This window comes from Vipera berus, assembly GCF_964194415.1.
Source record: "Vipera berus genome assembly, chromosome: Z".
Lineage (NCBI taxonomy): Eukaryota > Metazoa > Chordata > Lepidosauria > Squamata > Viperidae > Vipera > Vipera berus.
Window position 1 is genome coordinate 34159038 of NC_138205.1, and position 72089 is coordinate 34231126.

At 36.9% G+C, this 72089-nt stretch overlaps 2 protein-coding genes across 2 annotated transcripts; one reads left to right on the forward strand and one right to left on the reverse strand.

Annotated features, from left to right (window-relative positions):
* Positions 1-5560: 5560 nt before the first annotated feature.
* LOC308676912 (uncharacterized protein) lies at positions 5561-6335 on the reverse strand (the record flags this gene model as incomplete). The annotated part of the gene is made up of 1 exon (XM_081342975.1): positions 5561-6335. One exon carries the CDS (start codon positions 6333-6335, stop codon positions 5772-5774), a length of 564 nt encoding a protein of 187 aa, XP_081199101.1. The 3' UTR covers positions 5561-5771.
* Positions 6336-14807: 8472 nt separating this feature from the next.
* Positions 14808-54656, forward strand: TTLL6 (tubulin tyrosine ligase like 6; the record flags this gene model as incomplete). The annotated part of the gene is made up of 12 exons (XM_081344616.1): positions 14808-14909; positions 15025-15155; positions 15516-15672; positions 17468-17611; positions 19846-19931; positions 38922-39147; positions 40582-40763; positions 43383-43571; positions 45277-45430; positions 51533-51823; positions 52540-52900; positions 54454-54656. 12 exons carry the CDS (start codon positions 14808-14810, stop codon positions 54654-54656), a joined length of 2226 nt encoding a protein of 741 aa, XP_081200742.1.
* Positions 54657-72089: the final 17433 nt, after the last annotated feature.

Here is a 72089-nt window from a genome sequence, read left to right on the forward strand (position 1 = left end):
CTTAATGCAATTTGGGAAACCAGTGAGCTAGAATATGGAGCTGAAGAAGTAATTAAAATCATAAAAATATAGAATTATATTAACATTTTTGTCCCTATCCAGTCACACAAAATGGTGATGTAGGTGCTGGACTAGAAACAGACACCCATGTTCTGGTCCATCCTTCACAACAGGCACTCCCTTGGGGTCTGGGATTCTCAGTCTAATTTTCTATAGGGATTTTGGAGAAGGAGCATTACGCATGTCACTTTGAACTCCTGAATGAAAGGTGAATATAAATCTAAAATGCGTTTCTGTGATAGAAAAATGCATTTAGCAATGTTTCTATAGTCAAGGTGATAAAGCACAAATTGTGATCTTCCAAATTTACTGAACTACATCCAGCATACCTGAAGTCGTGCTACCTAGTGTATTGGCAAATGTCCTTCAAAATATTTGGAGACCTACCCAATGAACTCACACAGCTTGCTAAGCCATCGTTTGCAATCCCTGCAGTAACTCAATCAGTGAGGCACTCAAATGCACCATATATCCCATAATATTGCCATAGGATCTCTATACAGCTCCCGATTTAAAATGCAGTTTTAAAAATACATGAAAACTCATAAATTGTCAAATTTTGCACTACATACACACAGCACAGAGATGCACATATTCCATCTTTACTACTTTATAAATATCTCAAGGTGGTGAACTTACATAAATCTTATCTCTAGTCTATTTTCTCCATAACAAGAATTAGGTGAGGTAGATTGGGCTAAGAGAGAATGACTGGCCCAAAGTTACCCAGGTGGCTTTCATGGCGGGACTAGAACTCACAGGTTTCTTGGGTTTTTAGGCCAGCACTTTCACCATACACCAAACTAGTGTTTATATATTTATTTTCACCTGAAATCTCAGGAGTATAAAAGAGCATTTATCACTTGATAGTTTGTTTGAGATTACTGAGATATGGAATAATTTCAAAATGATTTATTACTTTTATAATCTGCCACCACCTGAAAATCACATAGCACCAGAAGTTGTGGATCTTAGCATATCAGGAGACTGGATGATACTACTTTGCAGGGTTGTCATACACCACCCTTCCCACAAAAAGAATACAGGTAGTCCTTGAGTTACGATCAAAATGGAGCTGCCCATTACCATCATAAGCCAGGAGGACATTAAATGAAACACATTAAGTAAATGAGCCCTCATTGCTGCTTCTCACAAATGTGTGCAGATTGTTAAGTGCGCATGGGGTACCTCAGGGGTGGGGAAAACCAAGGGAGCCTAGTGCAGGAACAAGACCATCTGCTTCTGGCCATCCAAGGCCTCTCCCTACCCACTGAGATATCCCATGCTCTGCTTCACACTCCTTAGGATCCCCACAGCTGCTTGGGCCTTCTCCACACCAACTCTGTAACCGATCGCTCACTTACCTTTTGAAGATCTCCAATGCTCAAGATGTCAGTGTAGGAAAGGAGAACAGGGCACCCTCTTCTCTTTGCAAAAACGCTTGTGCAAAGAGGAGAGGGGCCTACAGGAATGTGAAATTTATCATTGGCTGAATGCTTTTGCAAAGAGGAGAGAAGCCTATAGGAAGGAGAAGTGTGCTGTTGGCTGCATGCCTTCCTTCTCCCACTATTAACTCTTAGTGTCTATACCATTACCTAGATTTTGTAATAGATATATAACAGTGATGGGTTGTATCCTTATCCATTGGCAGAATAACTTCCAAAGGTTAGAAGCTAAGAAAATACCTTAAGTAAAATCTAACTTAGAAATATGAAACTCCAGTCGGTGCTCCCATTTAGTATAAAAGGTAAAGGTAAAGGTTCCCCCGCACATGCGTGCTAGTCGTTTCCGACTCTAGGGGCCGGTGCTCATGTCCGTTTCAAAGCTGAAGAGCCAGCGCTTGTCAGAGGACGTCTCCGTGGTCATGTGGCCGGCATGACTAGACGCCAGAGGCGCACGGAATGCTGTTACCTTCCCACCGTAGTGGTCCCTATTTTTCTACTTGCATTTTTTACGTGCTTTCGAACTGCTAGGTTGGCAGAAGCTGGGACACAGGCGCTCACTCTGTTACGCGGCACTCGGGATTCGACCCGCCAAACTGCCGACCATCATAATAGATTTTTAAATTATTTTAATGAGGCAAAAATTACTTTTAACTATGGAACAGCTTAAGATAATCTTTTTTTTCAAAGAGAATGAATGGCTAAATTCACACCACATCTTTACTTTGGTTGCCAAAACCCTAATAATACATTGAACTATAAATTAACTAAACAGGCTGGGTCACACAATATACTAAATCAAGTGTAAGAATATGCTAAGTGTGTGTGTAAATACAACCAGTATGTGTATCCAGGGCTTTTTTTTGTCATTGAATGCATGGAACAACGTTCTGGCACCTTTTTTTGAATGGAATTAACAGTTCCTTCTAAGCTGCTAGCTCGAGTACAGATATGGCTGCAGAGCAATTTTGCAGACCCCCAGCAGCCCGATCCGAGCTCCGATGGCCTCGAAAAGGCCTCTGCGGCCCAGATCTATGGCTGCAGAGCAATTTCGCGTCACCCCCGCCACCGCCGATCCGGCCTCCGCACGCCTTTTCTAAGCCTCTGGAGCTTGGATCAATGGCTGCGGAGCAATTTTGTGGCCCCCGTGCAGCCCAATCAGGCTCCGGAGGCCTGGAAAATGCCTTCAGAGCCCAGATCTATAGTCACGGAGCGATTTTGCAGCCACCTGCGACCTGATCCGGAGGTCTGGAAAATGCCTCCAGAGCCCAGATCTATGGTTGCGGAGCGATTTTGCACCCTCCCCCCGCAGCCCAATCTGGGCTTTGGAGGCCTTGTCCAAGCCTCCAGAGCCCGGTTCCATGGCCACGGAGGGCTGTGGACGTGTCCCCTGGCCTCAGATCGGAGCGGCAGCAGGAACCGTGGCAGAGAGGAGACAGACCTTTTCCAGGTGAGTGATCTGAGCCTTGGAAGCTCCCTAAAGCAGTTTCTTCTCTCCCCCCCACCCCTCCGTAAAGGGCTTTCGACTGGAACCGGACTGTGCATGAGTTCCGGCACTTTTTTTCCCCTCCAAAAAAACTACTTTGTGTATATCATTCATTACAAGCACAATTCATTCACTAGCTGCAAAAACAAAACAGAAATAACCCTTTGTTCTAAGTCTGCAGAGAAATGATACTTTTTCGCCCCCTTCTGGTTATCAAGTTGTGTAAAATAAGAAAAATAAGAAAAAAACAGAGACGTTCTGTTGATCTGTTATGTCAAAAATCATTATATGTTCTTGGGATAACTTTGATGACATAAGCCAACATTCTGGAATTATTAAATAAAAAGTGGTGGCTCAAAAAGGAACAACTTCCATCTTTGTGTTTAATAGATCTTTTAGCTAAAAGACTGAAGAATCAATCTAATCGGATTGATGGAAATATGAAGAAAACATGAAATTTGATCTGGTAAAAAGGGTTGGCTTGGAAAACTAAATTGATCACTGTTCCCTGTTATGTAGAAAGCAGGCAAGTAGAAGATTAAATGTAAAAGAAACTACATTACAGAACATCTTGTCTTGTTGGAACTACAGTATTCTATAAGAATGTTTGCCTGTTTTGGAAGAAACAAGGAAACTACATTCCCATATGCAAGTACTCTTTCAAAAATGGTATGTTACTTGCTCATACTGAACTCAGAAAAAATCATTCAAGTTGTATTGATAAGTTATTGATCTTATAAAATCTTGCACATTAATTTAAAAAACTTGAAGAATAGTTGACATTAAATGCTCCCAATATCTACCCATGCTTCAAACAAGCCAGTAAATTGTATAGGTTTTACAAGAGAGACAAGTGATGAAATATGCAGCATGGTGCCCTTAAATACTTTTGCTAAATGTCAGGATAGTGCTTGCATCAAACTACCACTGCATGTCTATCATCATTTTGAGGAAGTCCTTAATTTACTGCAGTTCCCTATAAAGTAGATAGTTCAGCATCTATGTAATGTAAACTGCAAAAACCTGATCCAGTTGCCATTCTGTGAAGGTGTTATCAGTCATACTTACCTGCCTACCTGCATTTTGCCTCAGTCTTTCAGGCTTACTTTGGAACTCTAAAGCCATATGCCCAAGCAGACTTTCAAATGTAACCCTCCCCCTTCCCCACAATTCATACAGGAATGTATCCCAGGTGCCTCTCTACATGAGATAATGCTTCTCCCAAATTCCATCTGCAGAAGAAATTCATCAGACATAAATCCAACTGTTTTAACAATACACAGCAACTTCCCTACACATCTAGTACATTTCTGTCTGATACTCTATGACTTTTAGAACTGGAATGGTAGGGATTCAATGCAAGTATAAAAAAAGTAAATAACTTTATAATCACTATCTATCATTAATGCCTTACACCAGAAACTTTTCTCTGTAATTTACTAGAATTTAACAACTACTGAATTGTCAGGTGTGAAAGATCAGGTTCACGTGAAGGTCCAATTAAACTAAGTTATTGTTAATGATAGGTATGAATCATCTCAACTAACCTGACTGACTGAATGATTAAAGGTGTTTGTACTCAGTTTCCTATCGGCTACTTAGAATTCTAGGCTGATCCCTCTTCTAATTTTGCCCCCAGGTTCTACCTCTTCTCTTACCTGAATATGCTATTTCAGCCTTCTGGTGCTTTCTTTTAACACTATTGTTTTGAGGAAGAGTCAGGGATCAGGGTACTGAACTTCAGTTTAAGAAAAGGTTGAAAAGTGCTTGCAACCTAGCAAAAGATGACATAAAGTGACCAAGGATTCTATACTGATATGGTTCTACAATAGCCAGTGTTCATCAGTCACCACTGTCTTTTTTTGATGAATATTTATTAGGGCTATGTACACTTCAAATATATTTCAGGGAAAGCCTTTGAACCTTGCACAAATGCAGCATCTCACTCCTAATTAATCATTTTTTCAGCTTTCCATATGATCCTGAAAAAAATGCTGATCCTTTAAGGAACCCATGAGCTAAAGTTAATGCACTTATTAAAGCAATGATACTTTTTCAAGCTCACATAGAAGCCTGAAAGAGGGACTGCTTGGAAGAATAGCTGGGAAGCCTTCAAAGCTAAAAGATTTGTGAAGTTTTATTTATCAGGGGAACAATGCCCCCTTCCCCTTCAAAATAACCAGCATCTTCCAAAAACATCTGAATTAAGAGAAGTAAAATGCTTAAGGCCAAAATAACATAAAATGAAAGACAAGCACACTGTGCTTGGTATACTTGTGTTTAAGAAAAGTAGAGAATAAATGGTACATTTTACTCAAATGCCAAAGAAGAAACACCAGTTTTGACATGCAATCTATTTATTGTTACATAAGTTTTTATATGATATGAAGCAAGGTATAGACTTTCTTAATACAACTAGAATTATTACCAATGCAGCAGAAGAATTAACATTTTACTGATTCAAAATACGATTGGCCTCTGATAACTAAAGATTCATTGTTGATACTAGAGTCTCATTTATTCAAGCCTTGGAATTCTCAACTTGATTCACTGTGAAGATGAAGATGTAAACTGCATTTTTAAAAAGTCCAATTGGTATTTAGTCCAACAGAGTTTTATAGCCTACTCTATATTCAAAGATCAGTCCCAACATTAAAGAATGTTTTTTCATATGACTCATGAGGAGAATTAGGAGTAAATGGGATCCAAGAGGCTTTTTGCAAGACTCTGCTGCATACAGAAAAGAATTAAGCAGAAAACCTTGTGTTCTTCATATGTTGGACTCAGATGGTCCTCTTAGTTTTGCGATATGCCTTGACCATCTCCGATAGTTTTTCCATAGCCTCAGGGATCCCCACACCACTTACAGCAGAGCAACCCTGAATACGCCATTTGCGTCCTGATATTTTCCTCACTCCCATCCTTTCTGCCACTTCCATGGGAGGCCATGCTTCAGGCAAATCTTGTTTGTTGGCTAGCAGCATTAAAGGCACCCCTCGCAAATCGTCAGCATCCAGTAACGACTCCAACTCCAGCCTAGCTTCTTCAAAACGATAATAGTCCATACTGTCCACCATGAAAATCAGCCCATCTGTGTTGGTATGGTAGTGCTTCCATAGGGCCCTGATGCGCTCTTGTCCACCAACATCCCACATGGTGAAAGTGACATTGTTGAAGGATTGAACTGTCTCCACATTGAAGCCCACAGTGGGAATGGTTGAAGTTGTTTCATTCAGCTTCAGCTTGTAGAGAAGAGTTGTTTTGCCAGCAGCATCCAGACCCAGAAGGAGAATACGTGCCTCCATCCCATAGAAAGCATCATAAATCCGACTGAGTAAAAGCCCCATGGCTCATTTAAGCATATGCAAGGTGTGAAACAGAGAGGAAATGATTGCAATCTTATATTCAGCCAGTCTTTATTTCATTGGCTGCACGCTAGGGGGAGTGGTGTGGAAATTCCTATTACAATACTATCTTGTTGGCAGCTGAGATGCTGGAACTTTTGAAGACTACTTATTTGACACAAGTTTGTTTGCTGGTAGCCATGTTATAATGACATTATGTATTGCTGCTTAGACTTTATTAAACAAAACTACTTCATTGTGGTTATAAACACATATTCAGGAAATACTTGGCAATTTAATACTTTTCATAATTTTCCATTAGAGTATATGTATCCATATGTATAGAGAGACACTTTATGGCATATTATTGCTATATGAGGGGAGGGAGCTCCATTTGGTGACGGTTTTTTTCTTCCCAAAGATTTTTATACTCTTGCAAAGTTGGTTCTCTAAAGATCAGTATCAGTTATCTACTGCATGTGAATGAACCAATTTTGATTAAATAAGGAAAAGCATTAGGAAGTTGATAAAATACCATATCTAATACAAAAATGATATAGAAATGTAAATAAATGTTTTAGAACAAATTTGAATTGTGCTATATATCTTAAATTATGGGTTATATCAACACTACAATCAGTGGTGGGATTGAGCCAGTTCGCACTTCAGCAGAACCAGTAGCTAATTTTTTGTTGCCCAGGCCTAGAATGGACTTCCAGAAGCAGCATCCACAGAGAACCAGTTGTTCATATATTTGAATCCTACCACTGAGTACAATATTCCTGTTTAGAATTAATTTGAATTTCAATGAGATTTACTGCTAAGTACGTTTATATAGTAAAATCTTTTTAAAAACTTTTTAAACTCTTTAAAGAAACACTACTAGAGATTTTTAAAACATGGCAACACTTGCCTGCCTTCATTTTGAAAGATCAATTTTTAAAAAGACATAGAAATTCTGTGCAGGTGACTCAATGCATTATAATTTGATTTTAAGTATCACAGTATCAAGCTTTATTTTTTAAAATAATTGGCAAAATAAGCAGAGAACAAGTATTTAAATCACAGTTAATTCTTGACATCTCCCAATTATGTGTGTCTTTTGGCAATAATTGGTCTGATGGTAAAAACTATTCGGTTGCTCATATTCCATGAAAAATAACGAGTATTTAGCATTCCTGTTGTATCATGGGCAATTGAGAGAAAAGAAAAATATTACTAACACGTGCATTTCCATTCCTAGCCCTCAAAGTCTTTAAATATCAGCATTTGGTTTGTTAAGACTATTTAGCAAAAGTAACACTCCTTAAAAAAGGAAGGAGCAGAAATGCCGTCGTCAACTATCAAAAGAATCATGAGGTCATGATAGCTCTTATAAAATTACGGTACTATCAATCTATGGCAACAGCAGATCATAATTAATTCTTCAGGAGGAAGGTTGAGAATTTACAAATATTCAAATTAGCCAGTTCTCTGGTAGCCATGATTGGTTACGTTTCCAACTGTGATTAGATAAAGGGAGGAGAGGAAGCACCTAGTCGTCTCGCGCTATTTTTTTGCACCGGGAGGATGAGTAGGAGAAAGCACGTGACCACATTCGGTTGGAACCAAAAGTACGCATGTGCGGAATTGGGAACCGGCATTTGATATTAGGGGAACAATGGGGGGGAAAAACGAGAATAGAATGCGCGCGCAGCCGCCGCGTTTGCTCTCGGGATTTGTATTCCCAGCCCCTGCTCGAATCTTCTCCATGACAACCATCTCTGCTTCAGCCTTTCTCTCCACGTCCGCATTTCCTCTTTGATGTCACCTAATTAAAAGAAAGAAAGACATCCCGGGATTTAATTTGGACCAATGAGAAAGCGGGATGTTTTGTTCCTTTCAAATGAATTTAAGCAGAAGTTTTTCGGATCTCGGATTCAGTTAATCTTCCGATTGAGTCGCAGCAGACGCCAAGTAATAAATTCGGCTGCTTCCGGCTAGGATCGGTATAAAGTGGGTTGAGATGTGGGAAAGGTGAAAGGGGGACGCATAGAAATAGCACGATACAAAATTAGATCTGGAGGCCACACCCCTTTACAGAGCAAGACCCTTTGCATTCCGTCTACCGCCCAAACCCACCGAAGGACCCGATTTCTGCGTCTTTGGCGGGAGGGCGTGCAGTTATGGAGGTAGACTGCTTTGTTTGCTCTCTCAGGCTGTGGTGTAGGTTGCAATGAATATTAAATATGCATTCACGAAGTGCTAAACAAGAAATCTGTAGTATGCATACGTACTCAGCAGGGAGTTCATTCGGTTCTCACGGTCTCCAACCTGTAGTAATAATTCCCGCCCCCTCTTTTCAGACAATGCAATTTTTGGCCAGGCTGGCTGGAAGTGATAAAAGATGGGGTTTTTCCCATCCAGAACACACGGCAACGGAGTAAACGACTGTTTCCAATTGCAGGTCTAAGCCTTCGTCCCTTTTTCTTCTCCATTTCCACTTTAATCCCCCAAGCAAAGGATTCTGTATTGTTATTACTTGGTGCCTACCAAGAAAGTTTGGTTTTTGCTTATATTTATTTGGTATCTTTTTAAAACAAAGCACATTCCCTTCATACAGCTTTGTACATAGAGCAAACATGCTACCTTTCCTGTCCCTAATTCACATACTTCTTTTTACTTGGGATGAAATTGTATTCTTTCCCAACATTCTTTTCAGCAGGCTCACACTGAGTTCTAATTTTGGTAAACACATTTTAGCCTAGTTTACACAGCCCCTTTACATGGCTGGTTTATGGTTTGATATATTATGCAAATTCTGGGAATTAGATTAAATCAAGTCATATTTCAATTAAGGCTTATTGTGTAAACACTGCTCTTCAAACCACTTTAGCAACCTGGATTAAAATGTCCCCTTATTTATTCTGTTTATATTACCAACATGTTCAGTCTTCTTTTCAAAGACACTTTCATAACCCTTTAAAATACTCTTTAATTTTCTAAATCTATTCACATTCAGCATCAATTTTCTTGAACACAGTTAATTACAGTGACTCTTTTTTGGAAAAGCAGGACATAAGAAAAACTTATTAGACACAGTAAAAAAAAAGAGGTGCCTGGTGTGATTACTGCTTTATTCAGAAGCAACATGATTACGGTTGTTGCTGTCATGAAATCATTTAATTCTATAGGTAACTATAGTTAACTATATTTTAAATAATTACTTTAAGTTCTGGTAATGAATGGGGAAATCTATAAATATAAAGTAGCTGGGGGAAACCATTCTAGCTTGTTTTGTCTTTTTGGCAATTGCGCACGGATGATACCTCATGAAAGATACTAAACCCTTTTATTATTCCCCAAATCAATGTGGCAGATTTCTTTTTTCCCCATGAAAATAGTAAAATTAAATGCCAGGTTTTGTACAATAGGCATACCTCACTTTAAAACTTGTGCATGCACAACTTTGGCTTATTCTGCTAAAGGAATAGAAGGTGTTTGTTTATGTATTTACTAGGTTTATATACTATTTGTCCAGCTGCATGCCTTTCTGGTATAATTATATTTTAAAATATTACACAAAAATTAATGTACACACACACACACACAACACAAGTACAGAAGGAGAGAGAGAGATATAGTGCACACATGCATGCACATAGATACATATATACATATACAGAGCAACAGTTTCATTGTACAAATATTCAGAAGTTCAAGGAAACAATTTTAAAACTTTCCAACAATCTGACTTTTGGAACACCTAAAAAAATAGGAAGAAACCATTCAAATGTCTGGGAGAATGTTGTTATACAGAAGAGGATAGGAAAGTGTTGATGACATTCTGTTATGGAACATGCACCTGCAGCTGCAGAGGGGGAAGACTGGTGTAAGACCCAAGCCCAGAGACTAGACAGTGATATCTAATTGAGACCAATTCTTTATTTGCTTACACCTAGTAGAATCTTGCTCCACTGAAGCTATAACTTTCTAAGCTATTAGATATTTCCTGAGAGATTCAAGAGTGTGGTTACACTAAACCATTTATTTCCCTCTTCCCCCATCCAGCTTAGCACAGTGGTCTCTTTCTGGGAAAACTGAAGGGAGCAAATCCTCCCCCTCTCTTGATCAGGAGCACATTCAGTCACACATACTGAGAAAAGAGATACCAAAAGAATCTACACTACCAGATCTAATGGTATCAACGGTTGGAAAGAGGGCAAGCAATATGAGGAAAGTCACGTTTCCTCTATCCTGATCGTGTCAGAAATCATATCTAAGTAAAATTTAACTGGCATTAGACCAGGTAGTCCATCTATTTTAGGGCTCTCTAACTGCAATCCCACATCCTTCTCAAAAACCAAAATTTGTCTTGTAGGTGAGATCTTATATACACCCCATCAACCTGAGCTCTGCTAGTGAAATTTTCAATGTGCCATGTTAAGCCTTTAATTTGTCAATGTAAATTTGGTTACAGCCATTATTGAATATCATTTTCATTTGCCAATGTGTAATCAGCTTAATGGAAATTACTGGGAAATGGCACAATAAATGAGAGAGAAAAATTGAACAAATATAATCTAAAATCCCATTGTGGTTTTTTTTTTGTAAATTGCTATTGCCATATATATGATATGAAAACAGGAACCAAAATCACTCTTGTTAAAAAGAAAATTTGTTGAATGCCATGTTTTGAGAGAGTTATATCGCAGAGCAGAATTAATGAATGTGAAATCTGTAGAATTTTTTCATTGTTATTTTAACTGTTTTGTGCATTTATTTTTATAGCAGCATTTGTAGAAACCCTACTACAAAAAATGATGAATACACCTAATTTTTAATTTAAAAATATATTTCCACTAAACTATAATATACTTCTGGAGTCAGGGTTTAAAAAAACTCCACATTTATCATTTGCAATTGTGTACGTTTACATAGAAAGACATGTTCAGACAACTGTGAATGAAACAAACAAACCATTCCCTAGTGACGAAAGAACTGATTCATTGCCATAACAGACCATACTCATGATTACTCCAAAGCAACCTCTGATTTATTCAAGACTGTTGTGATTATAATCTATGGTTAAACACATCAAGTATTTAAAGTATAGTTTGCCATCTCATCAGATTTTACTGCACTGCACTGTGTTTGATTTTTATTCTGCTTAGAGATATCAAGATGACAACTACAACATACTCCTTCCGTTATGAACAGATCTGGGAAGAGTCTAAAAATCATTCTAAGGATTGCAGCCAGAGAATCAGGTTAGTTTTAATAAATATAACAAATATATATAAGAGAAGGCCCCAGAACTAAATACATAGTATTTTTATCTTCTTAAAAATAGAATTATACATTCTTAGGTGTTAAAAATGTCAGGAGCTTTTTAAAAATGGATTTTAAGGTTTTGGAAATCCAAATTAGTGTCCCACTTCGGTTATTCTTTAACAATATACTTCCTACATACAATAAGATATACATTCTAGTTTCAAGTAAGGTTCTCTTATTCTGTTTATTGGGTATCAGTAGTGAGATGGTATTCAATACAGTCTAGGAGGATGTTCTTTTTGGGTGTAGCATTGTATTCCATTGTATAGTATCATATAAATTTAAAGAGGGATAAGCTGCTGAAGAAGTTGTATTGAAATAGATACTTAAAGCTTGGGTGTACATGGGTTAAATTTGTAATAAACAGAGGTTAATTAAGAGATCAAAAATCAAAACGTGTTTTTCCTTTAGCAGAGGTGGCAGTCCTTCTAACAAAAGTATACTTGGAGAAATTGACCCAATTAATAATTGTAGCAAGGAGGGAATGCATGTTATTTCCTTTTGTAAGTTATTTAGTAAATAAATGCTCAGATTCACAAATTGATGTATATTAATATACACAAATGATAGATGAAATTTGCTTTCTTTTTCTGACAGAATGAGGGTAGCAGATGAGACACAAAAATATGTATTTCACAAAGAGAGACAAGAGTTTGAAGAGTTGGGTGAGAAGGATGTGTCTGAGCTTGACTTCTTTCCAGGTGGATTGGAAATGGAGGAAAGTGTATTGGATGCCACTGACCAGGAAATGGTGATGTGTGAAGAGAACAGCAAAAAAGATTCCTGTTCCAATGCTATTGCCAAGAAAAAAAGGAGGAAAAAGAGGTTAGAAATAACCACTGGAAGCTTACAAAGTCTGGTTTTATTCACTAAAAGGGGGGAAACATTATGAGTAAGCATTGAGAGAAAATTGTTCAACTAATTAATTTATATTTCATTCTGAAAGTAAGGTGAGCAGTTACTAAATTTGATATATAAATAAAATATTTATAGCCTTTCTTTCAGTCTCCATTATTCTCTCAATGTTTCCAAATAATATAAATCTCCATATATCTTAAATGTCCCCCTTTTCATTTTCATTCTAAAATAAATAGGATGAAAGATAGCTGTTTGTTCGTACATTAATAAAATGTGTGACCTATTTGGTTTTGGCTTAGCATACTGTAATTCTCCTTCACTGAACAAACCTCAGTTGAACATGCATGACTAATACAATATGTGTATTGAATCACTAACTTTACAGGACTTCCCTGTGAGATTCTTAGAAATTGAACTTAAGAATTTAACCTAAATGAGGCTGGGCATGTTCTCATAAAATGCCTCTCTAGACAAACACCTTCTAGGTCGCAAGCAGAATATGACTACTACAGCTTTTTTCTGTCACTATGTTCTAGCACCTGGTATTCTATATGCTAGTTTTGATTGTGGAGGTCCCTTTGGTATAGCATAATATTTCACCTGTTTTCATCATTTTTAGAAGTATAAAACAAATATAGGCTATTCTGCCTGGGATTGACGGTAATCCTGCTTTTAAGGTCAGGCATGTTTTTATGTGTCTCTCTCTAACCAGTGAAGCATACTGTTTGTAGTCTGACACCTCATTCAAAGCTATGAGACTCTGCCACTCATTTTTCCTCTTGCTGATTCACAAGCACTCACATTTGAAAGTTTCCTTAAACACTATAGATGGTAAGTGAACCAAGTGATGCTCTACTTGTGCAAGAAGGCAGAATCATGGAACAAAAGACTGAATCCTTTTTTAAGAACAAGAGCAATGTTCTCAGTCTTGAAAACATTTAATTAATTACTTTGGTTTTAAATCTCCTGAAGATGCTACACTTACTAAGATATACATTTATGAGGCCTTTCCTGGAGTACCATACAACATAAAGTGAAAATAAAATCTCTACATTTGCTATAAAACAGGGCAGGATCCATATCCAAATACTGATTTAATGCGTGATTTGTATTGCTTAGAATGGAATTTTGGTTATTTTTCCAAATTCTATTTATGATGTCTTTTGATTCAGTTTATACATTTCTGCTAAAGAATCAGAACAAATTCAGATTGCAGCTCATTGTATCTCTCACAATTCCTGTATATCTCCCTATCGGTTCCCTCTTACAAATATTGTATCTTATCTTTATATTCCTAAGTATAGGCTTCGGAATGTATATTAGCCCTCTTCTAAGTACAATTTTTAAAAAAATAATTATTCATAAATTAAGTGATAAGGAACACTGATTTGGTAATCATTTTGTTAAGGTTGTATTATAAACTGAAATCCAGTCCTTCTGGGATTTCACTGAGCTTAGTTTTCTCAGTTCACTTAGCTTTCCACAATAATACTTCATCCAAAATGTCTGTGGAGATTCTCAATCATCCAGGTCCATTCCTCACCATTCAGTCAGAATTGCAGAAGCTTCTTGGATGAGAAGCGAAATGTTTTCAAGGAAAAAGCCAAGAAAGTCCAGTTGCATTTTGAAAAGCACGAGATGCAGGAATACATTGCAGTATATTGTGCATTGGTTTTGCCTGTCTGCCTCTGTCTTTCTTCTTCTTTTTATGTTTTTCAGATGACCAGTGATCAATTTGGCCAACTGTAGATATGAGAGTGGTAAGTATAATCTATAATTATGAGGCTGAATATATTTGGTTCAGTGACGAAAAAGCCCACAATTTTTATTAAAAAAACAACTTCGGAATTAATGAAATTCTGAGCTTTTTCCAAGTTTTGTTTGAAAAATTAAAAGAGATATTATGCTTAACAATTAAAAGTATTTGGAATCTAACATTCAACTCCAATATTCACACATTCACCTCATTTCTTTCTTTCTTATAATTCCTAAATTTATGTATTTTCCAAAGCTTTCTCATATTGTCCAATGTAAGAATAGCAATTTAAAGATGAGTGTGTAGAGGAATTCTAACAAGTTTACCAAGTGGAGTTTGGCACAAATTCATGTTAAATCAACAATAATCTGGTATATTTTTCAATGAAATTAAATTACATAGTTTGGAATTAAGTTATGAATTAAGTTAGCCCTCTGAATAGAACTTGTTCTTCCATTTCTACTCCCTAACATTTCTACATGAAACTGATGTGATTCTCTCTCTCTCTTCCTATCTCTTCCTATCACACAGTACGTCGGGCTGCCAAAATGTGTGGGCTTCGGGAAGCAACTGAGATTGATGAATGGACCTTGTATTGGACAGATTATTCTGTCTCTCTGGATCGGGTAATAGAGATGAAAAGTTATCAGGTAAAAGTTACTATCACCCTAAGATGGAATTAAAGAACCTTTGTTTTTATTTGTGAAAAAAGATATAAAGGTTTAGGTTGTACTTAATATTTATCTTTGATGCCTGTTTTTCTAGAAAATAAATCATTTCCCTGGGATGACAGAAATCTGTAGGAAGGACCTTCTAGCTAGGAATATGAGCAGAATGTTAAAGCTTTTCCCCAAGGAATTCAACTTCTTTCCCAAGACTTGGTGTCTTCCTGCTGAGTGAGTTATCTGCCATATTTTTTCTTATTTAGCTTCTCTTGTTTCATCATAAAAGTCTAGAAGATGAACATTGACATAGGCAAATAAATTTGGCCTAACTAGTTTTATAAAAAAAGTATAAAAGTCTCTTTTAGAATTCAAACCATTCTGCTATGGGCCCTAAATATTACTGAAAATACCTTCTCTCCCCTCCCTGTGGGGCTGACTTTGAGAAGCAGTCTTCCCAATTGAATATTGGATTTCAGTTCCCATAATTTCTTACCAAGATGTCTAGTTTTAGGGCTAGCAGTTTGGAGTATTCTTAGGCTACTGTATGTCTTTTAAATAACATGCTTTTCCTTTTCTCTTCATTGGTCTCAGCTATGGTGAATTGCAGGCCTTTGGGAGATCAAAAAAACATAAAACCTACATCTGTAAACCAGACTCTGGTTGTCAAGGCAAAGGCATTTTCATCACAAAAACTGTAAGAGATATCAAACCTGGGGAGGATATGATCTGCCAGCTCTATATCTCAAAGGTGATCCTCTTGTATTGAAACAGGCTCCCTGTATTGCTGTGAGTCTTTCTAGCCATTTTGGCAGATATTCAAAAGCAGTCTATTACTGAGAAGTAAGATCAGTATGTCAAAAACCATTGATAATCAGTAAATCTTCTCCATAAGAGAGAATTACATGGATTAAAGTGTCAGAGCTCCTAAACAGCCTCTAGAAATGGGAAGGACCTCCTACTGTTTGTGGGAAAGCATTCAGAAATCATGGGAAGGTAGTGAGGAGGTGGAGAAACTTACTGGGATAAGAGACACAAGAATGAAAATAGCTAAAGTGAGCCAATTGAGCAACAGGTTGAGAGAGGCAGAATCCTGGAGAAAGTCAGCCATGACTTTGTTTACAAAGTTCCAATGTAAATTAACTGGAAGATCATTGAAATATGCTGCATTATAAGGTAAATGTAGAGCTTGCTATAAAATTGATTTTAGATTGAATTCTTAATCAAGTATAGGTTCCACAATAGTAGATTACAAACTAGAATAACCATGGCTGAATTTGTATTATTTGATATTTTTGGTGCAAGTCAGTCATGGTTGCAATATGCTTATTTGGAATTTGGCTGAAATTTCCTTGTTGCCCCCCACAATAACTTCATTGTAACTGATACTTAACCCTCATGAGATGCCCAGATGTTTGACCTGTGCGGATGATAGCACTTTGTTATGCTGGTGGTCCTTGGAATTTGAGGAAGTTTTATGAAGAAAATGGGGTAAGAATGGGGCAAGGAATTGTTGGGGATGATTTGAGCACAGTGTAGACTCTGGTATGGCAATGAATATTTGGCCTGAAGGAGTGAATACTTGGAGAGGTCATAAAGGTGGCATTCAAATATCTGTTGCTCTTAGCCATAGGGCAAATTTTAATTTAATGGTCTTCAGTTACAGGAAATGAAACTATGAATGAAACTATACTGTTAAGAAATATCATTCTGACAAAGGCAGATCAACCATGGCAACTTCGCTGGTGGGCAGCTTTCTGTTTTAACTGAATGTTAAAACAATCTCAGGGGGCATCTAGTAGTCAATTGAAATAAGTGGGTGGAACCCAAGCTAACAATAGTTGAAGACCCTTTCCTGTTTCTGGCGTGTTATTTTTTTTTCTTTCTGGTATCATTGTCTTTTTTTCCAAAGCAATAGGCTATTGGGAAGGATATTATATCATGCTAGAAATTGAATAAAATCTTGCAGATGTTTCTGAAATTAAACAAATGGCTACATGTAGTCTTATAGCTGTGGATTGTCCTCCCTAACTCAGAAGAATGTAGGGCCACTCTTACTCAAGTTCTTAAATAACTGGTTAGATAGCCATCTGTTGGGTAGGCAGTTAAAGCTGATTATGTGTGGCATCATTCAAGAGATTTGACTAGATGACTTACATGACCTTTCTGGATCTATGAATCATTAACAGCCCTTATTTTGCTGTACCTTTAGAAAAAATTCAAAAGATCTTTAATCATTATCAACAGATGGAGGTTTTATATTTTAAGAACTCATTGAGAATGGCTTTACATTGTCCTTTTGAGTATATACTTATATGAGTCCCATTACATGAATGGGATTGGGTACAAGACATTCTTAGTAATTTCACAAAGTAAAGAACCTTTTTGACCTCCCTTTATCAAAAAGTATGTCTGAATTGATTTTTTACTAGACTATAAGTTGCTGGCAAAAACTCAGAAATATGTATATTGCCCAGTGCATGGTTTTTTCTAGATGAAACTGTATTTGTAGATATTTACTTGAAAATTAATCTTCTTTTCTCAAGCCATTTATTATTGATGGTTTCAAGTTTGATCTTCGGATTTATGTGTTGGTGACATCATGTGATCCATTACGGGTATTTGTTTATGAGGAGGGACTTGCACGTTTTGCAACATCTATGTATTCAGACCCATCACAAAGTAATTTGGTGAGTCAAAAGGCTGAACTCTGTTGACATCAGTAGTTATACAAAAACATCAATGGATCTCCGTTTCAGCCCCATCATTTTTTTGGGAGGGATGTGTCTCAATATTTCCCCAAAATTAATACTTAAATCTTACCAGATTAGAGAAACCTTTATTACTGAATTATACTGATATATTTATCACACTGGTGAATTGACAAGTATTGGCAACAATCCCCTTAAATAAGATTGAGGTATTCCTCTAATTTGAATGAAGATTAAATCTGCTGATTTCACACACAAAACGCACTGCAAACTGTCAATTTTTTTCACACTGCTATGTAAAGGAGCATTGAAACATGAGAGCGTCACCTTTGTTAAACTGTCAGATGCAATGGGATGATTGAAACTGCCCCTTTCCTATGTGGGCAGTGCATGTGATCCATGTTAAAAAGGGACAGGGCTTTGGTCACCCGGTCAGGCACACCATTTTGTATGCTGTTGCTTTGCAAATGCTTCTGACTGTGTGGTCCGCTATGTGTCCTCATCTTCCCCACCTGGAATAGCAAGCACTTCCTTTATTGTCCAGTGGAGAGGCCTTGAAAACATCTACTAGTTGATGGTTCCCCACAAACTTGTTCTTACCTGGAAATATTGCTTTTTGTGGTCAAGATGATTATGATTATGCTAATTAGCCAATGTTTAAGAGCACAGCAAAGCTGCCCATCAAAACAGCAAACAAACAGTGAGAAAATTATTGTCAAGCTGTCTTAGTGAGCCAACAGAAGGAACAAGTTAGAAATTCCCATCAATGGGGAATGTGTCTTTGCCCAGACACAGCAGCTGAATAGCTAGAAGTCTGCAAACTCATGCCATAGTGGTGCCATAGTGGTGCCAGTATTGGATTAGCACAGCCATTGTGTATGTAAAGACTGTTAAGGAATTTGTTGTGCAGAGGTCTCCTTGTGCTACCAAAGAGTTGCACAGACAAGGAAGGGCACTGAGAGCAGTAAAAATCACACACAGAAATACACTGAGTTCTAAAAGCAAAAAGTATTTTACTTTGATGTGGTGTAAAAACAAAAATGCACAGTCAAAAATAAACAGTCCAAGTCATACACAATAGCAACAGTCCAAGGAGTAATCCAAACTACAAAGTCTTCTTACCGGTCCAGAGGTCAATACACAGTTCAGGTTTACAACAGTAGTAAACCAACAGCAGAGCAAAAACAGTAATAGTAGAGATCAGTGAATTCAGAGAGAGAGAGAAGCTACGTTCCTAGCTTCCTCTTATGGCCATGAGAACACTTACACACCCATTGGCCAATTAACAACTTAAAGCCATAGCATTATGGTTAATATATTTTCAACCCAACATTGTAGGCTAGCACCATATGCCTAACAAAGACCTATAATTTACATTTTCTGCTTTTGAGCCCAGATAGCTATCTCTGCTCAGGATTTATTTTTGTGAAAGACAAACACTGGGTAGGTTCAATTTGGAAGAGAGAAGCAATGCATGGGAGAAAGCACTTAACCCTTTCTTGCCTGCACTTCTCCACTTCAAATCACTGCCTGCAGTGATATTTACCCCTGCAAGATTCCAGATATGTTTTTAATAGATATTTTTATGAGATACATATTAACATCCTATAAACAAGGTAAGGCTGTGGAATGTACAACTTTTCAGATGTGCCTGTATTACATCTCCCAATGTCCTTTACTATTGGCCGGATTACTGGAAGCTGTAGTTCACCAATATTTGGAGAATCATGCAGAATTAATAAAGTATTTTATCTCTCTTTATTCATTTTAGTGCAGACCATAGAATAGTCATCAGCCTTTGACTGAACCAGTATTTTTTCTTTAATACATATTTTTCATTCATTTTAGTTGTGCTCTTAGTTTCTCTCAAAAGTGCCTAGGTAGATATGGATTTCTTTCAGATCTGTGGTTATACGAATCACATGTTGCTTTCTTGAAAAATTTATTTTTTATCAGGGAATTTAGAACACAAAGTTTCAGCTTATTGCCTCATACTATAAACATTTAAAAATCATTTTTATGTTATTGAAATCCCATCACCAGATAAATTAAGGAAAACTAAGTAAGATAAATATAACTGCACATCTTAAGTTTTTCACAAAATATGGGTGTTTCACATACCATTCTCTGCCCCTTCAACCCTGAGACTAGAACATAACGGGGATTAAAATCTATCTAGCCTAATATCCTGCTTGTTGTTTAATTATTTACAGGACAATGTCTGCATGCACCTGACTAATTATTCAATTAACAAGCACAGTGCTAATTTTGTACGAGATGAAGATTCTGGTAGTAAGAGGTACAGAATGTTTTCCAACATAATCATAGCTGGGGGATGCTGGGGGCTTGCTGTCATGAATCTTTACAGCCATTTCAGACCTGTTTAAGAAACTGTTCTCCAAATTCAGCTGGCACATGGCTCATTTTCTGTCATTAGGTGATGTAAATCATTTAAAAAGCTCAGATGAGTAACAGCGGGAGTCTGGAGGAGGCAAGAGGAGCATAGATTTATCCCTCCTAAAGGAAGTACAAATGCATTTACTGAAATGGAACTGCTGGGTTGTTGTCCCTTGTTTTATTATTTTTCCCTTTAAATCTTACACAGAACGGTCAGTCTGATCTCATTACTGCTACCTTCAATTTTCTTTCTCCTCCATCTAGTTCACTCCCAGAATTCTTGGATTTTCATTTGATCACTTGCAACATTTTAATTTGCTGGCTCTTATTGTTCTGCAGTTTCTATCCATTGCAGCAAAACCTTGGCTTTCTTTGCATAGTTTTCCATGGCTTCCTCATGCTTTTCCAGTAAATGGATCAAATACGAGCAATGCAGGGCTTACGTCTGCAGTGCAGTGCTGCTTTCCAAAACCAGGATCTGCAGTGTGCCAAATCAATAAACAAGGAAGAGCAGATGTTCCTGTAACTCTAATGCCAAGCTATTCAAGAGGTTATTTGATTAATAACAAGGCCAGAGAGTAGAAGGAAGATCCCGACTTAGGAAAAATGGAATGTTAACAGTGAAGTGTAAAAGCTTTTACATTAGAGATATGCAATGTATTTTTTAAAGCAATGTCTATTGGATTAGCCTTTATCATGCAATAGTGGACTTTATGCAGTAAAAGAAAAAAAATGTTTCCTGCAGTTGTAGGAATTGTGAAATAGAGTAATTGTATGATCCTAGAATTGACTATATTGCTCTACATTTCAAAAAAGCTGACATCAATAAGCTGAGGGAAAATTAGGAAGAATTCCATGGATAGAAATCCTAAAAGGGAAAAAAGGAGGCTTGGGAAAAGCCAAAACAATAATATTGAACAGAAATTAAAATGGGAAATGAAACCACTGTGATTACATAAAAAAAATTCCGACAACTAAAGAAAAAGACACATTTCAAATATCAAATATAAAAAGCAAAATATTAGAAAATAGTGCAAATCTGTAAGAATGAAAGAGGAAGGTCAAAATTCAGAATGAGCTGAAGTTTTTAGTGAATCCCAAAAATAACAACAGTATAATTTGGGTATATGAATGAAAGAAAAGTCCAAGAAATGGCCCAGTTGTTGGAGAACGTGACAAAATTGTGATCACAGGATCTATTAATTGCTATTCTGCATCTGTCTTCACGAAATAAAAAAAAACCTCACATCTCTCAAAAGCTGCATCCCAAGTGGCGGAAGAGAAATGCAGGAAGTGATAAGAAAATACCTAGCTGAGTTGATGAATTCAGGTTGCCAGGATCAGATGATGAAAAAGTAAGGTTCTACATTTAGGCAAGAAAAACCAAATACACAGGTAGAGTGTATAAGTGGTACCTCGCTCAATAGTAGCAACTGTGAGAGGGATCTTGGAGTCTTAGTGGACAATCACTTAAATATGAGCCAGCAGTGTGCTGCAGCTGCCAAAAAAGCCAACACAGTGCTAGGCTACATTAACAGAGGGATAGAATCAGGATGATGTGAAGTATTAATACCACTTTACAATGCCTTGGAATACTGCATCCAGTTTTGGTCACCATGATGTAAAAAATGCTGAGACTAGAAAGAGTGCAGAGAAGAGCAACAAAGATGATCAGGGGACTGGAGGCTAAAACCTATAAAGAATGGTTGCTGGAATTGGGTATTTCTATTTTAATTAATAGAAGGACGGGTGATATAATAGCAGTGTTCCAATGTCTCAGGGGTTGCCAAAAAGAAGAGGGAGTCAAGCTATTCTTCAAAGCACTTGAGGGCAGGACAAGAAGCAATGGACGGAAACTAATCCAGGAGAGAAGCAACCTAGAACTAAGAAGAAATTTCATGACAGTTAAAGCAATGAGTGGAACAACTTGTCTCCAAAAGTTGTGAATGTTCCAACACTGGAAGTTTTTAAGAAGAGATTGGACAATCATTTGTCTGAAATGATATAAGGTTTCCTGCCTGAGCAGGGGGTTGGACTAGAAGACCTCCAAGGTCCCTTCCAACCTAATTGTTTTGGGAAAAACATACAATTAATAGTTAATTAACAGTCAATAATAATTAATTTTTATATTTCCATAATTAGTATATCAGTTAATAATATATTTCCTTGATCTTCTCCCAATAGTATTCTCCTTCTTCAACATTAAACAAATACAATTTTTGATATTTGATATTTTCAATATATAAATGATTAAATATAAACATTTTCTTCCATATTTATACCAATAATGGTAGCGTCCATATGTGGCCTTTTTTTCTTTTCAATATGTTATTTTTGTAAAAATCATTGATTAACCATATATCTTATTTTCATAAATCTTGTTTAAGCTCAATTTCTCCTTAATATTCAAACAATTCTTATCAGTCATAAATAATTAACATCTAAATATCCAAATTTTCCATTTAAATACATCATCCCAATATTTTCATATTTCATATGTTATTAAAATACTATACTACTTATCTATCATAACATCTACCTATAACATCTTTTCTAATCAATTTATATTTCACTTCTATTTGTAAAAGTTAATTTGTTAAATCACTATATATCCTTTTTTTCCAAAATTCTTAAACCTAATTTCCTCTCAATATTTCAATCATTCCTTAATCCTAAATCTTTTCAAATTTAATTTATCTTTAAAATTCAAACTTTACATTCACTTACATCATCCCAGTATTTTTACATTTTATATCTTATCAAAAATACTATATTACTTATATTTCTTATCCCTCTTATTATAGAGCCCCTTTATGACCAAAGTTATCTGTTTATATAGCTGTATTCAAACAAGTGTTTGCTCATGTAATATTCCACCTGGTAGGGCAAGGCTCTGGCCTTCTTCTTTTGCCAAATAGTTTTCCAAATTAATATTTTTGGCTTATCAGGCAGTTCTTGTATTTTTGTAATTGTTGGGAATGGAGGATACAGAGTACATAAGATGTATGCTTTTTGTCTCCCAAACAATGATTCTCCTGGCAGTGTCCATTTTATTAAGTCTTCTTTCTTCTTCTCAGGTTTATTTTGACGTTCTAAGGTATCTTTTCCATAGTTATTGTTGTATCCAAGTGTTATAAGTTTTTCCCTGTTTGTATTAAATTATAATTCCCTTCATTTGTGGGTTTGCTGATTAAGTCATTTTTTTCTAGTTTACATTCTGTTATCTGGTTTGTTTGTTCATTCTTTACCATCATTCTCTGGATGTTTTTTGATTGTGAATTTAAGTTATTCATTTGTGTTATCAAAGTAGTGTTTAATCTCCTTGTGGTTTAAAGCTATTGTGATTTGTATCTGTCATACATTGCATAAATTTGGAAAGTATTTGTCTTGGAAAGTATTTGTCTTATATTGGAATGTTGCTTCTAGAGGTCTTTGACCATTCAGGCTGAGTCCTTCAGGAGTAGGTATTAAATGTGGTTTTCTATCATTTTTTGATGAGTATGTCATATCCATGTTGTCTCCCCCTTTCAAGTAATCCATCATGAATGCCATAATCTCTCTAATTAGCCTTGTAAAGGTGGCCAAAACTCAAAATCTGAACAGTCCAGTTTTGTATAGCTCTTGTCTTTATATATAATTTTCATAATCCACTGTGTTTTCAGTTGTCAAGGTTTCAGTAAAATCAATATTTTATAAATTCTTTCAGGGGTCAATTGTCAACCAGTCAGAATTACAGTTCAATATATTTAGCTACCTTAAATCCTTCCTGTAACATCCCCCCTCAAAGATTAGTTATAAATCAAAGTTTTTCTTTTTCTGTAAACAATTCAAAAATTTAGACCACAAACACAGTATTTCTTTTCCTTCAGACACTTTCCAATCTTATACCTGGCCCAGTGTACATTCTCTTCTTTGTTCCTTATTAGCTATCTTCTTAACGGTTATTAGAGTTCATGGGAACAGATTTTTCTTTGTTTCTGGGTGTTGCCTTTAATGTGCTATGTTCTAATTCTCCATTAGATGTCAGCAGTTATTTGTTTTCCAGCTCTTTCAGACAAGAAATTATTCTTATTATTTTTCTTTTTTTTATAATCTCATCAAAATTCTTTAGAATATAATCTTAGCAGTTTGTTTTAGTTTCTAAATTTGATCAGATTGTAGTATTTTAAATTTAATTTCAGTATGTTTCTTTCTTTCTTAAAGGTTAATTCACTGCTTCCGTCTATGGGGGAATGGGAGTGCAGTCCCCTCCCCTCCCTTTCAAATATTCTCACCAATTCCAAGCATGCTGTTCACCATTGTTCTGGCTTGTGCTCTTGGACTTTGGCTGCAGGTAGCTTGGGCTAGACACTGGTATGCGGCTAGCCTTTCTCCTGTCAGGTCAGAGGCCTTCCCCCGGATTGAACGGAATGACCACAGCTGTTCTGTGATCAACGGGGTGCCCCTCTTCCTTTTCCACCTTTCTGGGGTGACTTCAGACCCATTTAGGGTCCCCTGGCAGGACGAAATCAGCCGTGGGATGTGGAGCTTCGCAATCCCTCAGCCATGCACCACTACACTGCAAAACCCGGAAGTTCTATTCTATTCTATTCTATTCTATTCTATTCTATTCTATTCTATTCTATTCTATAATTCTTGCTGTCCATAACTGATTCTTTGATATATGCCATCCTCCTTATGTATACATTCTCTCCAATGACTTGTTTCCAAATGCAACAATAGTAGTTGGGGCAAGCAAACTGTTCTTGAATCACAGGCTACATACAAAGTGATGTCTAATATTTATGGTAGAATGATGAGATGGATTACATCTGAGCATATTAAGGGAACTGATAGATGTGATCTCAGAACTACTCATAATCTTTTTAGTAATAGTTATTAAATTTTTTAACTACAATAGTAAAAGATAATACAAACTAAAAAGAAAAATAAGGAAAATAAAGGATGCAAGAAAGCTAAAAGAGGAAAAAAGAAAAAACCACAAGAAAACAACGTTGTACTTTTAGTGTGTATAACCAGTTTCACTATTCTTCACTGCTTCTTAATTGACAAATATAAAACTCTCCATCCCATAGCTCAATTATTAACTATAGACAAGTCCAATAAGCAACATCTTTTGCAATCTAGGTGTCAGCAAAAGTCCAAAGTTAATAAATATAAAACTCACCATTTTGTATTTCAGCTCTTATCTGTAAGCAAGTTCAATACACAATGCCTTACCAGATGTCAGCAAACCCAGAAAGAAGTTCTTGTTCATATTGTTCTCCACAGTCATTTCAGATTTTTTTTGGTTCCATATCCTTTTCTATAAGAGCTTTTTCTGAGAACAGACTGTTCATAAGAACACAGCAGATACTATTGATTGAAGATGCTAATGCCATTCCTCAAAAATATCTCCAAACAGCATTATAAGTCACTTATCTTAATATTTCTCTAATATCAAAAACAGTCTTCCTTTTCCATGAAAATGCATTTATCCTTTAAGATTAATTTCAAAATATTTTAATATTCCAAATAAAATATTCCAATATTTTCTTAATCCATTTAAAGCTGTCTGTGACCATTACTTTACTTTTTGCTATTTATTTTGAATTCTTAAACCTATGGAGATACAATTTCATTTTCATATATTAAGGATTGAAGGCACCATTATTTCCATTTTTTGCCATTTTGAATTTTTTTTGAAGTTCTTTGAAACAGTTAATAGGTAATTTCCAAAAGTGATTAACAAAGGTAGTGTGAATTGAGTGTCCTTTAAAGGCTCCAATTGTGGCTTGAGCAAGAATGGCAAATTTTCAGTTGGTTTCTGGTGATGTCACGGCAACACAGGCACAGGGGAATGAGGCTCTGTTCCGCACACCCAATTTCTACCCACTGGAGGTCCAACAGAACCAAAAAATTAATAACATGGACTCTCAATTTGAAATTTTCAAACAGATGGTTACAAATAACCAAAAACAATTCAAAAAATACAACATAAATTAACTGAGGTTGACCAGAAGTTAGAAGACTTAAAAGATGAAAACCAGAAATTGAAGCAAATAAATGGAGAACTAGAAGACTCGATAGCTTTCATGGAAATGGAAAAGGCCTCGATTTCAAAATATAATGGAAGATAAGGAAGAGGACCTTCTAGACCTGATAATGGAATTATTGGCAGGAAATGGAGTTAGATCAGATCTATCGAGTCAACTCAATCTACACTAGAAGAAATAAAGTCCCCAGAGAAGTACATGTTAGACTTCTTAAAAGATGCATAAGAGACGACATTTTGAGAAGAGTAAGAGATGAACCTTTGAAATACAAAGAAAAAGTAATTGTAGTTCTCAAACAAATTCTTAGGAGAATAAGAGAATACCGAACAGAATACCAGTTTCTAACTAGAAAATTGAAAAAGGAATGAATTTCAGATGGCTGATTCCAGAAGGAATTTTAATCTATTGGGACACAAAAAGATATAGACTGGATATGCCATCTAAAGCAATGGAATTCTATGACAACCATAGAGTGCTTATGGAAGGAGGTGATTTTGAATCTGGTACAACAAGAGAAACGAAACCAGAAAAAATGGCAGTAGAAGGAGCAGTAAAACCAAGAGAGGAGGAAGAAATTAAAAACACATACATATAAGAAAGAGCAAGACTAAGAGAACAGAGACAGATAAGATCGACTAGAAGATTAAGAGCTATATATAATTGAAAGAGATGGAGAAGGAAAGTGGGATCTTGTCAATGAAAATAAATGGACTAAATTCTCCCTCAAAAAGGAAAAGAAATTAGACGACTACAAAAATTAAAAATGGATATAATTTGCCTCCAAAAACACATATTAAGAGACAACACTATAAATTGTTAGAACAACCGAAAATTGGTAAACTTCACTTTGCATTGGTACAAAAGAAAAGAGGAATAGCTCTATACATTAAAGAAACAATGAACCCTAAATAAATTTATGCAGATGAAGAGGGAAGCATATTAATGGTGGAAATAAGGATGGATCAAAAACAGATATGGATGATAGCAATATATGCACCAAATGATAAACAAGAACAATTTTACCAAAAATTATATTAAATATTAGAATTGGACTATCAAAATCTTTGTATAATGGGAGACTTCAGTGCAATAACGGATGGAAATTTGGACTATAAAAGCACTAAATAAGCGAGGAAAGGAAGTAATATATTACCTAAAGTGTTTTTAAAAATGACAGAACTCTGTATCTAAGATATATGGAGAGAGAAAAATCCAAAGAAACTACAATATACATTTTACTCAAATAGACATAAATCATGGTCTAGAATTGATATGATATGGACATCCTCGGAACTTAGCACGATGATACAAGAAATTGAGATAGAAACTGATATCTGAGAAGATCATAACCCAATAAAGATGACTTGGAGAGGAGCCAAGAAAAAATTAAGATGGTCCTTGAACAAATCTATATTGAAAGAAAAAGAATTCATACAACTAGTGACATAGGAAATGGAGTTTTTCCCCCCAAAATAAACAAGAAAGAAGAGACATCACTTCAAAATGTGTCGGACACAGCTAAAACGTATTTCAGAGGATTGGCTATAACTTATATTGCTAAAAAGAATAAAGAAAAGAAACAACAGTTAAAGTTTATTTATTTATTTTATTACATTTATATACCGCCCTTTCCTGAAGGACTCAGGGTGGTTTACAGGGTGATTAAAAAACAAAGATACAAAAGTTAAAAACAGATTAAAAAAAATTATATTCGTCCCTGCATAAGTAAAACCCCAGTTAAAATTAAGATTAAAACTAAAATTAAAATTCTCAGCCTGGGCCAGAGAGCTCGAAGAGCCAGGTCTTCAGGTCCTGGCGGAATGAACGGAGGTCGGGGGCAGTCCTCAGGTCCACTGGCAGCTGGTTCCAAAGGGCAGGCGCACCCACTGAGAAGGCCCTATCCCTGGGTGTCGTCCGCTGGCAATCTCTTACCGGTGGCACCCTGAGAAGACCCTCCCTGTGGGAGCGCACTGGACTAAGGGAGCTTGATGCCGGCAGCAGGTGTTCCCTCAGATATCCCGGACCCAAGCCATTTAGGGCTTTATAGGTCATCACCAGCACCTTGAATCACACCCGGAGGGCAACCAGTAGTCAATGCAGCTCGCGGAGTAGAGGTGTTACATGGGAGTATCGGGAAACCCCCATCACAACTCGTGCGGCCGCATTCTGCACCAGCTGAAGCCTCCAAGTGGTCCTCAAGGGCAGCCCCATGTAGAGAGCGTTGCAGTAGTCTAAACGGGAGGTCACGAGTGCATGAGTGACTGTGCGTAGGGCATCTCGGTCCAGATAGGGTCGCAACTGGCGCACCAGGCGAACCTGGGCAAAAGCCCCCCTGGTCACGGCTCCTATATGGTCTTCAAAATTGAGTCGTGAATCCAGGAGGACGCCCACGTTGCGAGCCCTATCAACGGGGGGTAACACCTCACCCCCCATCGTTAGAGATGGAATAGTCTGGTTGACCCGAGATGCCGATATGCACAGCCACTCAGTCTTGGCGGGATTGAGATGAAGCCTGTTTCTCCCCATCCAGACCTGGACCGCCTCCAGGCACCGGGACATCACGGCGAGGGCATCGCTGGGTTGGTTCGGGGTGGAAAGAAAAAGTTGGGTATCATCAGCGTACTGATGATACCCCACCCCGAAACCACGAATGATCTCACCCAGCGGCTTCATATAGATGTTGAACAGGAGGGGCGAGAGAACCGACCCCTGAGGAACTCCACAAATGAGAGGCCTCGGGGCGGATCTCTGCCCTCCCGTCAACACCGACTGTGAACGGCCCAGGAGATAGGAGGAGAACCACGGTAAAACGGTGCCTCCCACTCCCAACCTCCTGAGACGCTGCAGTAGGATACCATGGTCGATGGTATCAAAAGCCGCTGAGAGATCTAATAGGACCAGGACAGAGGAACAACCCCTGTCCCGAGCCCTCCAGAGATCATTCACCAGCACGACCAATGCCGTCTCCGTGCTGTATCCGGGTCTGAAACCCGATTGGTACGGGTCCAGATAATCAGTTTCCTCCAGGAACAGAGGAAGCTGATGCGCCACCACACTCTCAACAACCTTCGCCAAAAAGCGAAGGTTGGAGACTGGACGATAGTTATTTAAAACAGCCGGGTCCAGGGCAGGCTTTTTGAGGAGGGGTCTCCCCACCGCCTCCTTCAAGGTGGCAGGGAAGACACCCTCTTTCAAGGAAGCAGTTATTATTGCCTGGAACCAGCTTTGTGTCTCCTCCCGGGCCACATAAACTAGCCAGGAGCGGCACGGATCCAACAAACAGGTGGTGGTTCTCAGCCTCCCCATGATCCTGTCCACATCATCAGGGGAAACAGGATCGAACTCAGTCCAAAGTTGAAGGAAGAATTCAGAAAATTAGAATAAGAATTACAAATAGACCCACAAAAGAAAATACTCAAGATGCAAATGGAGAAAATAAAACATAAATTAAACCTAGCTGAGATGGAAATAATGGCTCAACAGATTAAAAGTGCTAAACAGAACTTTTTTGAAAATGCCAACAAATCGGGGAGATGGTTAGCACACAGACTGAAAAAAGAAAAAGAGAAACAACTGATAAAAATATTGCAAGACTCAAAAGGTGAATTAAAGTTTCAAAATGATACAATTAAAAAAATTATCAAGGACTATTATGAGATACTTTACAATGCAGAGGAAATTTCATAAGAAATATGCAGCATTTAATGAGCCTTGGTGGAGCAGTGGGCTAATGCCTCCTTAAGTAACACCAGCTGCCTGCAATTAGTGCAGGTTCACATCCCACCAGGCTCAAGGTTGACTCAGCCTTCCATCCTTCCGAGGTAGGTAAAATGAGGACCCAGATTGTTGGGGGCAATTAAGCTGACTGTAATAATGCCGCTTAGGGGGTGTGTGAAAGCCCTAATAAGCAGGCATATACATAGAATGAAGGCTACTGCTAAGCTTGTAAGCCGCCCTGAGTCTTCGGAGAAGGGCGGGATATAAATGGAATTAAAATAAATAAATAAATAAATAAATAAAGCAGACTTACCAAAAATTTTAGAGAATATTCAAAATATATTAAATGGAAAAATATCAGTGATGGAGATTACAGAGGCTATAAAAAGGCAAAGAAATGATAAGACTCCGGGCCCAGAAGGATTACCCGCAGAGCTTTATAAATCATTACAAGAGATACTAAGCCCAATATTGAAAGATCTCTGCAATGAAATACTTTTGGAGGCTAAAATACCAAATACATAGACTGAAGCTAATATTACTCTTAATACCCAAAGAAGACTCTGATCTAACACAAATAAAAAATTATAGACCAATATCGTTATTAAATGTAGATTATGAACTTTTTGCCTCAATAATAGCAGAAGGACTAAAGAAATTTCTGACCAAATTTATACATAGACCAAAATGTTTTTCTACCTAAAAGACAGATAAAAAATAATTTAAGAATGATTCTAGATGTTCTAGAGCAGGGCTTTTCAACCGGTGGTACACGTACTACCTGTGGTACTTTGCAACGTGGCAGGTAGTACGCAACTGCTAGCCAAGTGCTGCGGGGGAGGGGAATGAGCCACAGCGACCCAAGCCTGAGGGAGAGGCAACTGCAGCTGCAGGACTGTCTGGATCCCAGGAGCTGGCAGGGCTCCAGCTGATTGGTTCCAGCTGCTTAGTGCTTCTGGAAGCAGCCCCGGAGCTGGAGGTGAATTGAAGAAAAAGGGGGAGGAGAGGAGAGGCTATAAAAGGAGGTGGTTTGGACAGGAAAGGGGAAAAAAAGACAACACAAGAAGAGAAGGAGGGGTCAGCCGGCAGGGAGGAAACAGGGACAAAGAAGGAGCAGCAGCTGCTGATGGAGGAAAAGGTCCCCTGGTTCGTTTTCTCCAGCCAGGAGAATGAATGAATGAACCTTTATTATCAAAGTACAACATGTGTACAGTGAGATTGGCTGAGCTTTCCTTTGTGCCCACCCCCTCACAGTGACAACAAACCCACCATCTTGTTACACCATGTGAGCTAATTGCACAATACACCAGCCTCACAAGTCAATCATATATAGAGTTATTTTCCGTTCAGGAGCCTGACAGCCCATGGATAAAAGCTGTTCTTCAGCCTGTTGGTATGGCTGGTTATACTTCTGTACCTCCTACCCGCTGGTAGAGTAAAGAGGTACCGACCAGGGTGTGAGTCGTCCCTGAGAATTTTCCTCACTCTCCCAAGACAGGGAGCCCTGGTGATGTCATCCAGTGGTGTCAGCGGACAGCCCACAATGTTTTGTGCTGTGCTCACCACCCTTTGTAATATCTTCCTATCCGTGGCTGTCAGGCCAGCATACCAAACCACAATACAGTGTGAGAGGATGCTCTCTATAGTAGACCGGTAAAAGAAGGTCATTAATTTAATTTAATTAATTTAATTTATTAATATTTCTATACCGCCCTTCTCCCGAAGGACTCAGGGCGGTGTACAGGGCAAGAATAAAATACAAAATTACAAAAGTTAAAAGTAATTAAATAAATGCCCGTTAAAAGAACAATTAATACATAATAAAAACCCCAATAAAATAATAATAACCCCCCCCAATCCCCCCTCAGGCCAGGCCGGCTTGTTCGAACAAGTATGTTTTTAGGTCGCGGCGGAAGGAGCGGAGATCGGGCGCCATCCGGAGCTCAACTGGTAGCTGGTTCCATAATTCTGGGGCGCCCACAGAGAAAGATCTCCCCCTGGGGGCCACCAATCTACATTCTCTGACCGGTGGCACCCTGAGGAGGCCCTCTCTGTGGGAACGCACAGGGCGGAGGGAAGTCGATGCCGGCAGCAGGTGTTCCCTAAGGTACTCCGGACCCCTGCCATGTAGGGCTTTAAACACCATTACTAGTACCTTGAATCTCACCCGGAAGACAACTGGCAACCAATGCAGCTCACGGAGCAGAGGTGTAACGTGGGAGTATCGGGAGACTCCCAACACAACTCTCGCGGCTGCATTCTGTACCAGTTGGAGCCTCCGGGTGGTCCTCAAGGGAAGCCCCATGTAGAGAGCGTTGCAGTAGTCCAGACGAGAGGTCACGAGCGCATGAGTGACCGTGCATAAATCATCCCGGCTTAGATAGGGCCGCAACTGGCGCACCAGGCGAACCTGGGCGAAAGCCCCCCTAGTCACAGCCACCATGTGATCTTCCAAGGTGAGCTGTGAATCTAGGAGGACTCCCAAGTTGCGAGCCCTATCTACGGGGGGTAATAATTCACCCCCCATAGGAAGAGATGGAATATCCGAATAGACCCGGGATGAAGGTATGCAAAGCCACTCAGTCTTGTCGGGGTTGAGCTGAAGTCTGTTCCTCCCCATCCAGACCCGAACCGCCTCCAGGCAACGGGACATCACATTGAGGGCATCACTGGGGTGGTTTGGGGTCGAAAGAAAATGTTGGGTATCATCAGCGTACTGATGATACCCAACTCCAAAGCCACGAATGATCTCACCCAGCGGTTTCATATAGATGTTGAACAGGAGAGGCAAGAGGACCGACCCCTGAGGAACTCCACAAACGAGAGACCTCGCAGTCGACCTCTGCCCTCCTGCCAACACCGACTGCGAACGTCCCTGGAGATAGGAGGAGAACCACTGTAAGACCGTGCCTCCCACTCCCAATCCCCTGAGACGCCGCAGCAAGATACCATGGTCGATGGTATCGAAAGCCGCTGAGAGGTCTAATAGGACTAGAACAGAGGAATGTCCCCTGTCCCGCGCCCTCCAGAGATCATTCACCAGCGCGACCAATGCCGTCTCCGTGCTGTACCCGGGCCTGAAACCCGATTGGTACGGGTCTAGATAATCCGCTTCATCCAGGACCAGAGGGAGCCGATGCGCCACCACACTCTCAACAACCTTCGCAAGAAAGCGAAGGTTGGAGACCGGACGAAAGTTGTTCAATACAGCTGGGTCCAAGGCAGGCTTCTTGAGGAGAGGCCTCACCACCGCCTCCTTCAAGACGGCAGGGAAGCTACCCTCACTCAAAGAAGCTGATATAACTGCCTGGAACCAGCTGCGTGTCCTCTCCCGGGCTGCATAAACCAGCCAGGAAGGGCACGGGTCCAATAAACATGTGGTGGAGCTCAGCCTCCCCATAATCCTGTCCACTTCCTCCGGAGTCACAGAATCAAACTCCTCCCAGGTAATATCGACAAGACCGCCCGTGTCCTGATCCTCAGACTCTGCCCAGTCAGAGTCCAGACCGGTCCGAATCCGAGCGATTTTGTCCGACAGATGTTGGTTAAACTCCTCGGCACGACCCTGCAAGGGTTCCTCCCTCACCTCCTGATTAAGGAGGGAGCGAGTCACCCTAAACAGGGTGGCCGGGCGATTATCTGCGGACGCGATAAGGGTAGCAAAGTGATTAGACCTCGCCACCCTTATCGCAGCAAGGTCTAATTAGTCGTTGTTCTACCCTGTTTTTCCACAAGACCCTGAGGAAGTGGAGTCTCTGTTGGGCCTTCCTGGCCACCTGGGTTGTATTGACTTTCCAGGTAAGATCTCCACAGAGTTAGACTCCCCGGAATTTAAAGGAGGAGACTCTCTCCACACAGCCCCCACCCACAATGTAAAGTGGGGCAGGTTCCTCTCTTTTCCTCCTGAAGTCTAGCACCATCTCCTTTGTCTTGCCAATGTTCAGGTGCAAGTTGTTCTCTAGACACCATAAGGATAGTTTTTGTATCTCCCCCCTGTACGGTGTTTCATCTCCACCTGTAATAAGACCCACCACGGTGGTATCATCTGTAAATTTAATAATTGCAGTGGATGGGTCGGACGATACACAATCATATGTGTACAGTGAGTACAGGTAGGGGCTAAGCAGTTAGTGCTAATGCAGTTAGTGCTGATGAAATGAAAAGTCGGCATGTCAGAAAAAAAGTGAGTTTATTTAGTTCTGGATCAGCTGGCAGCTTGATTGGGTTACCATAAGGATTTTTGTACAGTTTTTACAGTGTTTTGTAATTCAGAGGCTCCTTTGTGTGCTTTGCTTATTGGAATATTTTAGTCTGTATTTAGGCTAGCAACGAGTCCAAAGTGTTGACTTCTGTAGGTTTAATCCCTTTAAACAAATGTAATTAGTTTTACCCCCTTGAGTCTGTCTATGGCTTTTAGAAAGTTTTCTTTGAAGGTAAACAGGCTTAATTTAAGAATAAGCTTTTTGCAATTGCCGGAGCCTTTTAGTCTCGGTTGCAACATTGCGACACGTGATATGCCTGAGGCTGCTTAAAGAAAAAAAATGGAGTTTATATGTTCCTTATTTTGTGAACCTTTCTTACTTTGAACTTGATTCCTGTATCTTTAAGGGTACAGGGAAGGGACATTCTCACTACACTGTGGAAAGAGCTCAAAAGGGAGAGAGGAAGAAGGGCTGACCAGCTAGCTCAGGGATATACAAACAACAACTCTAAGACCTGTGGACTTCAACTCCCAGAATTCCTCAGCCAGCCATGATGGCTGAGGAATTATGGGAGTTGAAGTCCACAAGTCTTAAAAGTGCCAAGTTTGAAAGGCCCCAGAGCTAGCTGGTAGTGGTGCATATTAATAAACATGGATAAATCATACATTTGTCAGTGCAAAGGGAAAATGATTCAGCAAAGGAACAGCCACCAAAGAAATTAAAAATGGTACTTTTTTCTTTTTTCTACAGTTTGTAATATTTTGTTAGAATATAGAATAAAATACAACAATACAAAAGCAAATAGTAGGACGTAGTACGGAGGAAAAAGGAAGGAAAAGTGAGGGAGAGAAGGGTAAAAGAACAGGCTTCCTCTGTTGCAGCAGAAGGAAGCATTAACATTGAACCTCAACTTTTTACTTTTCCATAATATTATAAACTAGCCATTTCTATAACAACAAATGAATCTAATCAGTAAAACCCAAAATCCCCCCCCTTTTTTTTTTGACACCTTGCTAAGCACTGGTGGTATTCAAATATTGTCATGTCCTAAAAGTGGTACAATCTATGAAAAGATTGAAAAGCCCTGTTCTAGTGTACTATGAAATTCATCCAGGGAAACAGATGATTTTAATATTTCTTGATGCACAGAAAGTGTTCGACAACGTAAACTGACAATTTCTGTTTCATCAACTAGAGGAAATGGATTTTGGAGAAAACTATAAATGTAATTAAAACAATTTATTATAAACAAACAGCCAAAATAATTGTAAATGGAGATTTTACAGAAAACTTTGACATCAAAAAAGGCACAAGAAAGGGATACCCACTATCTCCATTATTATTTCTACTAACACTGGAAGTATTGAATAGAAACATCAGAGAAGATATAGAAATTAAAGGGCTGGAGATAAAAGATGAAAAATATAAACTACAATCATTTACAGATGACTTGGTTTTTATATTGGAAGAGCCGCTTGAAACAAGCACTAAACTTAAAGAGAAAATTGAAAAATTTGGAGAAGTGGCAGGGTTGAAAATAAACATAAAAGACTAAAGTGCTAACTAAAAAACATAAAAAATAAACCAACTAGCAAAAAAATCAAATCTTCAAATAGTTAAAAAAGTTAAATATTTGGGAATTTATTTAACAGCAAGATGTGCAACAATAAAAGACAATTATGCAAGATTGCTAAAACAAAATTGGATTTGGAAAAGTGGGGGGGAAAATTTACAACTTTCAATGCTGGGGAGGGTAAAGGTAAAGGTTCCCCTGCACATGCGTGCTAGTCGTTTCCAACTCTAGGGGCCGGTGTTCATCTCCGTTTCAAAGCCGAAGAGCCAGCGCTTATCCGAGGATGTCTCTGTGGTCATGTGGCCGGCATGACTAGACACCAAAGGTGCACGGAATGCTGTTACCTTCCCACCGTAGTGGTCCCTATTTTTCTACTTGCATTTTTACGTCCTTTCGAACTGCTAGGTTGGCAGAAGCTGGGACTAGTAACAGGCGCTCACTCTGTTACACGGCACTCAGGATTCGACCCGCCAAACTGTCGACCTTCTGATCGACAAGCTCAATGTCCTAACCCACTGAGCCACCGCGTCCCTTCTTTGGGGAGAATAGCAACAGTGAAAATAAATATCTTACCGAAAATACTCTTTCTATTCCAAACAGTACCTGTAAGACTGGCAAAAGCCTTTTTTGATTAACTAAATACAACAATACTGGAATTTATCTGGCAAGGAAAAAAAGCTAGAATCAAACTGAAAATGTTACAAGCGAAAGAAATGGAGGATTTGGACTACCGGAATGGACGTTATACTACCAAGCAACTATATTAACATGACTTAAAGAGTGGATAATGCTCAGAGATAAAAAAAACTAGAGGAACATGACCTACAACTTGGTTGGCATACCTTTCTGTGGTATGGGAAGAATAAAATTCATAAAAAAAGTAGAGGAGCATGAGCTACAACTTGGTTGGCATACCTTTCTGTGGTATGGGAAGAATAAAATTCATCAATACTTTCAAAACCACTTTATAAGAAATGTACTTCTTTTAGAATGGGGAAAAAGAAAAGCAAAAATTTATATCAAGATAGTTGGATGGCTTTCAACAATGGAAGCTTTTGCCTACCCAAATTTAATTAATTACAACAAAGTTGTGACCTATAAAGATACCTTGGACAATGAAGGAAAATTGAAAGACAGACAAGATTTACAAGAACAAGGTATTGATCTATCATGGTGGCCATATTTGCAAATCCAAACGAGATATGAAAAAGATGCTAAAACAATGGGATTTTATAAAGAACAGACAGAATTCTACCAGATACTGCTAAAAGCAAATGAGAAACTAAGAAACTCTATAAATATCTGTTAAGCTTAAAGACAGAGGAGGAACAAGTAAAAGAAACAATGATCACATGGGCGAAGAACTTTGGACATAATATAGAATTAGAAAACTGGCGAAGATTATGGGAAAGAAATGTTAAATTAAGGAAAGCAGTGGCATATAAAGAAAACCTATATAAAATTATTAAAGATGGCATTTAATACCAGTGAGATTAGCAAAAATGTTTAAAAATACTTCAAACAAATGTTGGAAATGCAAACAAAAGCCAGGCATTTGTTACCATATCTGGTGGACATGCACTAAAGCTAAAAGATTTTGGTCAAAACTACACTTATGGTTGGAGAAAATGACTAAAAAATGAATAGATTTAAAGCCAGAATTATTTTTGTTAGGAATAATAGGAGCAAATTATGAGAAAGACTGTATATATTTAATTTTACATGTACTAACTGCAGCAAGAATTTTATTTGCCCAACATTGGAAAAATGAAAATTTACCAACTGAAGAACTAATTAAGAAATTTTTAGAGTGTGCAGAAATGGATAGATTGACTTTAAAGATAAAAGAGAATGTGTTTTAGAATGTGAGATAATTTTTATCAATGACTAGAAAAACGACTTAGAGAGAAAGGAATGTGATATGTAACATTGAATAAATATACACAGTGTGGGCAATTTGACATTCTCTCACCAGAGAGGGTTGAAGGAACAAATCTACTTCATCAGGGGAAGTGCCAGTAGACTAAAGAAGAACTAATGTTGCTCCAATATTTTTTTAAAAGGGGAAAAAATGGACCCAGTTAACCAACCAATCAGCTTGGCATTAATAGCTGGAAAAATCATAGAAAAGATAATCAAGCAGTGGGTTTGCAAGTACTTAGGAAAGAAAAAGATGATTACTGGAAGGCAGTATGGGTTTATTAAAAATGAGTTGTGCCAGAAGGCCTTAATGCTTTTTGCAAAGAGATTAGAGTGCTATGGGAATGATCTGGATGTAGTGTATCTGGGCTTCAGAATGGCTTCTGATAAATTTGACCATAGCTACCTCCTTGATTTGTTAGTTATTTATTTGTCAGAAATAAATATTTATTTGTATCATTTTCAGGTTTTACATATAGGTATAAGTACAAAAATAAAATCATAACATTTAAAAAATATAAAAGCCTAATTTTGGCAGTGCCTGCCCAGAAGCATGCAACATTGATTGCATTCTGTTGCATGCTCATAAGGTCCTCAGAAGAACATTGGGCTGGACATGGGGTAAGTTTACATGTGTATGATAGTCTATAGGTCTCTGTATTCACAGTGGGCAAAAGTCACCAAGTATTCCCATTTATTCAAGGTATCGATTTTGCTGTACCTGTAATGTAGTTTATTTAGCAATTTCCAAACTTGCCAGTTTGAAAAATGATAGCATACTGCCACAGCATCCTGTCACAGAGAAAGGATCTGGATTTATTCTCTGTAGTGCTTGAGAGTTGGGCAAGAACTAATGGGTAGAAGCTTTACAGAGAGAAATTCAAACTCAAAGAGAACTTTCCAAAGAGACTACAAGAGTTATTAAACAATGGAACAGCCTGCTTCGTAGAGAAGTTCCATTACTAGAACTTTTCAAAACAAAGATTTTATAGATACTGTTATTTGTTTGAGATGGTTTAAGGATTCCTACCCTGGATTAGAAGATCTCCAAGGTCCCTTCAACTCTATGCTTATATGCTCCGTCTCATCCATCTAATTTGTAATTTCAGCTATGGGGTTGTTTTATATGCCAGACTAGTCCTGAAGTTACACATTGCTCTAAGCTAATGTATAATATGGATTCAGCCAATTGTGGATTATTCAGGAAACTATGGATAACACAATATGTGAATCAAGTCATTTATAAGTGTTAATTTATATTAGTTATTGCAAAAGCTACACTATGGATTGCATATTGTTCTAGATTCTTGTATTTGAAAGAAAAAGGTTTGCATATGCATTAAGAAGATAGAGTTAATTTGAGGTTAATTAAAAAGTGGAAGAGAAGTGAATTTCTCAAATATACTGTCTTACTTGTATTCTACCGCCTTCCCATTTTTTTTAAGGAAGCTGTCCACATTTAATAAGTACATGGAGCAAAATGGTTATGATACAGTGCAAATATGGAAGGATATTGAAGATGTTGTTATTAAAACATTGATATCAGCCCATCCTGTCCTCAAGCATAATTATCTTACTTGCTTTCCCAACCACACCCTGTGGAGTGCTTGTTTTGAGATCCTGGGATTTGACATCTTGCTGGATCGAAAACTAAAACCATGGTTGCTTGAGGTATGTACCTTCTTTCAAAATAAATAGATCTCCGGCTCTTTCCATGGAAAGCTTTTATTAGACGTTTGCCTTCCTTATTCGCAGAATTTTTTAAAAAAATACTTACAACTCACTATTTTCTCAACCACTTCAGCTTAATATTTCTTAATTGTGAATTCTGCTGTATTTTCTCATTGGTAGCTCCAAGAACTGTCCACTGAAAGGATTTTTGGATTCAGAATGCCTAATCCTCTTTCTCTCATTTAGAGTTAAGACAACAACTTCTATTCTCCCATGTCTTTCTCAAGTTCTACTTTAATGTCTTCCTTTTCAGCCTGTGTGCTTCAACAGTGGGTGCCTTGTGGCGATACTTCCAATCACACGGATTACCAGCAGATGGCAGTAGACAATTGATAATGTTGCTTTAAAATTAAACAACAATTTTGTGTTTGGGAATTACCAGTTGGGAAAACTCAATTGGTTATATAAAAAATCTGCTAGAAGAATTAGAGTTAGAGCAATAATTTATCTAGCTAACTACATTTTGTTCCTCATAGTGTAACCAGTCACATTCTATGCCAGTCTTGAGGATGATAGTTAATAATTATTTTTAATGCTCTCTATACCTGATAATTTGGGAAGAAAATTACCGCTTAAACTGTAAATTATCCTCTTGTTTAGTTGGATCTGTCTAAAAGTCCAGCAGTGAGATTTTCAGAGACTGGTTAAAATTTGTGCCCTGAAATATTTCTCTTTAGTTTGAACCTATTGCTTATCAATTACAGTAATGTAATACAATATATTTCTTTTGTTTTATATATTTAGCTTTCTAATCTTTTAACAAAGGAATTGGTGTGATGTTAGTATTAGAAAGAAATAAAAGGAAGAAAATAATACTATCTATTACACATGCAAATTTATACAATTGTATTGTTAATATTTATAGTAAATAACATTGTACCAAGACTGAGATCAATACCAAAGATTTTACATCTTGAATTCAAATGTATATTACTATTATCTAATATCCTTTCCAAAATATAATTTATTTAGCTTTCAGGTTTTTATATTAAATTTGTATCACCCTATATCAATATAAAAATTAATTATAAAAAGGATCTGCTGGTGTAACCTTCATGAAAGTCTCAGCAAAGGATGTTACATTTCCAGGCCACGGAGAAAGATCCTACAACTCTTCTTAAGTTTTTGGAACATGTAATAAGTAAACTCAGCGCTTGGGAAAAAATATTTACTAATATTTGAATCTCTATATGGTCAGATGTGCAATTTGATGATTACCGTAGCTGATCATTGCAAATAGTTGGAAGGTATCATAACCCAGTTGCTGGTCATCAACTCTAGAAGCTTTTCTTTCTTCTCTGTTCTCCCCAAAACACTTGCCTTTTATTGCAAAACTGCAGCAGCTACAAATACATTCATTTTCTATGGTGGTAGGTGAATCATTCTCCAAGCTTCAGTACTGATTCATGGCTGGATAAAGAAGTGAAAGACCAACTATTATATGACACTCTGGTATTGATCAACTTGGGAGCATGCGATAAACGCAAAATCTTGGAAGTAGAGAAACGACGAGGAAAAGAAAGGCTTCTCAAGCAGTGCCGTAATCGCGAAGCCAGGTTTGAATTTTTTTAAACTACTTTCTGGGACAGTGGCAATGAACATTTATAATCCACTTGCAAAGCATCTCTAAATAGTATAAATTTCCAACGCTGTGGCTTTCATAATTTGAAGTTACTGTATTTATATGCAATTTTCTATTTATTTGGTTGCTCATGTTAAACAGATACTGTATATGTTTTAAAATAAAAAATAGGGCCAGAATTGGGTGTTATGTTATATACATGACCGATGCCAATAAAGCAAGATCCTCTGGTCATATCTGCAGTGTCTGATACATATTAGATAATACTTTGTGGCAACACATTATGTATTTCTTGGCTAAGTTCAGTACTGCTTGTGGTTATTCTGGGTGTTTTTAGAGGGGGATAGTTTTCTGGTCAGCATGAATTAGCAAGATGATTGTTGTAGCAGATAAAAGGGAAGGGAATTTAAAACAAGTTAATTTTAGTTTGCTTAAAGGATAAATATAAGAAGAACTATATTCATGTATGTTTTGGGGAGTGTATGTTGCTCACACCCTTAACAGGACAGCCAGGCCATAGTTGTTACTGTGTTTCAATTTTAGATGAAGTTATAAAATATACAGGTGTGATTAAAAATAAACATTGCAACTGAAAATATTAGTATTTAAAAAGCAAGCAACAACCCAGCCTTTTTGCACTGTATTGAATTATAAATAGGTGGGCAGAAATGCATCCTTTATTTAGCCATTCAGATATAACATTTTACAAACATTGCCCTTTTTTGTATCTATCTTTATTTTATTTTTTGGAGGAATTTAAGGGACCTTTGCAGTACCATAAAAGTAGATGGGTAGTCTCTATATCTGCAGCTTCAGCATGGCCCCTTGAGCTCCTGGAAAACATGCCACCCAATTGAGTTTTAATGTGGCAGAACATGATAAAGTATATAGAAAATAATTATTTTAATCGTACTGAATCAAATTAAAATTAAATCCTATTTAGTTTTGTTCTGGTCTCACCTTTCTCTAGGCATGCTTCCCCTTAGTTCGCTACTTTGTGCTCAAGTGCACCTGAGAAGTGGAATGCTCCACTTTATTCAGCGGAGCAAAACATGAGGAAAATCACTATTTCAGTGAGCTCTGCAGAGCCCCAAAATAGTTTGTTTAGAACTGTGTGTCCTGGAACTCCTTTTATTTATGTATTATTTTAATATATGAAAAAGAAAGAAAAAGAGGAGACAGAGAGGAAAAGAAAGAACACAAAACAAGCAGATAAAAAAGGACAGAACATTCATACATACATGAAATCATTCAATGTATTTTTTAAATAATATTAGTCTTTTCATTATAAGAAGAAATGGATATTGATAGTCCAGATTTTAGCGTTGAAAATAATAACTTTAAAAAGTAATATTTTTGCTACCTTTGTGCAACAATTCTTCATGTAATCATAAATTTCAAGTTTTGTACCTAATTCAGAAGTTTATTTACCCAGCTAAAATCTTGATTATTGCAATAATAAATGAGCAAAGCTACAGATTTTTTTAAAAACAAAAAACCTTTTATCATAATGGAAAGTGACTCACTCCCATTTTACACTTCTAAAGTAATAGACATGTTTAAATGTTTAAATGTACTAAGTTATTCGATAAATGTGAAAAAAGAATTTTTATTGAATTAACCTTAAAGATTTTATTAAATATATTTACATTAATATTTTAGCCACTGATTTCTTAAAATGGGATATTTAATTCTTTGTTTCAAAGCCCTTAGAGGTAGTAATATTCACCAATGATATTTCTTAATTATTTAAACTATATACTTAAAACCATCCAAAGCACATTCCCGAGTTATTATCAAATTTGAATTAAAAAAATTATTGTGATAATATATTTCAGATGCTATCAATGCATCTGGGCCAAATTATGATATTAGTAAATAGAAATTGAACTGCAGATAAAGGTTTACTGATAAAGCTAAAAATCTAAGAAGTTATATACGAATCCCTGTTATATGACAAGTCATAATTCTGAGGGGGAAAAATAGGCAGTTTTCTTTCCATTAATTCTTGATAGCTAATCATCAATCATCTATATTTAAATTTTTTTGCACAATCAAATATACATTTGTATTTATCATTTTTTTAGCAGTGTGACAAACTTATAAATTTATCTGGCATGCATATAAAATATATTTGAGTCCTGTTGTGGCTTTTGTTTTCCTAAAAAAGAAAAGATTTTTAAAAATGTTTTCTTTTAAAGGTCTCCTTTAAGCTTGAAAAGAACAAATAGAAACAGTTGTGTAAATTTCTGCCACAGACTTGGCAGCATTCAATTTTCCTTTCATCCATGCTACCTGTTGTGTCTTGTGGAGGAACTTGCTCATTATGCCTTTTCTGCCTTGTTTTCCCCGGAAGAGAAAAGGTGGAGAGGGCAAGGCTAATTATCCACCTTTGTGACTGAGAAATTTCTGTCTAGTAAGCAAGAGCAAAAAGATCAGAAGATATTTTGCAAGATATTTGCATGCTTAAAAGCTAAGTGAAAAAGTTTTATTCCAGTATGCATAGAGCTAACAATATGATTTGAACAGCAGAAAATTGAAATGGAAAAACTCCCACTCTAAAATGTTAACAGTTTTTGGGTGGTTTTGTCAGAGCCGAGGAATTCAAGAACTGCCAGGCTATGTGGCTTCAACAAGCAGAGATCTATGAAGAAAACAACACAGGAGGTTATCGCCGAATATATCCCAATTCTGATTCTGTCAGATATGATAGGTTTTTCCAACAGAATAGTTCACTTTTCCAGGAAACAGCAGCTTCCAGAGCTCGTGAAGAGTATGCAAGGTAAGAAAGAGCATTTCTTTTTTATGTAGTAACTTTATTAAAAATTACAATTACAAAAATAGAAACTAATTGCAAACTAAAAAAAGAATAAGAATAGGAAATGCATAAAAGAAAAAAGAAATTTTGAAATAAAAAGAAAAGTAAGAATATTGTAAAAAAGATATAATGAAATGACTTCTTCCTTCAACACAACAAACATAAACAATTTAATAACTTACCACTTTCTCTTAAAACACAACAAATGATTCTTCCCATACTCTATCTCTTATATATAAACTAACCTTTAAAACCTTGTTAATTCTAATCAGCAAAAGTGTGTAGGTCTTACTAGAGGTAACAATATATCTATTTTAATCTTGATCATATAAATCAACTTTATGTTCCTTCCTTTTACTTTTGATAATCTTGAGTTTTAGTCCCATCAAATAATGACCTTGACCTTAATTTGTTTTTATTTGTTCTTTCCTTTTCCTTCTCACAAAATTCTTCAAATTTTAACAAGTCTCATTTGTAAATTTTATATAGAAAAGTATGCAAATATATTTTGTACATTCCTTTTAATTACAGTATTTAGCCAGTTTAATTTGAATGCCCAATCATACTGCTAAGCTTGTAAGCCACCCTGAGTCTTCGGAGAAGGGCGGGATATAAATGGAATTAAAATAAAATAAAAATTCTTGTAGCCTGTCATTTTAAATTTTTAATAAAAAAATTAATTTAATTTTAATTTTTAAATTCATTAGATCAGTCTCATCTGGTAACATATTTTAAATACACGGTCTGTAAAGAGGCAGAAACACTTAAAATTAACTCTGGATCCATTGTTCACGAACATCCCTTAATATTCCAATGTAAAAATATCTTGTTCTATTCTGTATTAGTAAATCAAATTTAAGTATTCTCTTTTTCAGTCTTTAGTTTCTTCTGGTTCCCTCTAATATCCAATGTTCAAAGTCCCATTCTATCAAGTTTGTTTTTTTTAAGAGAATTCAAAACAGAAACATTTTCTCACAAGGATTCTTATAGTTAATTCCACAATTAATTTCAAATCCATCTGGATCCTTAGGGGTTTTTTTGGTAACTTTCCAAAATCAAAGTTCCAGTCACCCTTTTCCTCTTTATTCTGAAAAAAGAAAAAAATGTAAGTCCTTAAACTTGTTTTTAAAACTCATTTTGCTAAGGATTGTAGGAAACACTCCTAGTGCTATAAAATCAGTGGTGGGATTCAGCCAGTTCGCACCACTTTGGCAGAACCGGTAGCTAATTTTTTGTTGACCAGGCTCAGAATGGACTTCGGGAAGTGGCATCCACACATGTTAAAAGTCAAACTAAGTGAGCATGAAAGCTGCTTCAAGCTAAAATCACAGATCCATTTGCCTTCTTTGCCCATCATTCTAACTGCTGGAATTTCTAACTTTGCCTGCTTGTTTTACAATGAAGCCATTTATATAGTACTCAGTCATTACCCGATTTCTTGCAAGTTATTTGCAAATATTTACCCAACGTTGCATTAATAATCATCTGATCTCTGATAATAGGTTTCCTATGTCCTTCCTTATCCTGATTCTGACCTCCGTGACCTGTTTTGGATGTTTGAAAAGCCACCAGTAGACAAATTAATTATCATAAATCAACAGTGTTTGGCACTGAACCTTCCTTCCTAGTGTAATTGTTGTATAACTTTTTGGTGAACTGATATAAATAGGCATCAGCTGCAGGAACTGCGTCTCAAACAAGAACAAAAAGTTACATTGAAAGAAAAGAAGAGTGAATTCCCAGGAGAGTCCAGTGGAGAAAAAACAAAGATTCCTAGGCCAAGGACCGTAAATAGATCAACTATACTGCCAGTCTCTGTCCAGGTATGAATAATAGAGAAACATTTTAGCTGATAAATTCTTTTTTTTTTTTTGCATAGGAACCTCTGAAAAATGAGAAAGCAAAAAGGCTTCAGTTCTGTGATTTAATTTTTAATAAACCAATTGCAATGAACAAAATCACAAAACTAAAAATAGATCATATTCTCAAGTTAAGTAACCTCTTACAGCCAATTAAATTCATTTTCAATTTTGAATGAATTCAGTGAGAATGAATTAATGCATATTTTCATAAATTAATTAAGCTGAGAGCCAACTTGCCCATTATTCAGTATGGTTGGTTTCCCTCCACTTTCTAGTAACAGTAGGAATCATTATCATTTTACAACTAAAATGCTAATTGGTTGTTTAACATTTTGCTTATTTAGCATTTTAACAACTGTTCTTTCAGTGAGTTTGAGATAACACAGATAAAGTACCTGCAGATTTCATCATTAGTTTTTTAATTCAGTGTATGTAAAATAAGATTAGAATACTATGTACAAAATACATAAGAGCATTTACAAAAGTGTTCTGTTTTGTGCAGATTTCTAGTGCAAAGCTCCACACTTAATAAATAGCATATAGTCCCTGTGTTCAGTCATTCAGACCCTAGTTATCTCACGGTTAAACTATTGCAATGCACTCTACCCTTGGAGAAGATTTGGAAGCTATAGCTGGTGCAGAGTGTACTGATGTTGGCAGTTCTTGTGAGTCTAAGAATGGTCCATCCAATTTTGTAAAGTGGCCCTCATTTAGAAACATATTCTTCATACTTACATATCCATCACATTACTTCCTTTCAGGATAAGCAGTATTATACAAAGTGAAGAAAAGAGGTAAGAAATAGTAATTAAAAGAAATAGAGATAAGAGGAAGTAAATTTAATTTATACCACTGTATTTCTCCATAACTTTCTATGCTTGATTCCACTATGATTGCATAGATTTATATACTGATTTATATACCACCCTGTAAACATTTCATCTCTATTTTTCAGGATTTCATCACCTTCACCTGACCACAATTTTTATGGTGTTCCCCTTTCTCTTGATCCATCATTCACTTTTCTTTCATACATTTGTTTTGTGACTTATTTGTCTTGTCTATTTGGCTAAATTACCTCAATATTATTCATTTCATTCTGCTTCATTCATTTTTATATTCAGTCCACATACATAATCTAAACATTATCCAAATTATCTCCTGTTTTATCGCACAGAGTACTTCATTATAATTACATTTTATACACAGATATTTTTGTCTGTTTCAGCATTCATTTTTCCAACATACCATATGCTACCTATTAACTTTCCATCAGCACTTGTACATCTTTTTTTAAAAAATCCATCTATTTGCCTGTCTTTGCCAAACTTTCTACCAAAATATGCAGATTCATCTACTTACTCTAATTTTTCAGCATTTATTTATTATTTGCAATCATTCACTTTTCTCTGTGAAACATAACTATCTTGGTGTTTCATAACAGTAATTTTCAAACTCATGCCTATTGTATTGACTCTTAATCCACAATTGTAGATTAAAGATTTTAAAATAGTTTTTTCTATAAATGTAAAATATATTTTCTCTTCCTTTTTTTGCAGCAATGTTTAATATTATCTATTTTTTCTCTCATCCAAAATCTCTTTCAGTTGATAATTATACCAACCGTCTTTTTTCCTCCTTCCTATTAGCATTTCTCCACACCCTTTTTGTGGTACTCCATAACATAATTGTTAAGGTAAATACTTATTTTTCAATTACATACTGTATTTGAAGCATAGTAGATACTTACGACATAGTCTCTATTTTCCTTCATTCTGGAGTCCCTGAATGGCCCAATTACATTTTGTATATATTATAGAAAGCACATTTAAGCTCCACCAATTTCAGCTGAAGACAAGCATAACTTTGAGGCTTTTGCTAGGAATCATTTTTCTTCTCCTTTACTTCCTCTTGTACTGCTTTAGATGTTGAGGGAGATAAAAAGTTCTTGTTCTTGCTCTTCTGCGGCCTCAACCATTGTTATTTGATACTATTATAGTGTCTTTGATGTTGTATCTCTATCTTCTTCTGGGTCTGCGTTGTGTTCTTTGACTTTCTCATTTTATATATGCCTGGGTACAGTATGAAATCTCAGGACATCCTCTCCAGGTGAACAAACCACTTCATTTGCTCTTTTTGTTATAGTTTAGAGATAGGTTCTGTGCCAATTCTTTTTCTCTTATGATCTCATTTCTGATTTTATCTCTTCTGGTCACTTCAGCAGCTTTCTTAGAACATCTCATTTCCGTGATGATTGACATTCATTTTTGTTTTATTGTAAATGTTCTTATTTGATACTGGTAACATAGGGAATGAATATGTTTGTATCAGATGCTTCTTTGTGCTGATCAGTATAGCTTTAGGTTGTAGGAGTGGAGCTAATTGTCCTAATACTTGGTTTGCCTTACTGCATTGTATATTAATCTCTTCATCCATTTTACCATCTTCGCTAAATCTTGTTCCTAGATATTTGAACATTGATATTTCTGTTATGCTTGTTCCCTCTATTACTTTCTTAAGGTGTGCGTTTTTCTTCCAATTTCCATTACCTCCATTTTCTCTTTGTTGATTCTCATATTATTTGTCTTGCATTCTTGGTTCATGACCGTAGGATGTTACTACAGTTTTTAGCTGTACTTGATATCAGTGAAGGGTTCCAATATTCCTTGGTTTGTTGTAACTACACTTCTGCAATCATTTTATAAGCTTTTGCATAGTCTAATAAGATGTTCATTTACTCCATATTGGGTCAGTGTTTGCCATAGCAATTTCCTGTCAACTGTATCAAATGCTTTTTCTTAGTCTTCAAATGTGAAAGAGATCCTTATTGTATTCCATGTTCTTTTCTATTAGTAATTGAAATGCAAAAATTGCATCTGTGCATCTTCTCTTTCTTCTAAAACCTCTGCTCTTTTGCTAGTTGTTTTTCTGTAACTGGTCTTAATCTTGTTTCTATTTTCTTGGAGTACATTTCTTCTGTATGGCTCAAGAATGAGATGCCTCAATATTGTGTGTATTCTCATTTGTTCTTGTGTTTGTTTGGACTCTCGAAGTCCAGCCCTGGTCCACGTTGTGAGAGGTGATAACAAAATAAACTAAGGAGAGGGTGAAGTATGGCTTGATTTTGTGCCACAGTGTCATTATGGGTAACCATGAAGGCCATCCTGGTTCACCCTGAAACAGCCTGACCACAGGGGCTCTAGTGAAGTTTCAATAGGCCCAGCAAACCAGCAATGGATAATATATTGCTACAGAAATTATAATGAGATACAAATAAATTGATCTTGGAATCATTGGGAAAGTTAATTTGTAGTTAGATATCATTTTCTCTTATTCCAACCCACCTCAGAAGGTTGGAAAATTAGAGGAGGAAGGAATATTAGCTATGTTTGCCACCTTGACTTATTTATAAAAACAATAGAGGTGAGAATAAATGAATGAATGAATGGCTTACAACTGAGATAAAACGTATGGTTTTCATTCTGAAAATGCTCTGGATTCAAGGCTGAAATTTACAATACATCTTGATACCTGGCTTCTAATTTAAATTAAAATTACAAAATGTTATGTTCTATGCCAGTTGCATCTATTCCTCAAGGCCATGTTCATACTTATCTCTCATATGAATTGTTGCAGCACATTCTATGTGGGGTTGTCCTTGAGTGTCTAGCGGTTTCCACTGGTGCAGAATGCAGTTGTGTGGACAGTTATGTATGCTCTGTGATTATAACATCTTCCTTCTGAATTTAATTCAAGTTGCTGGTAAAGAAAATATCAAACCCTACATGGCACAGAACCAGGTTATTTGAGGGACCACCTCTGTTCAGTCCTATCTACCCATCCCATTGGATCTGGTAGGAGGGGCATGCTCCCATCAGCCAGAGGTGTTGGTTGGTGGTATCTTTTCTGCTATGGCATCCACCCTGTGAAACATCATCCCCAAAGGGACCAAATTAGCCTTTCAAAAGACCCTGAAAACATAGTTTAGCCAACAGATCTGGGTACTCAGGAATGTGGTAAAGCCCTGGTTGTATTGAATATTATTTGTAGGTGTGATTACCTCAACTGTGAACTGTATGCATTTTATTATGTTTTGTATTTTATATTTTTAAACTATTATATTGTCTGATTGTTTTACATTGTCTTAATTATTTGTAAGCCACCCAGACTCATATACATGAGATGCACATCTACATAAACTGGAATAGTAAATAAATCATATTTATGAGAGGTGTTAAAAGCCTTTTCATCTCATTCCCACTCATCCAATCATATCATCTATCAAAATAATTTTTCCCATAGATTGCATTTATTCAGAGTGTTGCATAGTTCAAAACTTTCGTTAAGAACATTCACTTTAATAGCATGTGGTTCTCATTAGTATATGTATTCCTATTATCATATGCACCCAGAGCAATCTAAATGACATTAGCTAATACCTACTGACATATATTTTATCCTTTTCATTAATGATTAATCTTTTGTTTTCCCCTCTATATATGTATGCATCAATTTCACTCCAAAATATCAGACTTAATTTATTCCTTCTGATCTTTAATGCATCTTTCCCCTTTGTTTTAATTTTGTGAAATGTTGTGTATTTGTTTCCTATTTCATTTCTGTTCTTTACATTTGCTTCTCCAAAGTTACAATCAGCCATCATCATGACTATCACCAGTATTGTCTACAAATATTGACCTCTGCCATCAGTCATAACTTTGAAAAATATGGATTACTGAGTTATTCTAATTTATTTTTATCTATTTATTCAAAAACTTTTTATTCAAAAAATAGCTGGGTATGAGAACTTTAATCTCTTTGACATCCACTGGTGTCAGGGGAATGATGCCAGATGAGGTATCACTTAAAAGATAAGTGATATCAGTAAAAATACTAAGCTATATCCCAGGGGAAAGAGGTGAGACCACAGTATGAGGACCAAAAAGTTCACCCTATGGCCTTGCAGAAGAATTTCATAAGAACATAGATTTTGAGGCTTCTTGAACATAAATTATACAATCTCTAATCATAATTATATGATCTCCATAGTTTCCACAGCTTCTTTCACTTTTGTATTAATGCCTTCTAGACATAATAATAAATAATAGCATTAAGAAAATTAATAAAATAATAATAGCATTAAAGTTAGATGTGGTAAATGTTCAATCTGTATATTAGGGTTTGGGATATGCTTATTCTATCTTAATCCATTCTCTGCTTGGCCTTTTTCATTTTAATGCAATCTAGTCAGTTCATAATAAGACTGAAGTTTATTATATGTCTAAATGGTTAAGATAATCAGAGAAACAATGTGATTTTCTGACATGTTTTAATAAGAAGGGAAAGCTGTGTGTAGTATTCAAAAAAAAAAACTACTTAGGAAGTAGTCTGAGATTTTGGGGAAAAGCTGTGTGAGAGAGAAAAGCAGATTTCAGTTGAAGGTTATGCTCGTGAAGCTTTCCCTTCACAGTCAGTTAAATCTCATGAAGAGCTATTGGGTTTTTTCCTGTAAGAATGACCAAATGTGGCCCTTCAGATGTTCCTGAGCTCCATCAATCTAATTGACCAGATTAGCTGGAGTGAAGCTTCAACAGATAAAAGTTAAGGTTCTCTCTTCTTTTGATTCTTATACTGATCCGTTGAGTGTATCTTCCTTGAACTTGGAATTCAAGATAGATTTTTTTAAGCAATGAACAAATTGCTTACATTTATGTGACAAAATATTTTTCAGCCTCCAAATCTAATTATATACCGAGCTTTAAAAATAATAATCTTCAAACTTGTTTTTTACAGTAATGAGAACTGTGTAACCAAACAATTGCATCTTTGCAATTTATTCAGCACTTAAGTCATAATATTTTTGAAAAGTCATAATTTTATGTTTTTGATGTTGTTTTAATGTATACATTTGTGCATATTGTCAATGTCAGTGAAATTCACACTAAGCAGGCTTGATCTCATACACACACACATATATATATATACACTTATTGCTCTGAATTTACTGGCCATCACTATTATAATATTGTTTGGGGCTGCGTTTCTATTTTCGCACAGACTCAGATTTGTTCAGAATCTGGACCTGAGGCTGCTCTCCTGCTTGAACATTTTTTGGATGAACAAGAGCCCAAGAAAGTAGTGACTTGTGAATCTTCAAGTATTTCCCCAAATAACAGCCCTGAAACAGACAGCCCAGAGTATTCTGCAAATTATCCAGTGAGGCCTTACACTTCTGTGCCTGATTTGACATGGCAGAATTCATCCAGCACTCCAGAACAATCTAATTCCAGGCCAGAACTGAAGAATACCGTTAATGGTCACCGTTCTGCAACTAATATGAACATTAAAACAAAAGTAAGTTATAAATCAACAGGTATGGCAACATTATTGCTGCACTGTTTCTGAGATCACAACACCACACTGGGCAACAAATAGAGAAAACCTTTAAACCAAAAATTGTTCAGGATCTTTTTTTTGTCTTGGGTTCATGTTGTGAAAGCAGTAAAGGTTGGAAATCAAAGATAAAGGAACTATATACACTTTGCACTTTGGTTTAGGCTGTCCTACTGGAATGAATGAATACTAATATTTAGTAGAATGTAAGGTTACCTTGATTTAATCACTAAGATAAAAAATTAGTCTAGTCACATTATATATTTAAGATAAACACGGCCACATACAACTTCAAAAAATGATGGGATGCTATTTGGATCTCTCTGTTCATGATTGTACCACCAAAATTGATGGCCCCAAAGTTAGATTTTAAAAAAATAATGAAATAATGTATAAAGGCTTCATTACATTTTACAAACTTATTTTATTTAAATCCAACATGCATCTCAAGGGATGGGTGAAGTGCCAAAAATTTGGGACTGATTCTGTGATGTTGTGCCTTTAGTGTGATGTTATGTCCAAATATTTTGGAAAATCCACCTTCAAAAAGTGTGGCCTCCATCTGAAAATAAGTTGCCTATACTTATTTACTACATTCTCTAGATCTCTTAACAGCTGGGTTATCAATGAGGTTTTGAAGCAAATGTATCCTTGAGCATCCTTCTCTTTCTTACCAGCATCAAGCATCAAATGGATTTAGAAAAGCATGCAGTAAACAAAACTCATGTCATCCTGACACACATTTTCCAACAATGAACAAACATCGTGTGAGGAGCAGAACTGCAAAAGACAAAGATGTCTGTGAAACGCCAGCTGTTAAAAATTTCCACCCATTTGGTGAAATGTCTTTCCAGTATCATCTTAGAGAAAAAGCATCACACTCAGCAGTCAAGGCAATCAGAAAGAACTTTTCTGAGAATGGCAAGGGAAAAGCATCTTTCTTTATTTCAGAATTTTTCAGCAAAAATTTTACATCTTCTGAAAAGCAATTACAACATCTCTGTCAACTCCAGTCTCAACGCTCCACCAATCGAGCAAGTGAGAGCCATTTTCTTGGCTATTGTATTAATCAACTTTGGATTTGTAAAAAAAAAAAAAGGAGGGGTTGATTTCACCATTTGTATGCATGCTTATCTTGAAATAGAAGCTTTTTCTTGGGCTTTGAGAATATTACTTCTGATTAAATTGTAATTATTGTATCAGTTCTTCAACAATATTACCTCTTCTAGTCCACAAGGATATGTATAAACAAATACATACTGTGGGGGCTTTTTTTGTCTGCAGAAGTCTTCCAAGAGAACAAACTTTACTTTCCCTTGTTTCAAGGCCCTAGAAATAGTTATCAGTTGAACAGAGTTTTGGTCTTTTATTATGGCCATCAATTATTTCCTTATTAGGGATTGCTCACATAAAATGTAAAGCGTACTGGGGTTTAGATTTGCAGGTTTTCTGTCCTTTGCCAGAAAAATAAATGTTACATTATTTTAAAAAGTCAAATAGTTTTTCCAATTGCCAGCACACTTATTTAGTGAATTGCCTAAATAAGCTTAAATCAAAAGATAATTAAAAATTTTGAAGTTTAAGATACATTTGATTTCTGAAAGTCTAATATAGAATGGCTATAGAGAAGATTGAAGGAGAATGTGTGAGCCAAATTTTTGTTCCATCTGAATTGCATGAGATTTTGGGCACACAAAAATCTCAAGAGATTTTAGGTGAGTATGATAAAATCTTGAAAGCTTTCAGGCAAAAATGACACTTCCTGAGATTTGAGGATGAGAAACCTGAAATTATCCAACTTCTGACAATGTCTTGAGATTCAGCCATTTGTAATTTATTTTATTGTTGGGAGCCTCATCCTCAAACAAATGATGCTTGCCACCTGAAAAGATTGTTGACAGTTGATTCCAAACCAGCCTTCCTCAATTGGGCAATTCAGATGTTCTGGAATGGATGACAGCTTCCATTACTTTCCAATCTTCATGGGTCTGATGATAGATAGATAGATAGATAGATAGATAGATAGATAGATAGATAGATAGATAGATAGATAGATAGATGATAGATAGATAGATGATGGACGAACTCATACAGCAGCGTATAAATTTAATAAATAGATGATGAAAGCCATAGCATGACATCTGGGGACAGGTTTTGGAAAGCTACTCCAAATCTTTCTTACCACAGTTGTGATTGCAGAGAGAAGGGGGAGCTTGGCTTGTAGGCTTTCTTAGTTTATGGTTTGTAGTGATATATATACTTTTTCTTTGAAACAGAGCTGAGATTGATGAGGCATAGCAAATATATGCTGCCAACCTTGCAGCTGATAATAGGGAGGAAAGGGAAGGAAATATACTAGTAATAATAAAACTATGTGATGTATCGATTCTTGCCCTAGCAGGTGAATGATGAAGCATGCAGAACAGAGAACTCACATGCTTCTACAATCCTTGCAACAGTTGCCCACTTACCTCCTTGCCAGTTCATTCTTCTTAGCTCTTTCTTGTATCCAAGAAAAGTGGGGTTGGCATCCTGCTGGATATGACCTATCACATCTACTTCCCCCCCCTTTTTTTCATAATGTTACACAGAAAGTGCTTCCCTCTCCAGCGAAATCGCAGGGACCAGAAGTGCTTCTTGCAGGAAGTCAGCAAAATACTATAACATTCACTTCAGCCTGCAGAAGCCAACAGTTCAGCAACACAACTTGCAAGATTTGCTGGTGATCTCACAGATGAACAGCCAGACCACAAGAGCTCATGACCCAAGAGTGAGAAGTAGTCCCTATTCTTAAGGTAAAGGAAGACCAGGTAACAAGGGTGGCTGCCTGGTAATCTGTGATGGAAATCTTAACATTCTGCATATTGGGAGGCACTGGAGGTTTAAGACAAGAGGACCTCACTACAACAATCTTTAGGCTCTGTTCCTGTTGCATTAATTTTAAAACTGTACACCAGGTCAAAAAGATTTGAGTTTACATTCCTTCACCTACTTAGCAATGTTTATTTATTCTCCTATCCCCATAGGGAAGAGGCAGGGGTTATTAAACTACACTTTCCAGCGTTTAATTATTAAGGCAGCAGTAAGTTCTAGTTCAGAAGCATCTGGAGGGTCATAGATCCATGTCCTAGACAATAAACGTTTTATTTGGCTCTGACTTCTTTGCCATTAATTTAACACTAAGTTTAGTGAATAAATAGGATATTTTAAAATAGTTAAATATATAATTTATTTCTTTTTCTTTCAGGGTCAAAATGAATCCTTTGCAAGCACTGGATGGCATTGGAGCCCAAAAGAAACAGCTTTCTATTAAAGAGCACCCAGAACTATTTGAACTATTCAACTAATACATTTTTCAAGCATAATTCAATTGAAAGGAGCTTCCATGCAGCTGATGAAATTTGAGCTATGAAGTAATAGGGGTCTTTTTAGAATAAGTGGATCTTGAAATAGCAGAATGTCCTGATTTTTTCTGTTTCTTGAAGAAATATGCAGCTGCCAATAGTTTTCTAAATGAGAAAATCCTCTCCTGTACATTTTTAAGAAAATGAATGCTGCATTAAGTGAGTTTCAAATGTAGAGATATGATCTTTTGTACGACTCCCAGTCATTTTATTTCTGTACCTCTGCCTTGCTCTGTATACTACAGATTGACTCCTAAGAATTGAACTCGATCCGACATATAGTGGTGTGTGGGGGTTTTTCCCTGATTTTTTTTTCTTAAATAAAAAATAGCCTTGGAGGTTTCGGTGGGTAACTAAAGTGCTGCTTAACTCTTCTCTTCCAGTTACCTATTCATTCAAACACTTCCCCATTCTATTATTTTACCTATTGTGGAAAACATACAAGACTCAACAGTAACTCCTATTCTACTTTCTGTTTTCTATTGCAGGTCCCAAAGCTGCTTTTCATTTTAAAAAAAATCAGGAAAGAACTATGTGATAGTTAATAGTTCTAAATAAAGTTTTTTGAATGGCAAAGATTCGTATACAAAGGGATTTTGTGTTTCTCAGTGAAATAAACCACGAATCTATGTATGATTTTGCATAATTTGCTATGGCCCTTGTGCTTTTTTTCAAATAAAATTAATTTTAAAACAATTTTATTAAAGATTGCAAAAAAAGAAATAAAAACTGCACAAATTACAAAAAAATAAGAATTAAAAAAGGAAAAAGAAAATAGTGTGAAAAAGAAGAAAACAGTGCCTCGCCCTTCATCTCAACAACTACAATTTAAATAGTGTAATTTATTGCTATCTCTTAAATTATGCCATATACTCTCTTCACTGCAAATCTTATCTTTTTAAAAACAAAATCCAAAATCCTCATTTGTTTTTTAATCAGCAAAAATCCAATAAAGAACATTGACTATGATTGATTATCTTAACCTTGATCAAATAAGACAGCTCTTTATTCCTGTCCTCTATTTTTAACTATCTTAATTCTTAATCTCTTCAAATAGAGTCACAAAGCTAGTTTTCTTGTCATCTTTTTGTCCTTTTTTTAAAAAAAAAATAACCACCATCCTTTGTACATCCAGGGGAGAAAGTTCATCCTTTTTAAAAATCATTTCTCAAGTCCTTCAAGACTTTAATATCTTTTTTGTATCCTATAAAAAATATCAATATGTCTTTCTGGTTTGGTAGTTATATATATCCTTTAGGGCAATGGAACATCATCCTATTTCAATTGCAAGTCCAGTGGATTCCTTTTTGTATCCTCATTCTTTCCACATTTCTATCCATGTTAAGATTGATTTCAGACTTATCCTGAGTAAATTGTTCTTTATTCCTTAACAGTCCACCTACCCATCATTTCTAAAAATTTCAAAGATCATTTTTCATAAATTTTCCACAGAGAACTCACAATATAAATTTTCCACAGAGAACTCACAATATTTTATTTTATTTATTTAATTGTGCCCCTTGTTATACTCTAGCTTCCCCTAGTGTTCAACTTTCAGAATCCCATTTTCTAATTTTGATTGAAGAAAACCCAAACAATTATAATTTCCCAGGGGAGGAAACTATTTTGGAATTCCAAGTCATCTAAATCCTTAATCCATTGTTAATTTTCCAAAATCAATATTCCAAGCATGCTTTAGCTTTTTAATCAAAAAGATAATATTTTTCAACAACTTCAAAATCATGTTTATATATTTTTTTCTCTTAAGAAGGCAGTTCATTTGAGGAATGCACCATAACATGCCTTTCTGAAGGGTATTAATTCTTCAAAGCAATGATAACCACAAAACAAATTTGAAGTGATTGGGAAAAAAAATAAGATTTTCATGTCCTTAAAGGCTGGTTTCATGACAGTGAGCAAAGGTGGTTCCTTCAAAAACTTGCAATCGCTCAACTCATAAGCTGATCACAACAATTTTGATTCTGTGGTCCACTCATAAGGAGCAGCCGTACAGAGTTCACATGGCAATCTCAAAGATCTCTCCTTAATTTGAAGAGAATTTTAGCAGGCTGGATTCTGCATCCAGTTGCCAACTCAACTGTATTGCTGTCCCACTGCAAGAAGAAAAGTTTAGTTCACCATAGCTCTCAACCAGAAATCTGGTCCTTTTGCTATTTCCACTGTATTTTTTTTAATTAATCATATGTTTTTGCTATCAGTATAATTTAACTTTCTTTTTTATCTGGTACATTTTGTCCATTCTTTCTATTGTTTAACTAGAGAAAGAGATTAATATTATATAATGGATTAATATTATCCACAGTCTTTTGTGTCATAAAAAGCAATTTATATTTTTTAATATGATACATGACAAATTGGAACAAGCAATGTTATGTCTAGACAGTACACATTTTGATATTATAGGTAAGGAATTATACTCAGAGAAAAAGTACTTACAGTAATAAATCCCTGTTTTTCCATGCAATAACTGGGACCTTTTATCTTGAAGATGTTACTGCAAATATGTCAAAGTAAATATAACCTACATATACTATATCGCAATTGTGTAGTGAGTTTCAAGCATGGAGTCACTTCATCTCTGTTGTATAGTCATTTACTGGAGATGGTAATACATAACTTCTGAAATTTCTACATTAAGGACTACACATTGAGTGCGATTTGTCAGCCAGTTACAAATCCATCTGTTGTGATACATTTTTTTTAACTTACCAAGAAATAGGCTGCCATTACTTTGTCAAATGCCTTACTGAGATCCACTGTATTTTGCTGGTCCAATGATTTAATCACTTTGTCAAAGAATGAATGAAATAAGATTTGTTTGGCATGATCTGTTTTTGACAAACCTGTCTTGGGTTCTGGTTATAACTTTGCTTGCTTCTAGGTGTTTGCAGATCTATTGCTTGATTCGTTTCCAGGATCTTCCCAGGTACTGATGTCAGACTGATTGGGATCTAGTTTCTTGGAGCTGTCTTTTTTTTCCTTTGTTGAAGAAGGAACTATATCAGCTATTTTCCAGCTTTGTGGGAAGGATGTAACAGAACACTATATGGGAGAAATGCTCCCCCCCATTCGCAACACCAGAATCTGTGTTGGCCTTGCTATCTTTGTGAAGCCCCCTTGAGGAGCCCTTCCCTCCCTTCCTGGTTCTCCCCAAATGAACCTCACCTGTCTGCCCCTCTCGTGGCCTTGGCGGCTGCTACTCCTACCACCACTCCCCTTCCCTCCAGTCCTGGTGACAGAGCTGCCAGCCCCCAAAACTTGCAGAGCAGCCACAGCACTTTTTTAAAAAATCGCCCATTGCAGCTCCCTTTGCAGCATCATGGCTTCCTGCCTGCACCCAATTGGCTGGTGGTTATTTGCCTCATGCAGCCAAAGGCCGAGGACAAAGGGTGCCTTGGAGAAAGGGCCAGGCCAAAGGTCGCGGGGCGGACAGCAAGAGCCCCATTGGCCAGGCAGAATGGGCGGGGGAGGGCCAGCCAAGGAGGAATTCTGGATACAAATGGACTGAGGTGGGAGGAGAAGGAGCCGTGGCCAAGGGTCCTTGCTTGAAGGCCCCATTCCAATATTATAAAGTCCTTGTATCATCGTTGTTGCCCACTTCATTCTAATCTATCACTATCCTTTTAGAAATATTAACTGATAACTATATGAACATTCTACCCTACAATTCCAACTGAATTGAAAAATACATTGGCAAATAATTCTAGACTGCTTAGGAGTGGAAGGCAACTTCTGTAATCTGAATACTTCAAGTTCTACAACCCGAATATATTGTCATTCACCATGACTAGCACCATGGCTTGGTGACTGCCACCCGATTGGCTGGCCGCTATTTATTTCTATGCAGCCAAAGGCCCAGGACAAAGGGTGTCTTGGCAAATGGGCCAAGCCGAAGGACACGGCGGTGGAGGGCAAGGGCTTCATTGGCCAGGGAGAATGGGCAGAGGAGTGCCAGCCGAGGAGGAATGCTGGAGGCAAATGAGCTGAGGTGGGAGGTAGGAGGAGAAGGAGGCATGGCCAAGGGTCCTTGCCTGAATGACCTAGACCAGGGGTTTCCAACCAGGGGTGTGAAACAATATTCCAGGGGGTGCAAAAACTTGGGTTTTCAAAATTATAGTGTATATGTATAATTCGTTGCCGTTATTTCCAACTTTTGTGAGGAGTGCAAGAATATATCAGAAGCATTCTAGGGGTGCAGGGTATAAAAAAGGTTGGGAACCGCTGACCTAGACCTTAGAATATGGCTCAGTTGGCTCAACTAGAGTGAAATTTAGAGGAGTATCTCCAAAGATGGTAAATGTTTAAGCAGGCTATGCTAATATAGGCAGATTCTGCTGGAAGAAATTTGTTTTTGTTTCCTCCCAGATGAGCTACAAAAGAAGAACCAGAGGAGAAAATTATCAAGTTGTTTAATGTATAGCTCAGGTTCCATCAGTCTGGTGTCCTCTAAATATATTCAATGTTAATTCCCATATTCTTTTGATCAGGAAACATGGTTGTTATTGGCGTCCATTTCTGAAGGATATCAGATTGGGCAAGGACTGTTATCTAAGCGCAGTCACATAACATGCTAGGGAATTATGAGTTATGTATTAGTTATGTCACCATTAATACAGATCATCTCACTAACCCCAGGAAGAAGATGAAGAAAAAATAATTGACTCGTTTAGTAAAATGCTGAATTATTAATGCATCATAGTCAAATTAAGTACAAGAGTAACTAGAAGAGGGCAGCAATGAACAACTGCAATAATATCAATGATAGCTTGCATATTTCATTAACTTATAATATAGGTAAGTTATTTTGTAAGGATGTACAAATGTTGGACATTAAGAGATCAATTGTAAGGAGATAAACAGGGTCACTGGAAGAATTACAAGTTAATATTAAGAACAAGTCAAAATGGCAAGCCTTTGTGAATACAAACACCAGATTTGATAGCATATTACTAAGCATTACTAATGCTCCAGATGTTTTGAATTGATTCTCATGAACTCCAATCAGCAATGATGAGTTGCACAGATAGGCTCAGCATAGAAATACTCAGTGACTGTGATGGGCTGTCTCATTATCCCACCCAAAGGGACATGATGTAATATTGTCATGTGATCACTGGGTTCCAGCAGCAATAATATAGTCATTGAAGGGTTGATTGTATCATCAGTTTACAGTACAATACTAAAATTGGATAAAAGAAGAAGCCCTCCATCAAGGAGCTGAATGACTACAGACTGATTGTTCTGACATCCGTAGTTATGAAAACCATCAAATGCCAACATTGCTCCATTTTCAATGTTTTTAAGTAGGGGTAAAAAATCTGACATTACGGTCTTGGATCTTTTTGTTTTCTAAGACATCATGCTGTGATAAACAAAATAGCTGTCATCCGTTTGTCTTTGATCTGTGAATTTTTAAAGGCTTTCAACATTTATTTTTATATGACCAATGGCTTTGCTTGCCTGTCAACCAGCCTTTATTCCTATTATGTAGTTATTCCTAATAATTCCTACTGGCTTGTTCTGAACTAAAGGAAGAAATAGACTGTATCTGTGATGTTTATGTTCTGCAAAAATAGTCAGTCTTATGAGGCAGGTAGGGACATGCTTGGAATAAACATGTAGATGTTCTCACAAAATGGCTTGCAAGGATGGATGTAAGTGCACATTTACCAGAAGGGCAAACTGGTTGGTTTATTCCTCAGCCACCTCTCCCCACTTTTGTCTTGTATTTTTGAGCATATTTGTTGTTGTTGTTAGTTGCGAAGTCGTGTCCGACCCATCGTGACCCTATGGACAATGTTCCTCCAGGCCTTCCTGTCCTCTACCATCTTCTGGAGTCCATCTAAGCTCACGCCTACTGCTTCAATGACTCCATCCAGCCACCTTATTCTCTGTCGTCCCCTTCTTCTATTGCCCTCAACATTTCCCAGCATTAGGCTCGTCTCCAGTGAGTCCTTCCTTCTCATTAGGTGGCCAAAGTATTTGAGTTTTAGCTTCAGGATCTGGCCTTCTAAAGAGCAGTCAGGGTTGATCTCCTCTAGGACTGACCGGTTTGATCGCCTTGCAGTCCAAGGAACTCCCAGGAGTCTTCTCCAGCACCATAGTTCAAAGGCTTCAATTCTTTGGCACTCAGCCTTTCTTATGGTCCAGCTTTCACTGCCATACATTGCAACTGGGAAGACCATAGCCTTGACTATACGCACTTTTGTTGACAGGGTGATGTCTCTGCTTTTTAGTGTGCTGTCTAGATTTGTCATGGCTTTCCTCCCGAGGAGCAAGCGTGTTTTAATTTCTTGGCTACAGTCCCCATCTGCAGTGATCTTGGAGCCCAGACATATTTTTAAATGAAACACGGCAGTTATGACTCTTTTATTTTCTAAACATGCATTTTCAGGTACATTTTTGTAAATAAGGTGTCTGAAGAACTGGTGCTTTACTCTACAGCTTTCCAGCTATACTCACACAGACACACACACACACACACACACAGAGAGAGACAGCCACAGGAACAGACAAACAGGACAGTAGACAGATACACACACACACACAGGGACAAATTCACTCATAAAGAAAAACTAGTTGAAGCAATGCTGGGGTAAGTTCCAAGCAATTTAAAACTGCCTTCATAACAATGTGTTTGGCTCTGTTTCTAGAATAAAACTGCCGTTTGAGTCATAAATATATTCCAATAAAATTTTGGACAACAGTTTTACTTGGAAACATCTTTGAACTTGGATTCAGAAATAGACGTTGAGACTTTGTAAGGCTATGTGGAAACTCTTCTTTTGCACTGAATGTAGAAGTTCTGAAATTTATTTTTATTTTTTTGCTTACTAGTGGTGATCTGTAAACTTCAGACGTTCATTAGTTGTTGAAGTCCAAAGAATTACATGGAGTTCATGCTCTCAAGTATAAGCCTAAGTCCATAAAAACCTATGTTTATATTTATTATTTAAACCTTATTTGTGTTGTATTTTGATTGTATTTTAAGACATACAATACTGTATAATAATTCATCATTTAGTTTAGCTCACTTTCTGCTAATAATATGTTAAGAATCTGCAATAGGAAAGCACACTATTTATATAACATAACAGTCCTATAAATTGTGGTTTAGGTTTGAGCATAACTTCTTAGAATTCAATCCAATCCGTCTAAGTAAAATTTGTTCTCTGAAACTTGTTTCTAGTTATAATTTCCTTAACTATCATGAGGATGCATATCTACTATTTCCATGTAAATGAGAACTGATAAACAGACTGATTTCCAAATAAATGACATTTCAGCTTTGCATACATTAATAATTCCAGTTTCTTATGGCATTGGGGAATCTGCTTATCCTGCCTGCCCTGTGAACATATTTTTTTTATTTTTTTATTTTTAATTCCATTTATATCCCGCCCTTCTCCGAAGACTCAGGGCGGCTTACAAGCTTAGCAGTAGCCTTCATTCTATGTATATGCCTGCTTATTAGGGCTTTCACACACACCCAAGCGGCATTATTACAAAGTCAGCTTAATTGCCCCCAACAATCTGGGTCCTCATTTTACCTACCTCGGAAGGATGGAAGGCTGAGTCAACCTTGAACCTGGTGGGACGCGAACCTGCACTAATTGCAGGCAGCTGGTGTTACTTAAGGAGGCATTAGCCCACTGCTCCACCAAGGCTCTATTTTGTCCTTAGTTGATATATGGCTCAGAAAAGAAACGAGTAATGGTGCTGACCATGAAAGAAAAAAATTATCTATAAGTTGTAATAAGTAAATATCTTATAAATATCATGCCTGCACAACGTTTATAAAACAGTATGCAAATTTTGAGTGCAACTGACCAAGATTGTTCGATCAAGCGCAGTGACCATAATGTAAGTGTTTGGTCAAATAAATGTGGGTGGAGTTCAAATTATATCAACATTAGAGCCAAAATTTCCTTGTGTATTTAGCTGTGGTGCCTTCATTCTTTGATAACAGAAATTTCCCTTGTTGATTTCACAACATTACCTTTGTCCTGCAGCCAATGGACCAGGTAGGCTTGTGTAGTCCATAACTTTAGTGTTAACATTCTAATTTTCCTCTTATTTCTACCATCAACTGCTGGCAGTCTTGAGGTATGTAAGATTTGTTATGCCTTTTTACCCCCATGTTGGGTGAATAAAGTCAGGTATTTACTAGCTGGGAAATATCAGAAAGATAGCTGTTGGCATTTCAGACTGATGAGGGCACATTCCCCTTTTGTTCTCCAGTCCGCTCCAAACTTCATCAGTATTTGGAAGACCATTAGATGTGATTATTAAACAGGGATCACTTGAAACCAGATATGAGATCAGGTTGCATTACAGCCAGTGTACTAATGATTGCATTACATTTATATTTTCTCCACTGTTTCTGCCACAAGCTGTTTTGTGCAGTTGCTCTTCTTATTATGTTACTACTTTATTTCTTAGACGTGGTGGGGAAATCACCATTTTTGTCTACACAGTGGATTACTTCCAGGTGCTGTCAGCAGTGGCTATTTCTGGTTAGCACCCATTCTCCTCTACAGCATTTGTTAAACTTGCTTGTTTATCTGTTGTGCCTCCCACTCCAGTCTTGTCCCAATGCAAGTCAGCCCAACTAATTGGTTAAAGGGCAGAGAAGGATATGAAGTGAAGTAGGAGGCAGCCCTCCATTTTTATTTTATTTTTTGTGTAAATTATCCTTCACATCTCTGATTGATTGCACTTCTCTTTTGTTTTATGCCCTAACTTTCCCTTCCACCTGTGACTTGTCAACAAGGATGAACTTGGACATGGGCTTAACTTTTTTCCCCCAAAAAACCCCTAGACTCAGATTCAAAAATAGCAAATTTACAGATTGTAGATGGGGAGTGCATCTACGTCTGTGGCTAGCTAAGAAAGGCAAAACACACCGATCAAAATATTAATGTTGACTAGATTATTCCTCCAAAAATTAAGGAGACTGATTGGTAGTTGGCACTTGGGTGAAACAAAGACAAGAGAATCCATCAACCATGGTTCTTGACCTGTTCCAGCCTCACTTATCAACTTTACTCCTAAAACATATCTTATACTAGCATACTTTCCTACCGGTTCAAGAGCTAGTGAAATATCATTACATGTAGCTTCTAGACAGACATATAGTGTTCTGTCCTGTGCAGAGGCGGCATTACGTGGCCCCAGATACTCTACCATGGCTTGTGGGTAAGAAGAAATCAGAAAATAATTATTGTATTCAAAAATATTCACTTTTGCAAGGTTTTGATAGAATATAGTTCATAAATAATGCTAACAAAGATCATATGTGTTTTGTTTTGCAGCATTGATCCTTATTCCAGCTAAAAAGGAAAATAACAGGAGCTAAATAGAACGTGTGGAAATCACATCCATTTATTTACCTATTAATAAGTTTAGTCAATGCAGTTTAAGTTATAGAGAGATTTCAGTTGTCTAGTATAAATTTAAGGGAGTCAGGATTCCATCTAACCTATCTAACTGTGACTATAGATGGGAGGGGGCACTTCCCCATATGTGGGACTTATCCCTGATGTCATTCTAGATTAATTAAAGGGACTTTAGGTTGATTTCTGATGTAAAACTTCCTCTGGAAAAAAAATGCACATCCCCTTCTACTCAAAGGGTTTTCTTCTATTCATATGCCAACTCCCATTAATCTCTGACACCATTAAAAAGAGCCATTTTAAGATTTTTATTTTTTTTAGAAACTGGATCTTTGGAAAAGGATTCATGTGAGGAGGCAGGTCTGCTTCCTGTATCTCATCACCTGCTTCTGGGCTCAGATTTCACACTAGAAGACCGTCTCACATTTTATAAGTACAGGAAAGATAAGCATTGTTTCCTCCCCTGAAAACCATTTACAACAAGGCATCAAGCCAAATGAAATACCAGTTGTTTGGCTTTGCCAGATGTTCCCTGATTTTTTCCCCCTAAAGTAGATATTATTCTGGATTTCAGCATTATTCTGAAACTAGCAGTTAGGCGGAAGCATGTCATGAAATGCAAAACTCACTTCAAATAATGAAACTGAACCCATAACAATGAAAATGTCATCAAGAGGTTCAGCCAAAATCGGTGATGTCTAGCTCTCAAAATATATTAAACAATATTTGTACAAAAGTGCATGCTTCGAGGGTATGCAGAAGGTATTTAATTACAACCAATTTTTATCCATTCTATCCTTCATTTCAACCCACCTGTAATTAGGAAGAAAGCATTTGTGGGGCAGAGAAGCAACCTCGAACAGCAGCATTTTAATTTTTATTCTCTGTGTATCTCCCTGTCTCCCTGTATGAATAAGATAACTCAAACTCAAGATCCTCATTCCTGAACCTTAAATTACACCAAGATAGGGTTAAGGTTCCTATAAAACTAAACGATCCTTCTATATATAACATTTCTACGAAACAGGGGATGTTTCACACTATAGGCTTCGTTTGATTTTTAAAACGTCTATTTGTATTTTAAAAGGGTTTCCAATCACACCTTTCTTGTGTACAAAGATTGTGCTAGGTAAATAAACACGACCACTTTTTTTCCCCCACACAAAAACATTGTAAGAACAAAGTCGAAAATAACATAAGTTGCTATTTAGTAGAATGTCTGAACTTCATAGGAAGTGTGTTCCCCTAAAATTTACATTGGAATCATGAACTTAAAAAACTAAGGGTGTTACACTACAGCCCTTCTTTCACTTCAGTCCGCTTTTCGGCGTTTTAAACCTACCGAACCATCATTTGCTTCTGAGAAGAGACTCGCTTTGGTCAGTCTTGCAAATATATATTACATCTCAATCCCGAACATAAAGCATTTGGGGAAAAGAAGAGAGGGAAAAAGGAGAAATTTTTTATAGCGTGCTGCGAATCAATCCCTGAATAAAAACACTTTTTGAACGTACAGTACATGTTTAAGGCAAAGCTGTATTAAATAGAAATTCGTTTCTTTCTTCAAGTTCACGGAATCTTTTACCATTTTTTTAAGTATGGCATTAATAATTTCGGGTTAATTTATACATTGGCGGGGAAGAGAGTTTTAATAGAAAGAAGCGCCTGTTCTCAAAATCCCAGAGGCTTGCGCCGGATTCCAAGTTTCAGTCGCGGCAAAGTTCCCCAAATCATCTGAAAAACTGAGGCTGCCGCCGGAGCGCTGTGGAATAAAAGGGAGAGATGAACGTTCTGCAGGGGAATTGAATCGCCCATAGACGACTGAGCAACGTAGTGAGGATATGAACTCTTATCACAGGATAACCACTAAGCAAAAAGAATAAAATATCTAAAACGTCGGAAGATGTTGGGGAAAATACACACTGTCTTCGCAAACCATTATAGGGGTGTGATTTCATTGTATTATAAAGAAATCAAACCCGGCAGCAGTAACACTTCCCTCTGAAAAGTCCGTGGGAAAGTTTGAAAGTGCTGGGTGGATGGCTGGACTGAACAAAAAAACGAGAATTTTTATTTATTTTTTTGTCCAGGTCGAGTCTTTACTGCAGAAAAGCAAATCGTTTTACTTCTACGATAGAGTAAGAGTTGCTATCCTTCCTTTCTGTCGGAATCTTGCAATAATAATAATAATAATAATAATAATAATAATAATAATAATAATAATAATAATAATAATAATAATAATAATAATAATAATTAGTTATTGTTATTTTTATTGTTGTTATTATTATTATTTAGGAGGAGGAGGAGTGGTAGGAGTGGTAGGAGTAGTAATAGTATCGCAAATTGAGAGAAAAATACAACGACTCGCTTGCAGGAAGGGGGTGGGAGGAAAGGAATTCTCCTCAAAACCCTGCTGGCAGATAGGTGGGAAATGGCAGCTCTGTTTTTTGAAATCACGGTTATGGCAAAACGCCCAGAATTTTTGCTTGCTGTGCAGTAAATACTTGAGATGGGAGTCTGCAAAATGCCTAGAAAGGGGAGGGGGGTGATGGGAGGGCTTTTATTCTCTCAATAGCGTTTGCGGTGAGACAAACCCGCGGGCCTGCCACCATCAGCCCTTGCATTCCAACCTCTTCGAAATAATTTTAAAGGGGCAGCCATATACAAAATTATGAACAAAGACAACTAAAAATGCATTTATCACAGGACCGGCCTATAGTCAATTCTTTTAAAAGTAGGGATAACAGTAGGTGTGATTCATCTGTTTTACAGAAGAGAACTGTTTATTTTTTTCACCCTCGTGAATATGAGTAAATTTGAAGCGGAACACTCAGAGCACACACCTACACAAAAAAGTCAGCAGAAAACAGGTTCTTGCTACCTCTTAATTTATTCTAAGACAAAAGATACTTTTAAAGTGAAAGGCAACTTTCTCAAGGATTTTTTTCCCCTCTTTTATTTTCTTAAAAAATTCTAAGAAATAATTTGTTATCCTCGAGTCATTTCTCCCTTGGTTTCCTTATTTACCAAGGACAGTTCAGAACCTAATTCACAGAAATTATCCCCCATAGGACCCCTGGGAGTTAAGGAGAATAGGAAAAGGATTCTGACTGCATTACATTTAGGGTTCTCCCGATCTTTCATTTATTTATTCATAATCATAACAATGTGATTGTGAGTGGTGTACAATAAAAGCAAAACAACAACAATATACTGAAATAAAAACATCATCATCATCGTCGTTGTTGTTTGTTGTTGTTGTTGTTATTTTATTATTATTATTATTATTATTATTATTATTATTATTATTATTATTATTATTATTATTATTATCTTTAAAAAGGTAAGGAGAGCATAGATGTCACTACAATTTAGCCACCTCATTAAATTCCAAAAAAAGCCATTTGACTAGAAGATTTTGTCATAATTTACAAATACAACTATTTTTTCTTGCATTGGATTTGAATAGAACTTCCTGCTGTCTGCTGCTCCCTGTCTTTCATCATTACAGAGTGCATGATTTGAGCCTGAGACATTTCTCCACATGGGTGTTTCTCAATCTCAGCAACCAGGGGAATTCTGGGAGTTGAAGTCCACAACATCTTGAAGTTTCTAAGACTGAGAAATACTGGTCCATGCTACAAAACTCCATAAGGATCCTTGGCAATAGAAAAAGAAGGCAAAGAGGAGAAAAGCAGAGGCAAAGATTGTGTCTCTTCAAATGCCCAAATCTTCCACTGTCCATATGTATAAAAAAGGAGGTTTCCCCTGAATTAAAAAAAGATATCTGATAACCAAGCTAGCCTAGTATAGGATCTAAGGACCACACCTAACAAAACACATCCTGAAATCTTTGCCTGCTGCTTGCCAGATCCAAGAGTTTCCTAGGGTCTTTCCCCACTTGCACCCAACCATGGCCCAACACATGCTCCATCAGCAACTTTTTTTTCTCTTTGTGTCCCAGCCAAGGGCTTGTCTTCATCTTCTCAGTCCAAGGGAGGCAGGTTTTAGTGGCCAGGTTGGGTCACCCATTTAACTTGGAGATGACTTGAAATAGAGGCAACAATAGCAGTATAGAGGTCAGCAGTGAGGAAATAAACTTTATGCCGGTATTGTTGACATTGCAGCTTAGTAATAGACTAAAGCTTATAAAAGCTACCTCATGGTTTGCTAGATCCACCAATCTGAGTCAAATGCAGAAAGGTAGGACAGATCAGAGGCTATAAGACTAGTTATCAAGGGTTTCCCAGGGTGTGGTCAAAAAAGTCAAGATGGTAGTTGTATGGGTGCAATTAAACTTCTGCCTATCTTTATGTGTATCATATGTGTGATTCACATAAAAATAGGTGGGCCTTCTATCCCAGCATATTGATGTTTTTTACAATACCCTGCATGCAGCCCTGCTAAATATAAAAAAAAACAGCTTGAAGGACTGTTCAGCTCAGGAACTTGTGATGAACACCACAGTCAAACATAATTGTTTTTCTATGACAAGTTCATTTCTGGCCTGTCGTGCTTCCAGATCAACAAAATGTTCATAAGAGAAGCTCTTTAATTTTATTATCAATTTTATTGACGGTATAATCTTATGCATACCCATATATGGCTCATCAAGCTGCATGAGGATTTTTTCCAGGTAAGGTTTTATAAATTTATAGTCTTGAGCATAATAAACTTTGTTAAAATATCCATACTGAACTTAAATAGATTTTAAAAGAAGATCGAGATGTCTTCAAATTAATCTTGACTCCTGATGATCTCATGGAGTTTTCTTGGCAGTTTTGAAGAAGAATTTGGCTTCTTCTGAGATACCTTTTTTTACTTCCCATCTACTGTAGTCTACAGTGCTGGATCCAGGTATTAATAAGGATATATCCTTTGGGCCATAGTAAGCTAGATGCCTCTTTCTAAAGTTTTAAATGTCTAGCTAACATACTTGAGGTTGACACCATTTCCCCATCGATATCAATCAAAGCCATAAGATACTAACTGGAGAAATAGAAAGAACTTCAGATACTTCATTAAAGCAACAGGCAACATGGGACATCTATGGAAGTCCCACACCCTTTTTTCCAGGCTAAAATGTTTCTGCAGAATTGATCAGCTTTTTATCTTAAGATCTACAAGTAATAAAAATATTGGAGAATCTAAAGCTACTTTCTCTTTTCACTCCTCTTCTCTCTCCACATTATAACAGTGACTAGGGTCATGTGTCACACTAACTTATGGTTTGCTTAGCCATGCTTTTTTGAATCAACTTGAATTGACTTGGTGTGTACACTAAGCCATAAGCAAGGCTTTTGAAGCTACAATTGCTGGGTTTTCTATAAGGCAGAGGGTGGATCAGAATTAAGGTGTCCCAATTCCTAGCTCATCCTTTCTCCATGAAAATCTACTGGTTGTAAGGTGCTACAACCACATCCCCAATCAGCATAAATGCATGATGGCAATAGTTCCTCTACACAAATGAAGGGCCCAGGCTGAAAAAGGCTAGATTAGTGCAAAACCCACAACCGTTACATTTTACATTATTAGCAAAATATAATACATGTTTATTTGACAGAAAGTTTCATTGTTGGTGGAGTTCCTCAGTTGTAATCAGGGCTTTTTTTCTCATAGAACGCTCAGAACGGAGTTCCGGCACCTTTTTTGGATGGAACATTGTAGGGTAGGCAAGGCGGGTTGTATGACATTTGTGAGTTCCGGCACCTTTTTCTTTTACAAAAAAAGCACTGGTTGTAATCTAACTACTAGGGAGAGATATATGGTAAACGTTCACTACTTTATAATCACAATAAAAGAAGGAAAAGATGCCCTCAGTTCAAGTTTGATGCTTGGAAATCATGTAGGCGCATTCATGGTTTTTTGGGTGGAGGGAAGGTTTAAAAAGACTAAAAATGGGCTATTACTCTCTTCTGGGATGTTTGTCAACTCCCTCTCTAGCCTGCAGTTTTTGGATTCCTGGTGGTCTCTTTTCCACATATTAAGCAGGCCCATCCCTACCTCTTTTCTGAGACCAAAAAGAGAGAGAGTCTGGTGTTCCACCTGCTGAGACTCTCCTTCCAATAGATGCCTCAATGGTAAACATCAGTGACATACAACACTGTCTTCATACCTTGATCCAAACTCTTAACTCTATGCTGGAGAAGGAACTTCTGGTTCTTTTAGTTATTTGTTTCCTTGAATCATTCTATCATTTGCACCCCCGAGTTTCTAGGTTTCTGTATGATGTTTTCTCTACAGTAATTTATAAATTATATTAGAATTTGAATATTGTTTTGTGCATTGATGACATGCTACGGGAAAAAAAACACAAACATAAACCTTCCCCCCCCCCCCGTCCTCTTCCTGGCTGTACGTTCTCCATTTTATGGAAGGGACTAAAACATAAAGTTTCAGTCAGGCTAGTAAACATTAGGCCACTTGGCAATTCTAGGTGAAGATTGCCTTATTTCATCAATAAATATTTGCAAACAACTATTAGAGATAATAATAGGGGAGAGGGCAGTAGTTCCTGGCAAGGCTGTGTTTCCCATGTCTTAGAGCAATGTTTCTCAACCTCAGCCATTTTGAGACTGTGGATTTCAATGCCCACAATTCCCCAGCCAATATGAAAATTCTCCCAAAACCTCTCTCTGATGAAATAAATATCTTGTGAAAGTATATGTCAGGTTTGAAGAGACTGGTAATTGATTTTACTATAACTTACTAGCATGGCTATCCCTCAAGGGAAAAAAAGAATTCCACAACATGAAATGTCAATAAATGCAATAATGCAGGTCAGATAAAATACAGGTAGTCCTCGACTTATGACCAGAATTGCACCCCAAATTTATGTTGCTAAGTGAAACAGTTGTTAACTGAATTTTGCCCCATTTTATGACTTTTCTTCTCACAGTTTTTAAGTGAATCATTGTCGCTGTTAAATTAGTAACACAGTTACTGGGTTATTATGAATCTGGCTTTCCCATTGATTTTGCTTGTCAGAAGGTCCAAAATCCCAGGACATTGCAACTGTAATAAATAAGAATTTATTTTCTAAGGGCTTGAATTTTGATCACATGACCAGGTAGAAGCTGCAACGGTTGTAAGTGTGAAAAATGGCTATGTCATTTTTTTCTGTGATGTTGTAATTTTGAATGGTCACTAAATGTTGTAAATTGAGGAATACCAATAGAAGACCAACAGTTTAATAAAAGTTATTGTGTCCCAGCATCAAAGATGAATGAATATGCAGGTCTAAAAATACCTCAGAAAAGAAACAGTGATTCCTAAAGTATAATAGACAGAAAGAGTAATAGGCCAATTTCTATTGTGGATGCACAGAGGAAACTTCCTTCAATTTCAATCAATCAGAATACATCTGGAAGGGACTTTGGAGGTCTTCTAGTCCAGCCCCCTGCT